Source organism: Pseudophryne corroboree, chromosome 1 (assembly GCF_028390025.1).
Source record: "Pseudophryne corroboree isolate aPseCor3 chromosome 1, aPseCor3.hap2, whole genome shotgun sequence".
NCBI classification, from domain to species: Eukaryota; Metazoa; Chordata; class Amphibia; order Anura; family Myobatrachidae; genus Pseudophryne; species Pseudophryne corroboree.
In genome coordinates, this window is record NC_086444.1 from 1,129,850,982 (window position 1) to 1,129,923,070 (window position 72,089).

The window sequence follows — 72,089 nt, forward strand, 5'->3', positions numbered from 1 at the left end:
TGTATGTGTTCCCTCCACTTCCACTCATCCCAAGGATTCTCAAACTAATAAAAAGAACAAGAGTTCAGGCGATCCTCATTGCTCCGGACTGGCCAAGAAGGGCTTGGTACGCGGATCTTCTGGAATTACTGCTGGAGGATCCGAGACCTCTTCCTCTTCACGAGGACCTTCTACAACAGGGGCCGTTCACCTATCAAGACTTACCTCGGCTACGTTTGACAGCATGGAGGTTGAATGCCAGATCTTAGCTCGGAAGGGCATTCCGAACAAAGTAATTCCTACTCTGATCCAAGCTAGGAAGGGAGTAACGTCTAAACATTACCATTGGATTTGGAAAAAGTATGTGTCTTGGTGTAAATCCAAGAGGTTTCCTGCGATGGAGTTTCAACTAGGACGTTCTCTACTCTTTCTGCAAGCTGGTGTAGATGTGGGCCTACGCTTAGGCTCTATAAAGGTCCAGATTTTGGGCTTGTCCATTTTCTTCCAGAAACAATTGGCTGCTGTCCCTGAGGTTCAGACATTCTTGAGAGGGGTTCTGCACATCCAACCACCCTTTGTGCCTCCTACAGCACCTTGGGATCTTAATGTGGGTCTGCAGTTCCTGCAGTCGGATTGGTTTGAACCTTTACAGGAGGTGGACGTAAAGTTTCTTGCTTGGAAGGCGGTCACACTGTTGGCATTGGCTTCTGCAAGACGTGTGTCAGAATTGGGGGCATTGTCGCAGAAAAGCCCCTACTTGATTTTCCATGAGGATAGAGCTGAGCTCAGAACGCTTCAGCAAATTTCTTCCAAAGGTTGTGTCGGCTTTTCATATCAACCAACCTATTGTGGTGCCAGTGGCTACTGACATCTCGACTACTTCAAAGTTCTTGGATGTTGTGAGGGCTTTAAAATCTTATGTGAAGAGAACAGCTCGTCACAGAAAGTCGGACGCACTATTTGTCCTTTATGATCCCAAAGAAATTGGGTGTCCTGCTTCTAAGCAGATGATTACTCCCTGGATCAGGCTTACTATCCAGCATGCTTATTCTATGGTAGGATTGCCGGTTCCAAGTTCTGTACAGGCTCACTCTACTCGTAAAGTGAGTTCTTCCTGGGCGGCTGCCTGGGGTGTCTCGGCCCTTCAGCTTTGCCGAGCAGCTACTTGGTCAGGGTCGAACACGTTTGCTAAGTTCTACAAGTTCGATACTTTGGCCTCTGAGGACCTATAGTTTGGTCAATCTGTTGTGCAAGAACCTGAGCACTCTCCCTCCTGTCCTGGGAGCTTTGGTACGTCCCCATGGTACTAAATGGAACCCCAGCATCCTCTAGGACGTAAGAGAAAACAGGATTTTATATACCTACCGGTAAATACTTTTCTTGTAGTCCGTAGAGCAGGGGTGGGGAACCTCCGGGCCGCGGGCCGAAGCCGTTTGGTCCGGCCCACCAGCTTGTGTCAGTGAGACACGCTGCCGCTCAGTCCGGCGGCAGCGTGTCTCAGCTGTCAGAACAGGGAGGAGAGCGCGGCTGTCGGATGGGAGCGGCGGCGTGTAGTACTTCAAACCTGCCACCGGTTCGTGAGCCAATCAGAGCTCATGGACCGGCAGCCAATCAGGAGCCGCGGCTGCCGGTCCGCGAGCTCTGATTGGCTCTTGAACCGATGGCTGGTTTCAAGTCCTACACGCCGCCGCCCAACATATCCGCGCTCTCCTCCGTGTCCCGCCGAAAGGAGCACGGTAAGAAGCACGGAGGGGAGAGGGGAGAGGGGAGGGCATCTTTATACCTGGCACTGTGGGGGCATCTGTATACCTGGCACTGTGGGGACATCTGTATACATGTCACTGTGAGGGGCATTTGTATACCTGGCACTGTGGGGGGCATTTGTATACCTGGCACTGTGGGGGGCATTTGTATACCTGGCACTGTGGGGGGCATTTGTATACCTGGCACTGTGGGGGCATCTGTATAACTGGCACTGTGAGGGGCATTTGTATACCTGGCACTGTGGGGGGCATTTGTATACCTGGCACTGTGGGGGCATCTGTATAACTGGCACTGTGAGGGGCATTTGTATACCTGGCACTGTGGGGGCATCTGTATACCTGGCACTGTGGGGGCATCTGTATACCTGGCACTGTGGGGGCATTTGTATACCTGGCACTGTGGGGACATCATTCTGTATACCTGGCACTGTGGGGGCATTTGTATACCTGGCACTGTGGGGAAATCTGTATACCTGGCACTGTGAGGGGCATTTGTATACCTGGCACTGTGGGGGCATCTGTATACCTGGCACTGTGAGGGGCATTTGTATACCTGGCACTGTGGGGGCATCTGTATACCTGGCACTGTGGGGACATCTGTATACCTGGCACTGTGAGGGGCATTTGTATACCTGGCACTGTGGGGGCATTTGTATACCTGGCACTGTGGGGGCAATTGTGGATCTGGCACCGCACTATTGGGGGCATATGTGTATCACGTCCCATTTTAACTGGCCACACCCATTTTTTGGGCGTGTGCGCGCCTCCGGCGCGCACACACAGTACCTCTAAGGGGCAGGGTAATTTTTTAAGTTGAGAATTTTTGTCTGGCCCCCAAAGGATTTTATAAATATCCAAATGGCCCTCGGTAGAAAAAAGGTTCCCCACCCCTGCCGTAGAGGATGCTGGGCGCCCGCCCAGTGCTTCGTATTCCTGCTTGTTACTTGGTTAAGTATTATTGGTTCAGTCATTGCTGAATTGTTTCAAGTTGGTTAGCTTGGTTTCCCTTTTATTATGTGTGAGCTGGGGTTGATCTCACCACTATCTGTGTATTTCCTTCTCTCGAAGTATGTCCATCTCCTCCGGCACAGTTTATAGACTGAGTCTGGTAGGAGGGGCATAGAGGGAGGGGCCAGCCCACACTGTTAAACTCTTAAAGTGCCAGTGGCTCCTAGTGGACCCGTCTATACCCCATTGTACTAAATGGAACCCCAGCATCCTCTACGGCCTATGAGAAAATGATTTACCAGTAGGTATATAAAATCCCGTTTTTTTATACCAGTATACTAGTTAACCACTCCAACACTAGATTAATGGAACAGTGCGGCATATAAATTGGAATTCCTAGTTCAACAGCATAGTGTTGGGGGTTAAGGAATGGGCCTGTGGGTATCTATCCCGGATGTCACTTTGACAGAATGCTGACAAACTTTACCATAAATGGGCATTTAATTGCACATTCATTGCATTCAATTAAGATACAAAAACATATGCATTAACCTAGGCTTTCTCACAACTGTAGCAACCATCCATTTAAGAATAGTGATGAGCGGGTTCGGTTTCCGAGAAACCGAACCCACGCGAGCTTTACCTTTTTTACACGGGTCCGAGCAGACTCGGATCCTCCCGCCTTGCTCGGCTAACCCGAGCGCGCCTGAACGTCATCATCCCGCTGTCGGATTCTCACGAGATTCGGATTCTATATAAGCAGCCGCGCGTCGCCGCCATTTTCCACACGTGCATTGAGATTGATAGGGAGAGGACGTGGCTGGCGTCCTCTCCGTTTATTTACTAGTTATATACTACACAGCAGTGCCGTAACTAGACATTTTAGCGCTGTGTGCAAGAAACGGCATCACCGCCCCCCCTTAACGCGAACCGGCGGCAGTGCGTGCCGTAGGCACGCGCAAAAATTATAGGGGCGTGGCTTCACGGGAAAGGGGTGTGGCCACATAATAATACCAATTCATAAAACGGTTCACAGTAGTCTCCATTATTCAAATTACCCCGCACAGTAGCACCACTACACCAGGTAGAACCCCTTTTACACATTACGGCAGACAGCGTCCCCTTTTTTACACATTACGGCAGACAGCGTCCCCTTTTTTACACATTACGGCAGACAGCGTCCCCTTTTTTTACACATTACGGCAGACAGCGTCCCCTTTTTTACACATTACGGCAGACAGAGTCCCCTTTTTTACACATTACGGCAGCCAGTCCCTCTTTTTATACATTATGGCAGACAGAATAGATAGATAGATAGATAGATAGATAGATAGATAGATAGATAGATAGATAAATAGATAGATAGATAGATAGATAGTTAGATAGATAGATAGATAGATAGATAGATAGATAGATAGATAGATAGATAGAAAAGTTGTGTGAGAATGGTGACCCTGGCAGGTGGGTAGATTAGATAGAGAGCAAGCTAGTACCCCTGGAAGGTTATCAGGGGCGAGAGAGAGAAGGTAGGTGTCACTGGCAGGTAACTAGGGCAGACGGAAAGCAAGTTGGTGCCCCTGACAGATAAGCAGGGCAGATAGAGAGCAAGTACTGTAGGTACCCTAGGCAGGTGAGTGGGCTAGATGCAAAGTAGGTAGAGTCAGAGTAGCACAGCAGCCCCTGAAATCCCAGCCTAGGGGGGCAAGATCACTGCACACGGCTGCGGATCTTACCTTTTGATGCACATACTGTAGCAGGCATTACATGCTGGGGCAGCTGGGTGACAGGTCCTGTCTACTGACAACGGGCCTGCAGCTCCAACCTCGGATATTCAAGAAGCCGGCAGCCTGTCAGTGTCCCAACCTCTCCTCCTAAATCACAACTCCGCCGGCCAATCGCCGCTCACCCCACCCTTTGTCCCGCCCAGCTGACCTGACTTACAGCAGCGGCAGCCAAGCAGCCACCACCAAATCCATTCCCCCCTCACTTTACTATGACATATGGCGGTATATTGAATTTGGCGCTGGCCGCTGCGAATGCTCCTAATTGGCTGTCAGTCTGTGAGCAGCCAATCAGGTTGCATCGCAGTCAGCTGCCACGGCCGAGCTCTGCCTGGGCTGGGGACAGAAGTGCCGAAAGTCCCCCCTTGAAGGGCAGCGCTGCAGCGGTGGGAGGCAGTGATAGAGGGAGCGGCGGCCGTTGCAGCGGCGGTGATAGAGGGAGCGGCGGCCGTGCGGGTGGTGTTGCAGATGGTGCGCCCACAGTGCAGTTGCGCTGTGGGCAAGGCACCGCTGGCACTCACCTAGTTACGGCACTGCTACACAGTACACAGTTGATCTAATTGCTTAGCTTATTGTGGGGAGGATTGGGGAGCAGCTGTTAGGAGGAGTACAGTGCAGAGTTTTGCTAATAGTGACCACCAGTTATCCGTTCTCTGCCTGAAAAAAACACTCCATACCATATCTGTGCTCAGTGTGCAGTGCTGCATGATATATCTGTGCTTAGTGCTCACTGCTCACACTGCTTAATTGTGGGGACTGGGGAGCAGCTATAGCAGGAGTACAGTGCACAGTTTTGCTGACAGTGATCACCAGTATACGTTTGTCTGCTTGAAAAACACTCCTGTGGTGTCTTTTTTTTTTATACTATAAAGTATAAACGCAGTCTGCTGACAGTGTCCACCAGGTCCATTATACTGTATATAGCAGTACGGTAGGTCACTGCTGTACCTACCTCTGTGTCGTCACTCGTCGTCCATAAGTATACTAGTATCCATCCATCTACATTGTATACCTGTGGTGTCTTTTTTTTTTTATACTGTAGTATAAACGCAGTCTGCTGACAGTGTCCACCAGGTCCATTATACTGTATATAGCAGTACGGTAGGCCACTGCTGTACCTACCTCTGTGTCGTCACTCGTCGTCCATAAGTATACTAAGTATCCATCCATCTACATTGTATACCTGTGGTGTCTTTTTTTCTTTATACTATAAACGCAGTCTGCTGACAGTGTCCACCAGGTCCATTATACTGTATATAGCAGTACGGTAGGCCACTGCTGTACCTACCTCTGTGTCGTCACTCATCGTCCATAAGTATACTAAGTATCCATCCATCTACATTGTATACCTGTGGTGTCTTTTTTTCTTTATACTAAGTATAAACGCAGTCTGCTGACAGTGTCCACCAGGTCCACTATACTGTATATAGCAGTACGGTAGGCCACTGCTGTACCTACCTCTGTGTCGTCACTCGTCGTCCATAAGTATATTACTAAGTATCCATCCATCTACATTGTATACCTGTGGTGTCTTTTTTTCTTTATACTATAAACGCAGTCTGCTGACAGTGTCCACCAGGTCCATTATACTGTATATAGCAGTACGGTAGGCCACTGCTGTACCTACCTCTGTGTCGTCACTCGTCGTCCATAAGTATATTACTAAGTATCCATCCATCTACATTGTATACCTGTGGTGTCTTTTTTTCTTTATACTATAAACGCAGTCTGCTGACAGTGTCCACCAGGTCCATTATACTGTATATAGCAGTACGGTAGGCCACTGCTGTTCCTACCTCTGTGTCGTCACTCGTCGTCCATAAGTATATTACTAAGTATCCATCCATCTACATTGTATACCTGTGGTGTCTTTTTTTCTTTATACTATAAACGCAGTCTGCTGACAGTGTCCACCAGGTCCATTATACTGTATATAGCAGTACGGTAGGCCACTGCTGTACCTACCTCTGTGTCATCACTCGTCGTCCATAAGTATACTAAGTATCCATCCATCTACATTGTATACCTGTGGTGTCTTTTTTTCTTTATACTATAAACGCAGTCTGCTGACAGTGTCCACCAGGTCCATTATACTGTACATAGCAGTACGGTAGGCCACTGCTGTACCTACCTCTGTGTCGTCACTCGTCGTCCATAAGTATACTAAGTATCCATCCATCTACATTGTATACCTGTGGTGTCTTTTTTTCTTTATACTATAAACGCAGTCTGCTGACAGTGTCCATCAGGTCCATTATACTGTATATAGCAGTACGGTAGGCCACTGCTGTACCTACCTCTGTGTCGTCACTCGTCGTCCATAAGTATACTAAGTATCCATCCATCTACATTGTATACCTGTGGTGTCTTTTTTTCTTTATACTAAGTATAAACGCAGTCTGCTGACAGTGTCCACCAGGTCCATTATACTGTATATAGCAGTACGGTAGGCCACTGCTGTACCTACCTCTGTGTCGTCACTCGTCGTCCATAAGTATATTACTAAGTATCCATCCATCTACATTGTATACCTGTGGTGCCTTTTAGTTGTGCGCATTAAAATATGGAGAACAAAAATGTGGAGGTTAAAAAAATAGGGAAAGATCAAGATCCACTTCCACCTCGTGCTGAAGCTGCTGCCACTAGTCATGGCCGAGACGATGAAATGCCATCAACGTCGTCTGCCAAGGCCGATGCCCAATGTCATAGTACAGAGCATGTAAAATCCAAAGCACAAAAGATCAGTAAAATGACCCAAAAATCAAAATTAAAAGCGTCTGAGGAGAAGCGTAAACTTGCCAATATGCCATTTACGACACGGAGTGGCAAGGAACGGCTGAGGCCCTGGCCTATGTTCATGGCTAGTGGTTCAGCTTCACATGAGGATGGAAGCACTCATCCTCTCGCTAGAAAAAAGAAAAGACTTAAGCTGGCAAAAGCACCGCAAAGAACTGTGCGTTCTTCGAAATCACAAATCCCCAACGAGAGTCCAATTGTGTCGGTTGCGATGCCTGACCTTCCCAACACTGGACGGGAAGAGCTTGCGCCTTCCACCATTTGCACGCCCCCTGCAAGTGCTGGAAGGAGCACCCGCAGTCCAGTTCCTGATAGTCAAATTGAAGATGTCAGTGTTGAAGTACACCAGGATGAGGATATGGGTGTTGCTGGCGCTGGGGAGGAAATTGACAAGGAGGATTCTGATGGTGAGGTGGTTTGTATAAAAGTCAGGAACCCGGGGAGACACCTGTTGTCCGTGGGACGAATATGGCCATTGACATGCCTGGTCAAAATACAAAAAAAATCACCTCTTCGGTGTGGAATTATTTCAACACAAATGCGGACAACAGGTGTCAAGCCGTGTGTTGCCTTTGTCAAGCTGTAATAAGTAGGGGTAAGGACATTAACCACCTCGGAACATCCTCCCTTATACGTGACCTGCAGCGCATTCATCATAAGTCAGTGACAAGTTCAAAAACTTTGGGCGACAGCGGAAGCAGTCCACTGACCAGTAAATCCCTTCCTCTTGTAACCAAGCTCCTGCAAACCACACCACCAACTCCCTCAGTGTCAATTTCCTCCTTACCCAGGAAAGCCAATAGTCCTGCAGGCCATGTCACTCTGGCAAGTCTGACGAGTCCTCTCCTGCCTGGGATTCCTCCGATGCATCCTTGAGTGTAACGCCTACTGCTGCTGGCGCTGCTGTTGTTGCTGCTGGGAGTCGATCGTCATCCCAGAGGGCAAGTCGGAATACTACTTGTACTACTTCCAGTAAGCAATTGACTGTCCAACAGTCCTTTGCGAGGAAGATTAAATATCACAGCAGTCATCCTGCTGCAAAGCGGATAACTGAGGCCTTGGCAGCCTGGGTGGTGAGAAACGTGGTTCCGGTATCCATCGTTAATTCAGAGCCAACTATAGACTTGATTGAGGTACTGTGTCCCCGGTACCAAATACCATCTAGGTTCCATTTCTCTAGGCAGGCGATACCGAAAATGTACACAGACCTCATAAAAAGACTCACCAGTGTCCTAAAAAATGCAGTTGTACCCAATGTCCACTTAACCACGGACATGTGGACAAGTGGAGCAGGGCAGACTCAGGACTATATGACTGTGACAGCCCACTGGGTAGATGTATTGCCTCCCGCTGCAAGAACAGCAGCGGCGGCACCAGTAGCAGCATCTTGCAAACGCCAACTCGTTCCTAGGCAGGCTACGCTTTGTATCACCGCTTTCCAGAATACGCACACAGCTGAAAACCTCTTACGGCAACTGAGGAAGATCATCGCAGAATGGCTTACCCCAATTGGACTCTCCTGGGGATTTGTGACATCGGACAACGCCAGCAATATTGTGCGTGCATTACATCTGGGCAAATTCCAGCACGTTCCATGTTTTGCACATACCTTGAATTTGGTGGTGCAGAATTATTTAAAAAACGACAGGGGCGTGCAAGAGATGCTGTCGGTGGCCCGAAGAATTGCGGGCCACTTTCGGCGTTCAGGCAACGCGTACAGAAGACTGGAGCACCACCAAACACACCTGAACCTGCCCTGCCATCATCTGAAGCAGGAGGTGGTAACGAGGTGGAATTCAACCCTCTATATGCTTCAGAGGATGGAGGAGCAGCAGAAGGCCATTCAAGCCTATACATCTGGCCACGATATAGGCAAAGGAGGTGGAATGCACCTGTCTCAAGCGCAGTGGAGAATGATTTCAACGTTGTGCAAGGTTCTGCAACCCTTTGGACTTGCCACACGTGAAGTCAGTTCAGACACTGCCAGCCTGAGTCAGGTCATTCCCCTCATCATGCTTTTGCAGAAGAAGCTGGAGACATTGAAGGAGGAGCTAAAACAGAGCGATTCCGCTATGCATGTGGGACTTGTGGATGGAGCCCTTAATTCGCTTAACCAGGATTCACGGGTGGTCAATCTGTTGAAATCAGAGCACTACATTTTGGCCACCGTGCTCGATCCTAGATTTAAAACCTACGTTGTATCTCTCTTTCCGGCAGACACAAGTATGCAGGGGTTCAAAGACCTGCTGGTGAGAAAATTGTCAAGTCAAGCGGAACGTGACCCATCAACAGCTCCTCCTTCACATTCTCCCGCAACTGGGGGTGCGAGGAAAAGGCTAAGAATTCCAAGCCCACCCGCTGGCGGTGATGCAGGGCAGTCTGGAGCGAGTGCTGACATCTGGTCCGGACTGAAGGACCTGCCAACGATTACTGACATGTCGTCTACTGTCACTGCATATGATTCTCTCACCATTGAAAGAATGGTGGAGGATTATATGAGTGACCACATCCAAATAGGCACGTCAGACAGTCCGTACGTATACTGGCAGGAAAAAGAAGCAATTTGGAGGCCCTTGCAGAAACTGGCTTTATTCTACCTAAGTTGCCCTCCCTCCAGTGTGTACTCCGAAAGAGTGTTTAGTGCAGCCGCTCACCTTGTCAGCAATCGGCGTACGAGGTTACTTCCAGAAAATGTGGAGAGATGATGTTCATTAAAATGAATTATAATCAATTCCTCCGTGGAGACATTCACCAGCAGCAATTGCCTCCAGAAAGTACACGGGGACCTGAGATGGTGGATTCCAGTGGGGACGAATTAATAATCTGTGAGGAGGGGGATGTACACAGTGAAAGGGGTGATGAATTGGACGATGAGGAGGAGTTGGACATCTTGCCTCTGTAGAGCCAGTTTGTGCAAGGAGAGATTGATTGCTTCTTTTTTGGTGGGGGCCCAAACCAACCAGTCATTTCAGTCACAGTCGTGTGGCAGACCCTGTCACTGAAATGATGGGTTCGTTAAAGTGTGCATGTCCTGTTTATACAACATAAGGGTGGGTGGGAGGACTCAAGGACAATTCCATCTTGCACCTCTTTTTTCTTTCATTTTTCTTTGCATCATGTGCTGTTTGGGGAGTATTTTTTTGAAGGGCCATCCTGCGTGACACTGCAGTGACACTCCTAGATGGGCCAGATGTTTGTGTCGGCCACTTGGGTCGCTTATCTTAGTCACACAGCTACCTCATTGCGCCTCTTTTTTTCTTTGCATCATGTGCTGTTTGGGGAGTATTTTTTTGAAGGGCCATCCTGCGTGACACTACAGTGCCACTCCTAGATGGGCCAGATGTTTGTGTCGGCCACTTGGGTCGGTTATCTTAGTCACACAGCTACCTCATTGCGCCTCTTTTTTTCTTTGCATCATGTGCTGTTTGGGGACAATTTTTTTGAAGGGCCATCCTGTCTGACACTGCAGTGCCACTCCTAGATGGGCCAGGTGTTTGTGTCGGCCACTTGGGTCGCTTAGCTTAGCCATCCAGCGACCTCGGTGCAAATTTTAGGACTAAAAATAATATTGTGAGATGTGAGGTGTTCAGAATAGACTGAAAATGAGTGGAAATTATGGTTATTGAGGTTAATAATACTATGGGATCAAAATGACCCCCAAATTCTATGATTTAAGCTGTTTTTTAGGGTTTTTTGAAAAAAAAAAACACCCGAATCCAAAACACACCCGAATCCGACAAAAAAATTTCGGTGAGGTTTTGCCAAAACGCGTCCGAACCCAAAACACGGCCGCGGAACCGAACCCAAAACCAAAACACAAAACCCGAAAAATTTCCGGTGCACATCACTATTTAAGAAGTCATTACCCATAAGGAATAAGGTGTAGCAGCGGGTGCAGGGAATACTTTCAATCTGTTTATCTGCAATTTATTTTTTTACTTTGACAGAAATGAATGAACTGAGATTACAATAACTGCTCATACAACTGCAACCCAAGACATTCCTCCTTCCCTGCCAGCCTCCAAATTACTGACCTTTCTATGTACCACCTTTTAAGGACATGAAAATAGTCTGATTGCTATCATTCTTGGACCTCATTGAAGAAACTGATCGGCTCACCTGGAAAAGGAAACATATTCCTGGTGGGAAGAACGTAGACTGTAACTGTTCCCGTTGATAAGGTGGTTTCAGTCATCTGCAGGATTTGGTTCTGATTTGTGACTTTGGGAAAACATATCAGACTCATAGGGTGAGATTCAAATGATATATCACGTCCAATTTCCTTTCTAAAATAATTTCCGTTATCGTGCATATTGCACCCATAGTAATCAGGTTTAGCTGTGTAAAGGGTTGGGTGCCTCGTTACTCTGGGGGTAGCGAGCTGAAATAATGATACAACGTCCCTGAGGGTAGAAACAGAATGGGTGTGGAAAAGGGTGAAAAGAATTGAATTGAATCCCGCCCATAGAGGGAGATGGCTGAGAGTAATCTAGAGCACATGTAACTGTTGTAATTACATTAATAGCATAATAAGAGATTTGTGGTGCTCTCTGGCCCAGCTGTGAGTGACTACAGTATATGGTGCATGCCATGTATAGATAAAATGCTTTTTTATATGGGGAACAAGGGTGATGGGCTCATGGCTTGTTCCGATAAAAACACATTTATACAAGGCCAGGAACCGGAATTTGTTTACAGTTTCTATGACACAACCTTGTACATACTGGTTGGTAATGATTTGCTGGCGGCCGGGACCCCAGCGGCAGTAGAATGCTGACGAGGGGGGAAAGCATGCGCAGCAGAGCCCCTTGCGGGCTCAGTTGCTCGCCCCAGGTTCTTTTCCCACTCCATGGGTGTTGTGGACACCCATGAGTGGGAATAGACCCTGTGTGTCGTGTGTCGGCATTCCGGCATGCGGCATTGTGATCTCTCGGAATTCTGGCCATCAGCATGGTGACGGCCGGGATCATGAGTGCCGGTCACATGACCACATCCCGTACATATTGTACTATTCATGGCGATACAGAAGTCTCACTTACAAAATAAGTAAAGCCACTATTCACGCTGTATAATACTGAGCTGAATTATATATACTGTATATACTGTGAAGGCTGAATTATATATACTGTATATATATATATATATGTGTGTGTGTATATATATATATATATATATATATGTATATGTATCGCAAGGTCCGGCTCTTCATGTGGAGCCGGGTGCCTCCACATGAACAAATCATATGCACATAAGAAGGTGCGGCACTCCAGTCGTCTGGGCATTCGGAAATGGTACTGCAACCATTTCTGAATTCCCAGACGCTAGTAATGCGGTTCGCTTAATTTCAGCGCTGCCCCCTCCATATGGACTTCTGATTCTCTGTATTATCTCCCCATCCTGCCCACTTCACTAGGGAGATCCACCCACTCTTCTGGGAGTGCGGGGGACTATCCGACAACTTGGGAGTCTCCCGCAACATTTAACAGAGTAGATATGCCGACGGCGGCCCATACACAGCTGGAAGGCGAGGCGCTTTCTTGTGCGGCACATTGAGGAAAGGCTCATCAACGGTCGCCGGCCAGCCCGTACTTTATCCGTGATGACGTATGTTTTTCCTCTAAGAGAAATATTATATATATAAGTTAATAAATAAATGAAATAAAAAAATGTCCTCCAACTAAAAAATACAATATTCAAGAAAAGTATGATTATTACTGTCTGTTTACGCTAGAGATGAGCGGGTTCGGTTCCTCCGGATCCGAACCCCCCCGAACTTCACACATTTTACACGGTTCCGAGGCAGCCTCGGATCTTCCCGCCTTGCTCGGTTAACCCGAGCGCGCCCGAACGTCATCATTCCGCTGTCGTATTCTCGTGAGATTCGTATTCTATATAAGGAGCCGCACGTTGCCGCTATTTTCACTCGTGCTTTGGAGATGATAGCGAGAGGACGTGGCTGCGTTCTCTCAGTTTCTGTGTTCAGTGTGCTACAAATATCTGTGCTCAGTGTGCTGCAAATATCTGTGCTCAGTGTGCTGCAAATATCTGTGCTCAGTGTGCTGCAAATATCTACGTTCTCTGCCTGAAAAACGCTCCATATCTGTGCTGCATTGTAGTATATAGTAGGAGGACAGTGCTGAATTTTGCTGCGACCACCAGTATATATATATAGCAGTATGGTACAGTAGTCCATTGCTCTACCTCTGTGTCATCAAGTATACTATGCATCCATACCTGTGCTGCATTTTAGTTGTGCGCAGTATATAGTAGGAGGACAGTGCAGAATTTTGCTGACCACCAGTATATATATAGCAGTACGATACAGTAGTCCATTGCTCTACCTCTGTGTCATCAAGTATACTATGCATCCATACCTGTGCTGCATTTTAGTTGTGCGCAGTATATAGTAGGAGGACAGAGCAGAATTTTGCTGACCACCAGTATATATATAGCAGTACGGTACAGTAGTCCACTGCTCTACCTCTGTGTCGTCAAGTATACTATCGATATCTGTGCTGCATTGTAGTTGTGCTTGTGCGCAGTATATAGTAGGAGGACAGTGCAGAATTTTGCTGACCACCAGTATATATATAGCAGTACGGTACAGTAGTCCACTGCTCTACCTCTGTGTCGTCAAGTATACTATGCATCCATACCTGTGCTGCATTTTAGTTGTGCGCAGTATATAGTAGGAGGACAGTGCAGAATTTTGCTGACCACCATATATATATATAGCAGTACGGTACAGTAGTCCACTGCTCTACCTCTGTGTCGTCAAGTATACTATCGATATCTGTGCTGCATTTTAGTTGTGCTTGTGCGCAGTATATAGTAGGAGGACAGTGCAGAATTTTGCTGACCACCAGTATATATATAGCAGTATGGTACAGTAGTCCACTGCTCTACCTCTGTGTCGTCAAGTATACTATGCATCCATACCTGTGCTGCATTTTAGTTGTGCGCAGTATATAGTAGGAGGACAGTGCAGAATTTTGCTGACCACCAGTATATATATAGCAGTACGGTACAGTAGTCCATTGCTCTACCTCTGTGTCGTCAAGTATACTATCCATATGTGTGCTGCATGTGCTGTTTGGGGACTATTTTTTAAATCTGCCATCCTGTCTGACACTGCAGTGCCACTCCTAGATGGGCCAGGTGTTTGTGTCGGTCACTTGTGTCGCTTAGCTTAGTCACACAGCGACCTTGGTGCGCCTCTTTTTTTCTTTGCATCATGTGCTGTTTGGGGACAATTTTTTTGAAGTGCCATCCTGCCTGACACTGCAGTGCCACTCCTAGATGGGCCAGGTGTTTGTGTCGGCCACTTGGGTCGCTTAGCTTAGCCATCCAGCGACCTCAGTGCAAATTTTAGGACTAAAAATAGTATTGTGAGGTGTTCAGAATAGACTGGAAATGAGTGGAAATTATGATTATTGAGGTTAATAATACTATGGGATCAAAATGACCCCCAAATTCTATGATTTAAGCTGTTTTTGAGGGGTTTTTGTAAAAAAACACCCGAATCCAAAACACACCCGAATCCGACAAAAAATTTTCAGGGAGGTTTTGCCAAAACGCGTCCGAATCCAAAACACGGCCGCGGAACCGAATCCAAAACCAAAACCCGAAAAATTTCCGGTGCACATCACTAATTTACGCCTGGCATAAGTCTAGTGTTCATACAGTGGACCTCAATGTTGTCTGCATCTCCAGGGAGCAGCAAGCTTTCTGGCTGACAGAGAGGCACTTCTACTGGCCTGCTTCTCAAACACAGCTGATAAGCCTTCTGTAGTCTTGGCTAATTCTTTGAAGTTGTAAAATGGTTTAGTCTTTCCTCAGCAACAAAGTAAAAGGTCAGTATTTAGTACATGCTACCGCTGCACCCAGAGAGGACGACAAGTATGAAAACAGTCTTCACGGTGCTTGAAAGGGTAAAATAATAGGTACTCTACTGTAGATAATCTCCTTTTTATCAAGAAAAGAATGAAACAAAGATAAGTTACAGTTTGGAGTCAAGAAGCCAAAGAGCCAGAAACAATCAGCCTTTTCTGGAGCCCTGGTGTAATAGAAGCTCTTAGCGCTATGCGGGTTCTAGCCACAAAAGACAGCAAGCTTCATGTAACACGGATTCCTGTATCTGACACAAAGGTAAGACATTGCCCTGGTACAGAACACATATTAAACCTCCACAATGTTTTCATTAAGTGCAGGTTAGGAAGGAATTAAGGTGTTTCTCAGATTGGAAGCTAATCAGTTTTAATACCAGTGGAATTTGTTGCATTTTTCAGTGTATTCTGTTATACAGCATTGGGGTGGGGGTGGGAGGTTTTCTTTCATCTATCAGGAGGAAATACTTTGTTCCAGTCCAATTATTAAAATTAAGTATGCAATAAATTACAGCTATTTTTAAGTATAGCGTCTGAGCTGTAGCATGTCTTGATCGGAATTAGTAGGTTAAGATAGCTATAATGTAACCATTTTTTTTTTTTTTTTTTTTGTTATCCGAAAATAACTTGATTTTTTTTTTTTTTTGTGTGAAACTATTTTTTCTTCTTGTTATGGCTTTTTATTATTGAGTTTTTATGAAAATGTACCCGCGCCTTGTATGTGGCCACAGGCTTTGTACGCAACATACAGTGTAATTAAAAACCGCTAAACATGTGACTGCGCAGAGACAGAGAGCTACTATTATTTCAAATTATTATTTATTTATATAGTGTCACCAATTATACACAGAACATTTCATAGTTTTTGTGACATTGGAGCTCTAAGTCTAAATTCCCTAGCTCACAGACACATATGGCGCTGGCGCATGCATTATGTCAAATGTACGCAGCAAGGTGCTGTTGTGATTGGTTAGAAAAGCATGCAAAAAAAGGTCTGTTCAGTGGGCGTGTCCATGCAAGCAGCTGCATTCACTGACGCTCAACCACAGGCCGTGGTCAGATAGAGAAACTGCACCTGTCAGACTGATGGTTGCATCTAAGGATGCACCAAACTCCTTCACACCGTGCACGGGTGCCAAAAGTGACCATCTCAGTCATTGCACATTAAGCCGCAAGTATGTACACAAGAGAAGACATTTGTAGCTGTATTCCCATAAAGTTTCAGATGGGCAACCATCAACAGACGCTGCTGCATACGCTTATGCTGGGCAGCATGGATGGTTAGCATTACTGCCTCAAGATCATGGGTTCAATTGCCACCATGGCCCTAACTGTGCGGAGGTTGTATATTCCAGTGATCTCCAACCCGTAGCTTGTGAGCTACCGGTAGCTCGCCGTAGTATTTTTGGTAGCTCACAGAGCGCACGGGCTTGGACAGTCACTAACACTCATCCTCCCTTCATTTTTAATATGGTACCGACCGTCAGCCAATCAGAGCTCGTGGACCTGCAGTGGCAGCACCTAATTGGCTGCCGGACCGCGAGTTTTGATTGGCTCACTTACCAGCACCATATTTTAAATGCCCGACGCCGCCAGAGACTCTGTCAGCCTCACCGCAGCCACTCTCCAGACTTCACAGGAGAGGCGCGCGCTACGCTCTCCTCTCTTTCCATCCCTCATACAGGTGGAGCAGCACCGGCGGCAATAGAAGAAGCCAGCAAGGGTTAGCACTGTGTGGGGCACTGTATCGGACACTGCGGGGGAAGGGGGGATTTTATCTGGCTCTGCGGGGGGCATTTTATCTGGCTCTGCAGGGGCATTTTAAATGGTACTGCGGGGGGAATTGTATCTATCACTGGTGGGGTCATTGTATCTGGCACTGCTGGGGGGCATTGTATCTGGCACTGCTGAGGGGCATTATTCGTGTAACTGGCACTACGCAGGAGGGCATTACTTGTAGTTGTGAGGCCACACCCACTTTGGTGAGCCCACACCCACTTTCGCAGGAATGCACGCGCATTGGGGGGAGGGGGTAGCTCCTTCAGAGTTTTTATTTTCCGAAAGTAGCTCACATCCCTATTAAGGTTGGAGACCACTGGTATGTTCCCACTGTGCTTGCGTGGATTTCCTCCGACTGCTCCGGTTTCCTCCCACAATCCAAAAATATACTGGTAGGTTAATTGGCTCCCAACACAAATTAGCGTGAATGTGTGTGTGTGTACCAGCGCCGGCCCGAGCTTATTTTTTTGGGTAAGCAAAAATAAATATTGGCACCCCTTGATTGGATAAATCTTTTAAAGGGACAGCGTGCGCCGAAAGCGTGCTCCACAAAAAGGCGTGTGGTCTCACAAGAAAGGGGCATGGCCACACGTTTGTACCCCCAAGGCTACAGGGGGATAGTAGGCAACTGGGGACGCGATGGTGACAGGGAGTTAGTGGGTGACTGGGGAGGCAGGGGTGATAGGAAGATAGTGGGTGACTGAGGCAGGGGTGACAGGGAGAGAGTAGGTGACTGAGGCAGGGGTGATTGGTGAGGTAGGGGTGACAGGGAGATAGTGGGTGACAGGGGAGGCAGGGGTAACAGATATAGTGGATGACTAGGGAGGCAGGGGTGACAGGGAGATGCTGTAGTGCAGTGATGGGGAACCTTTGGCACTCCAGCTGTTGTTAAACTACAAATCCCAGCATGCCCTGCCACAGGTTTGCTATTTGGCCGTGCTAAAACTGTAGCAGGGCAAGCTGGGATGTGTAGTTCAACAACAGCTGGAGTGCCAAGGTTCCCCATCACTGCTGTAGTGGGTGACTGGGAAGGTAGGGGTGACAGAGGTAGCAGGTGACAGGGGAGGCAGGGAGATAGTGTGTGACTTGGGAGGCAGGGGCAGAGGCGGAACTACCGGCAGTGCAGGCAGTGCACTGCACTGGGGCCCGCCTCTGTCCAGGGGCCCAAGCATGTAATGAGTCAAACTGACTCATTACATGCCGCTGTGCGCTGCAGGCAACCGCTGCCCGCAGCGCACAGCCGCCCGGAGATAGGAGCTGAGCAGCGGTACAGACGGGGGAAGGAGGAGGGAGCCGGAGGACGGAGCCGCAGCAGCGCTTTGTTACTGGTGGAGGCGCTGCTGCTGCTGCTCCTCTGCTTCCCTATAGGCTGTCTTCCGAGAACAGCCTATAGGGAAGCAGAGGGGCAGCAGCAGCAGCGCCTCCACCAGTAACAAAGCGCTGCTGCGGCTCCGTCCTCCGGCTCCCTCCTCCTCATTCTCTACTGCCCGGGAATCGTCGTCTGACGCAGCTGCACCGAGGAGCCTGAGGGTAAGTATAATTCTTCTTTCTTTCTTTCTTTCTTTCTTTCTTTCTTTCTTTCTTTCTTTCTTTCTTTCTTTCTTTCTTTCTTTCTTTCTTTTTCTTTCTTTCTTGTGCCTGCCTTCCGCAATGTGTAAAAAGGGGGGACTACCTGCCGCAATGTGTAAAAAGGGGGGACTGCCTGCCGCACTGTGTAAAAAGGGGGGACTGCCTGCCGCAATGTGTAAAAAGGGGGGACTACCTGCCGCAATGTGTAAAAAGGGGGGACTGCCTGCCGCAATGTGTAAAAAGGGGGGACTACTTGCCGCAATGTGTAAAAAGGGGGGACTGCCTGCCGCAATGTGTAAAAAGGGGGGACTGCCTGCTGCACTGTGTAAAAAGGGGGGACTGCCTGCCGCAATGTGTAAAAAGGGGGGACTACCTGCCGCAATGTGTAAAAAGGGGGGACTGCCTGCCACTATGTGTAAAAAGGGGAATCTGCCTGGCGTAATGTGTAAAAATGGGGACGCTGTCTGCCGTAATGTGTAACAAGGGCACGCTGTCTGCCGTAATGTGTAAAAAGGGCACGCTGTCTGCCGTAATGTGTAACAAGGGCACGCGGTCTGCCGTTATGTGTAAAAAGGGGTAATCTGCCCGACGCTATGTGTAAAAATGGGGAATCTGCCTGCCGTAATGTGTAAAAAAGGGGGGCTGCCTGACGCTATGTGTAAAAATGGGGAATCTGCCTGCTGCTATGTGTAAAAAGGAGGAATCTGCCTGCCGTAATGTGTAAAAATGGGGACGCTGTCTGCCGTAATGTGTAACAAGGGCACGCTGTCTGCCGTAATGTGTAACAAGGGCACGCTGTCTACCGTAATGTGTAAAAAGGGCACGCTGTCTGCCGTAATGTGTAACAAGGGCACGCGGTCTGCCGTTATGTGTAAAAAGGGCACGCTGTCTGCCGTTATGTGTAAAAAGGGCACGCTGTCTGCTGTAATGTGTAAAAAGAGGAATCTGTTCGCTGTAAGGTGTAAAAGGGTCTCTACCTGGTGTAGTGGTGCTACTGTGCGGCGTAATTTGAATAATGGAGACTACTGTGTTGGTATTATTTTGTGGCCACACCCCTTCCCCACGAAGCCACGCCACTGTATTTTTGCGCGCGCCTACGGCGCGCACTGCCCCCGGGGTGGACTTGGATGGGGGGGGGGCCCAAAGCATTTTGTCGCACCTGGGCCCACCGCTTGCTTGTTCCGCCACTGGGCAGGGGTGAAGGAGATAGTGGATGACTGGGGCGACAGGAATAACAGGAAGATAGACGGTGACAGGAGGTGGCCACAGCCAGCAACTTGAGGCTGCAGCCAATAGAGCAGGCCATACATTCCAGGACTGATCCCTGTAGCCTCCCGAGGACCACTATGGGCAACAGAGCAGGGGCAATGCCCGGCTGAGAGCAGCAATTCTCTGCAGAGTTGCCGGAGGCTGTAGACACAGTCGGGCGAGGTAGGAGCTTACATGTCTGGAGGGCTCCTTGAGCAGACTGGATGGGCCACTAGAGCAGGCTGGATGGGAGCTGCCGACCACATCGGAAATTCCGAAATACAAGACTAAAGCTGCAGATGCAGGGGGAGACTGTGTGTCTGCAAGGCAGAGTGGCGGGGCAGCCCTGGGGGTCCTGGTGGAGACACAGTATCCTGGGTGAGGATGCAGGCAGGGTAGAGGGGCTGCTCTGGGGTCCACTCTACAGTCCCTGCACACAGTACAGTACCAGCTACTGCTCTCCTCCGCACTCCCTCCTGCCCACAGCATGGAGCCGGCTAATGCTCTCTCCCCTCCCTCCTGTACACAGCACAGTGCCGGCTGCTGCGCTCTCCCCCATCTATCCCGTACACAGCACAGTACCGGGTGCTCCTTTCCCCCCCCCCTTCCTGCCCACAGCATGGAGCCGGCTGCTGCCCACCCCCTCCCTCCTGCCCATAGTACGCTGCTCACTCCCCTCCCTAATGCCCACAAAACAGAGCTGGCTGCTGCTACCCTCCTCCCTCCTGCCCACAGCACAGAGGTGGCTGCTGCTGACCCCCTCCCTCCTGCCCACAATACAGAGCCGGCTGCTGCTCACCCCCCTCCCTCCTGCCCACAACACAGAGCCGGCTGCTCGGGACTCGGGAGTGATATGATGTCACCAGCGCCGGACCTGCTGCGCCCGTTACATTGTGCCTGCTGCCACCATTCTGCTGTATTTCTTGCAGGCTGCAGCCGCTCTGCGAGTGAAATCAACTGGCGCCTTCTGTTGGCTGGCGCTCTACGTGCTTGCATAGTTGGCATAATGGGAAAACCAGCCCTGGCGTATACATGTGGTAGGGAAAATAGATTGTAAGCTCCACTGAGGCAGGGACTGACGTGAATAGACAAAATATTCTCTGTAAAGTGCTGCGGAATATGTGAGCGCTATATAAGTAACTGGTAACAAAATAAATAAATATGTCCCCTTTACCACTGGATGCATTGTATTTAGGGGAGGGGGCGTGGCACCATCTTTGTGTCATTGTGGCCCCACCCCCACTGTTTAAAGTAATGATTTGATTTGGATTTGCATCATCCAACCTCCGAGCCACCCACTTCAGTCGGGAAACATATGGCAGCTAGGGTTACCACCTCATCCATTAATTCTGGACACATATTAATTATACAGGTTCTGTGGCTGGCTGGCTGGCTGACTTCAAGACTCCATTTCACCTGGTTTTAATTAGAGATGCCGGCACTTTTTCGTGTTTTGTGTTTTGGTTTTGGTTCTGGTTCCATCCTCGTGTTTTGGATCTGGATTGGTTTTGCCAAAACCGCCCTTTCGTGTTTTGGTTTTGGAATTGGTCTGGATGATTTTTGAAAAAGCATTAAAAAAACCAGCTAAAATCACAGAATTTGGGGGTAATTTTGATCCTACGGTATTATTATCCTCAATAACATTCATTTCCATTCTTTTTCCGTCTATTCTGAACACCTCACAGCTCACAATTTGTTTTTAGGCCAAAAGGTTGCACCGATGTGGCTGTATGACTAAGCTAAGCGACACAAGTATGCGGCACAAACACCTGGCCCATCTTGGAGTGGCACACAGTTGCAGATAGGATGGCACTTAAAAAAACTATGCCCCAAACAGCACATCATGCAAAGAAGTAAACGAGGTGCAATGAGGTAGCTGTATGACTAAGCTAAGCGACACAAGTGTGCGGCACAAACACCTGGCCCATCTAGGAGTGGCACTGCAGTTGCAGACAGGATGGCACTTAATAAAACTATGCTCCAAACAGCACATCATGCAAAGAAGTAAAATAGGTGCAATGAAGTAGCTGAATGACTAAGCTAAGCGACACAAGTGTGAGGCACAAACACTTGGCCCATCTAGGAGTGGCACTGCATTTCCAGGCAGGATGGCACTCAAAAAAACTATGCCCCAAACAGCACATCATGCAAAGAAGTAAAAGAGGTGCAATGAGGTAGCTGTATGACTAAGCTAAGCGACACAAGTGTCCGGCACAAACACCTAGCCCATCTAGGAGTGGCACTGCAGTTGCAGACAGGATGGCACTTAAAAAAACTAGTCCCCAAATAGCACATCATGCAAAGAAGTAAAAGAGGTGCAATGAGGTAGCTGCATGACTAAGCTAAGTGACACAAGTGTGTGGCACAAACACCTGGCCCATCTAGAAGTGGCACTGCAGTTGCGGACAGGATGGCCCATCTAGGAGTGGCATTGCAGTCCCACTGCACTAATGGCAGATACTGGACGCACGTCTAACACCAGCATAGTTATGTCCTCAGTAATTCGCTTTGCAACAGGGTGACTGCTGTCAGATTTAATCTTCCTCGCAATTGACTGTTGGACAGTCAATTGCTTAGTTGAAGTAGTACAAGTGGTCTTCCGACTTTCCCTCTGGGATGACAATCGACTCCCAGCAGCAACAACAGCAGTGGCAGCAGGGGCAGTAGGAGGATGTGGTTCTTGATCTTTCCCTATTTTATCCTCCAAATTTTTGTTCTCCATTATTTTTCTGGCGTTATATAACAAATGCAGCACAGGAGAGCGTACCTCTACACCACACAGGGCAAACCCTGTAAAAATTATTTGGATTAAATATTAATAACCCCTTTATTTGGAGTAAATAATATACAGCACAGAACAGCGACACTTAACTTATATGGCAGCACCACTGGACTGGACTTATACGGCAGTACCACTGGACTTATACGGCAGCAGGGCCGGCTCCAGGCATGTTCCAATAGAACGGCCGCGCAGGGCGCCACCGTTAATGGGCGCCGCACGCTGGCCCAGCCATATTGGAGCCTGGTCCTGTGTGCGCCTCCAGCAGCGTCCGTCCGTCCGTCCTGGCCCTATGGACTATGGTAAACTACTCAGTGTGCGCTATGCGCACTGTGCGGCGCCGGCGTCTGACGTCAGCATGCACTGAGTAGGTTTTAGCTTTAGTTTACAGAGTAGTTTAACTTTATTCTGCCCGTGGCCCACAGCAGACTCCCTCCCTCATCGCCGACGCCGGACAGCAGGTACTGTGGGGGCATATCTGGCACTGTGGGGGCATTTATGTATCTGGCACTGTGGGGGCATTTATGTATCTGGCACTGTGGGCACATTTATGTATCTGGCACTGTGGGGGCATTTATGTATCTGGCACTGTGGGATTATTTATGTATCTGGCATTGCTGGGGGCATTTATGTATCTGGCACTGTGGGGCATTTATGCATCTGGCAATGCTGGGGGCATTTATGTAGCTGGCACTGTGGGGGCATTTATGTAGCTGGCACTGTGGGGGCATTTATGTATCTGGCACTGTGGGTGCATTTATGTATCTGGCACTGTGGGGCATTTATGCATCTGGCAATGCTGGGGGCATTTATGTAGCTGGCACTGTGGGGGCATTTATGTAGCTGGCACTGTGGGGGCATTTATGTATCTGGCACTGTGGGGACATTTATGTATCTGGCACTGTGGGTGCATTTATGTATCTGGCACTGCTGGGGGCATTTATGTATCTGGCACTGTGGGGTTATTTATGTATCTGGCAATGCTGGGGACATTTATGTATCTGGCACTGTGGGGGCATTTATGTATCTGGCAATGCTAGGGGCATTTATGTATCTGGCAATGCTGGGGGCATTTATGTATCTGGCAATGCTGGGGGCATTTATGTAGCTGACACTGTGGTGGTATTTATGTAGCTGGCACTGTGGGGGCATTTATGTAGCTGGCACTGTGGGGGCATTTATGTAGCTGGCACTGCTGGGAGCATTTATGTATCAGGCACTGCTGGGGGCAATTATGTATCTGGCACTGCTGGAGGCATTTATGCATCTGGCACTGCTTGGGCATTTATGCATCTGGCACTGCTGGAGGCATTTATGTATCTGGCAGTGTGGGGGCATTTATGTATCTGGCACTGCTGGGGGCATTTACAGTATGTATCTGGCAATGCTGGGGGCATTTATGAATCTGGAACTGTGGGAGCATTTATGTTTCTGACACTGTGAGGGCATTTATGTATCTGGCACTCTAGGGGCATTTATGTATCTGGCACTGTGGGGGCATTTATGTATCTGGCACTGTGGGAGCATTTATTTATCTGGCAATGGTGGGGCATTTATGTATCTTGCACTGCTGGGGGCATTTATGTATGTGGCACTGTGGGGGCATTTATGTATCTGGCCCTGTGGGGGCATTTATGTAGCTGGCACTGTGGGGGAATTTATGTATCTGGCACTGCTGGAGGGGCAAGTCCTGTGTAGCTGGCACTACTGGGGGGCATGTCCTGTGTAACTGGCACTGCTGAGGGGGCATGTCCTGTGTAGCTGGCACTGCTGGGGTGGCATGTCCTGTGTAGCTAGCACTGTACTACTGTAGACATTATGTGTATCTGGCACTATACTGGAGACATTATGTGTAAGGAACACTACTGTGGCTGTTATGTGTAAGGCTGCTAATTGTGTGCGTAGAGGGGATGTGAAAATATATTTATTTATAGTTTGATAATATGAAATTGCATGGGGAAGGAACTTTGAAAATTTCATCACTCAGGGTGCTAGTAGGCCAGGAGCCGGCCCTGTACGGCAGTACTACTGGAATTATACGGCATTACCACTGGACTGGATTTATACGGCAGTATAAATGGACTTATACGGCAGTACCACTGGACGTATACAGCAGTACCACTGGAATTATACGGCAGTATCACTGGACTTCTGCGGTAGTACCACTGGAATTATACGGTAGTAACACTGGATTTATACGGCAGTACCACTGGACTGGAATTATATGGCAGTATCACTGGATTTATACAGCAGTATCACTGGACTGGATTTATACGGCAGTATCACTGGACTTATACGGCACTACTACTGGACTTCCATGGTAGTACCACTGGAATTATACGGCAGTATCACTGGACTGGAATTATATGGTCGTATCACTGGATTTATACGGCAGTTTCACTGGAATTATACGGCAGTACCACTGGACTGGATTTATACGGCAGTATTACTGGAATTATATGGCAGTATCACTGGAATTATTTGGCAGTACCACTGGATTTATACGCCAGTACCACTGGAATTATACGGCAGTATCACTGGAATTATGCAGCAGTACCACTGGAGTTATACGGCAGTACCACAGGAATTATACGGCAGTATCACTGGAAATATGCGGCAGTACCACTGGAGTTATACTGCAGTACCACTGGAATTATACGGCAGTATCACTGGAATTATACGGCAGTACCACTGGACTGGATATATACGGCAGTATAACTGTAATTATACGGCGGTACCACTGGATTTATATGGCAGTATCACTGGACTGGATTTATATGGCAGTACCACTGGATTTCTACGGCAGTATCACTGGAATTGTACTGCAGTACCATTGGATTTATATGCCAGTACCACTGGAATTATATGGCAGTATCACTGGAATTATACGGCAGTACCACTGGAATTATACGGCAGTACCACTGGACTGGAATTATATAGCAGTATCACTGGATTTATATGGCAGTATCACTGGACTGGATTTATACGGCAGTATCACTGGATTAATACGGCAGTACTACTGGACTTCCACGGTAGTACCACTGGAATTATACGGCAGTACCACTGGACTGGAATTATATGGCAGTATGACTGGATTTATACAGCAGTATCACTGGACTGGATTTATACGGCAGTATCACTGTACTTATACGACAGTACTACTGGACTTCCACGGTAGTACCACTGGAATTATACGGCAGTATTGCTGGACTGGAATTATATGGCCGTAGCTCTGGATTTATACGGCAGTATCACTAGAATTATTTGGCAGTACCGCTGGATTTATACGCCAGTACCACTGGAATTATACGGCAGTATTACTGGAATTATGCGGCAGTTCCACTGGAGTTATACAGCAGTACCACTGGAATTATATGGCAGTATCACTGGAATTATACGGCAGTATCACTGGAATTATACGGCAGTACCACTGGACTGGATTTATACGCCAGTATCACTGGAATTATACGGCGGTACCACTGGATTTATACGGCAGTATCACTGGACTGGATTTATATGGCAGTACCACTGGATTTATACGCCAGTACCACTGGAATTATACGGCAGTATTACTGGAATTATGCGGCAGTACCACTGGAGTTATACAGCAGTACCACTGGAATTATATGGCAGTATCACTGGAATAATACGGCAGTATCACTGGAATTATACACTGGAATTATACGGCAGTACCACTGGACTGGATTTATACGGCAGTATCACTGGAATTATACGGCGGTACCACTGGATTTATACGGCAGTATCACTGGACTGGATTTATATGGCAGTACCACTGGATTTCTACGGCAGTATCACTGGAATTGTACTGCAGTACCACTGGATTTATATGCCAGTACCACTGGAACTATATGGCAGTATCACTGGAATTATACGGCAGTACCACTGGAATTATACGGCAGTATCACTGGAACTATACAGCAGTACCACTGGACTTATATGCCAGTACCACTGGATATATACGGCAGTATCACTGGAATTATACGGCAGTACCAATGGACTTATATGGCAGTACCACTAGACTTATACACCAGTACCATTGGATTTATATGGCAGTGCCACTGGACATATATGGCAGTATCACTGGAATTATATGGCAGTACCACTGGACATATACGGCAGTATCACTGGATTTATACGGTAGTACCACTGGACATATACAGCAGTATCACTGGATTTATAGGGCAGTACCACTGGACATATATGGCAGTATCACTGGAATTATATGGCAGTACCACTGGACATATATGGCAGTATCACTGGATTTATATGGCAGTACCAATGTACGTATACGGCAGTATCAATGGACATATACGGCAGTATCACTGGACTGGATTTATATGGCAGTACCACTGGACATATACAGCAGTACCACTGGACATACACGGCAATATCACTGGACATATACAGCAGTATCACTGGACCGGATTTATACGCCAGTACCACTGGATTTATACGGCAGTACCACTGGACATATACGGCAGTATCACTGGAATTATATGGCAGTACCACTGGACATATACAGCAGTATCACTGGATTTATACGGCAGTACCACTGGACATATATACGGCAGTATCACTGGACATATACGGCAGTATCACGGGATTTATACGGCAGTACCACTGGACTAGGTTTATACGGCAGTATGACTGGACTTATGCGGCAGTATCACTGGACATATACGGCAGTATCTATGGACATATGCGGCAGTACCACTGGACTTATACAGCAGCACAGGGACACCACGACTGGACTGATTCAAGACAACACAACACCACTGCAGTGGACTGGACTTATATAGCAGCACTGGACATATGGCAGCATAGGACACCACCACTGTGGCTGGACTGATGCAGCACAGGACATGACCACCGGACTGATGCAGCACAACACAGCACCACTGGACTGGACTTATACAGCAGCACTGGACATATGGCAGCAGAGGACACCACCACTGTGACTGGACGGATACAGCACAAGACATGACCACTGGACTGATGCAGGAAAACACAGCACCACTGCACTGGACTTATACAGCTACACTGGACATATGGCAGCAGAGGACACCACCACTGTGACTGGGCTGATGCAGCATAAGATACTACACTGGACCGAGCAGCACAAGACAGCACTGGAATCACCACCCCACTTTTCCTCCCGCACAGACACTGAGGACGGAGACATGTCCTCTTGTTACACTCTCTGGGACTGGAGTGAAAATGGTGGCAACGCGCGGCTCTGTATATGGAGTCCAAAACACGCGAGAATCCGACCGCGGGATGATTAAGTTTTGCCTCGTTCTGGTTTCCGAGTCAGGCGGGAAAACCCGAGCCAGGCTCGGATCCAGGCTCGGATCCAGGCTCGGGTAGTGAAGTTTTAATCACCCACAGAACCTGTGTAATTAATAGGTGTCCCTTTGGTTCTGTGGCTGGCTGACTTCAAGACTCCGTTTCACCTGGTTTTAATTAGCCACAGAACCTGTGTAATTAAAATGTGTCCATAATAAAAGGGATGAGGTGGTAACCCTAACGGCATCTGGAGACTGACCAACTCTACCAGGAGGCTGGGAGAGCCCCACCCCACTAAATTCGGGACTCTCCCAGACCTTCTAGGGTGATTTGGCAAGTATGCCATTGGGAGGTATACATTTGTGTATGATGGTGGCTTGTGATATCAACAAATATATTATATGCCATTTATCATTATCTGAGAGCATTTCATGGGTTTGATAGTAATCACGTAAAAAAGTATGACTTTTTTCACCAAGAATTTTGCAGATGCATAAACTTTGTCTCACCTAGAGATACATTTCACAGCAGAATCTTCCTGCACTATTTTAAAAGGGGTCTCACATTACTATATTGTGCTGTGCAGGACCTCGCTCCTCCCACTGATTCTCATTCTGTGACATCCTGCTTTCCATTATTTCCCTATGAATAGCCCTGATCTTGTTACATTGCAGCCCTGTCTGCACTCTGGGCATTCTGATCATCTGCACTGTTCTAGCCCCACCCACTTCACATCTGCGTTAGGGATGGCCATTGACCATCTATGATTCCTAAGCATCAATGGTTTTTGGCCGGTGTAGAATACTTTTTCCATCGATGGGGAAGAACTAGATGGTTTCCCTCCATCGATGGCATGGCATAACCAAATAAATATATATTTTTTTTAACTGGGTGTCGGGACATGGAGCATAGCTCCGCCCCTGACACCTGTGAAGCCATGCCCCCGGGCCCTGATTGGCCAGCAGCTCGCTCAATACTAAAGTAGAGGGTGACCATCGATGGGTGATGTAGATGTATAACAACAAAATCAAGACGACACTTGTAGCATGAGTGTGATAGAGGTCTTTACTCAGCATGAGCCAGACACACAGTGGAAGTAACAGGAGACAAACAGGAAGTAAGTCACCTCGGCATGACATCATCTCCCATGATGCACAGCATGCATTTATATCCCCCCTTTCAAACTGGAAGGAAGCAGAACATAGATGGAACAAATGCAACAATGTGACAATATTGGGCGTGAACAAAAGAAAAGACATTATACAATAAAGTCTTGGAACTTTGGGTTGGGTATGGACACACGGCCCGATCTGGTAATGGTACACTGGGAACCTATAGGCATGTCCGCTGTGACACCAGAGGGCTCTATTACTTCATAAGTGGTCTCTGAGGAAGGACTGTCCATGCAATGCGAATCATCACTGACATTGGTAGCAGCTGTGGTAGAAACTGATGAGTCAGGCGGTGTAGAGCTTTCTTCAGGTACACTTAACAGATGGCGGCGGTTGTGTTCATAGAGGGCATTATCAAACTGTACCACGTAGCTATTTGGACGACCTGCAGGATGCTGAACCACTGCCCTTCTGTCAAATCCTTACTCGGTTTGCATGCAGACAGGCTGGCCTGGAGACATTGGTGGCAGGTGGTATGCTGATCTATCATAAGAAGCTTTGGCAGCCATTCTGCGCTTGCTGATGTTCTCCTGTACCTGTGGCTCTACTCTGGGTTGCAGGAGCTGCTTTGCCATTGGGATGCCAGTGCGGGTACGCCATGCTAATAGCCACTGTGCAGGGAATGGTAGTCCATCTTGGGGCGTGTTTCTCAAGTTTAACAATGCCAAGTATATGTCCGATCCATCTCGTGCACACTTCTCCATTAGGTGCTTTGCAGAGCGGACTGCACGCTCTGCCAATCCATTTGACTGTGGGTAGTGTGGACTACTAGTGATGTGTTGGAAGTCCCATGTAGTTGCAAAGTCCTTGAACTCTCTACTCTTGAATTGCATGGCATTATCAGTGATCAGCTGCTGTGGGGTGCCATGTGCTGCAAAGTGTCTCTTCAGCTTTGCAATGACCATTTGACTTGTGATGCTGGGCAAGTAGTTTATCTCGAACCATCCTGAATAGGAGTCAACTAGTACCTCCCCCCCTCAATTCGAATAGATCAGTCGCAAGAATGGACCATGGAAGATCATGAATGTCATGGAGCAGCATAGGCTCCCGTGGCAGGTGTGGACGCAAGGCATTGCAGGGTGCACAAAATGAGACAGCACGGTCAATGTCACCGTACATGGAGGGCCAGAACGTGGTTTCATGGGCCCTACGCTTTGTAGCTAACAGGCCAGCATGGCCCTGGTGCATCTGCTGGGTGTGGAACTTATGAAGGTCAGACGGAATCATGAAGCGATGACCCCGCAGGATGACACCATCAGACACGATGAGCTCATCTCACATACAGTGGAAGCAGCGAAGGCAGTGCAGCAGTTCCTTGCAAAAGGATGGCCAGCCTTTGAGAATTACAGCAGAGAGATGCTGGCAAAGATCATCCGCAAGTGTAGCAGCACGCAGCTCTTCCAGCCGCTTGGTAGGGAACACCTTCACAGCCATGACCTCATAGTCATCCTCAGAAGCGTTCATGTCAGTAGTCGAAAGGAAGGCTTGAGACAGAGCATCAGCAACGTAAATTTCTTTACCTTACTTATATATGACATCCAGGTTGTACCGCTGCAGCTTGAGCATCATGCCCTGAATACGGGAAGAAGCAGAGTGGATGGACTTCTTCAGTATGGTGATGAGAGGCTGATGGTCGGTTTCCACCGTGACAGGATGGCATAGATGAAGTCATGGAAACGGTTGCATGTGAACACCAATGCAAACAGTTCTTTCTCAATTTGTGCATACCAGGGACATGCGGTTGGCTAAATGGCTCAGGAGGCACTGGCTAGCACCAGAGCCAGATTTACCAGCAATATATGGGCCAAATGGTACATCTGGTCATTATACACATGTGCAGCAGTATAAACTCCTGGAAATTTGGTGAGTTTTGATTAGAGATGTGCTAAAAAGATACACAGGTGAGGCACTGCCTCACCTGCCATAGACTTTTTACTCCAGAGTTTGGGCTATAAAAATTATTAGAATAATAATGCAAAGAAGATATTTCAAACATATTCTTTGTAATTTTCATATACTTTATCAAAACTCTGGCACAAACATTAGTATGACAGGAAAGGCTCTGGCTCACCTGCCTCATCCCACCGCACGTACTGGTTCATACCTGGTTTCATTGTCAGTGAGAGCCCTGGAAGCAAAAGCCACCGGTCTGCGGTGTTGGTGGCACACGGCCCCTAGACCAGTCTGTGAAGCGTCTGCAGAGAGGATTACCGGATCATGCACGTTGAAGTATTGCAGGACCAGTGGATTTGTAAGCATGGTCTTCAATCGATCAACAGCAGCCGTGTGTGTGTCCAGACAGCACCATTCTGAGTCCTGGTGGAGTAGCTGCCGCAAAGGTGCTGTGGTTTCACTGTATTGCAGAACAAATTTAGACAGGTAGATGGTCTTCCCCAGGAAGCGCTGCAGTGCCTGTTGGTCAGCCGGAAGCGGCATTTGCTGGATGGCAGTGATTTTATTCGGGTCTGGTTTGACGCCTTGACTAGTGAGCACGTGGCCCATGTACACCACTTCTGTAACTCTAAACTTGCATTTGTCTGGGTTGAGCTTGAGGTTCAAAGCACGGGCCCATTCAAGTACCTGGTGCAGCCGCTGGTCGTGTTCTTCCTTGGTGCGGCCCCATACCAGGATGTCATCGATGATGATTTCACAGGGATAGCCTGCAAACAGTTGCTCCATGCATGCAAAGGAAGACATACCACCCTATCGGGATCATGAAAGCGGTGAGCAGGGACAAAGCTCTGTCCAAAGGGATTTGCCAGAATCCGCACTTTGCATCCAGGGTACTGAAAACTGTGGCACCTGGCATGTCAGCAATCACTTGCTCGATGGTGCGGAGAGGGTGATATGGACGCAGCAGTGCTTTGTTCAAGTGTACTAGATCAATACAAAGACGAACAGTCCCATACTTTTTTGATGCGGCCACCATAGTGGACACCCACTGTGTTGCTCTCTATGGGGGCAATGACACCCAATTGAGTTATTCTGTGGATCTCTTTAATGATTTTGTCTTTCACTGCAATAGGGACCTTCCAGGGGGCACAGACAGTAGGTACAATGGAGACATCCAGCCTCATATGGTACACAACAGGAAGCTTGCCAAGTGTACTGCAATCAAATAAATCCTGAAAGTCTTTTTATCTCCAGGACGGTCATCTGTATTGCCTGTACCTCAGGCCCCAATTTGAGAAGGCCTAGCTTCATACTGTCAGGGAGGCCTAGCAGTGGTTTAACCTTTTGATCTACAATGTGGAATAGCAAATCAGCACGGGTAAACTTTAGCTTTGTGGTACCCAGTGTGGTGATGGTCTGGCCACCATAAGCTATCAAGTTGATCTTGTCTTGTGGGTTTATCTGTGCAGTTGTATATATTTCACGTAGTTGTTTGTAGGATATGACATTGCACTTCGCTCCTGAGTCTATTTTGACTATGGCCACCTTGTTCGTATGCTTTGTTCTCAGTTTGATAAATATTTTGCCCTTCTCATCCAAGTGATCTACACTATCACAAACTGTCATGCGAACCGATTCACACACTGGCTCTGTTTCAACCTGGTTAATCCGCCGGGGTGAGATGCAGATACTTATTGCAGTTTATAATGTGAGGCCCTTCTCCCGCAGCAGCTGTGCACGTACCTTGTCACTGCGTTTGCTGCATACGATTCTGTCACAGATGAGCTCCTCTGGGAGGATACCAAAATTGCACATCTTTGCCAGCAGATTTAGCGTGGAGACGTAGGACTGTATAGTGACATCACCCTTTTGGTTTGTGCTGTTGAAAACATGCCTGTCCATGATTACATTCTTTACTGGTATGCAGATCTCTTCAAACTTTGCAATTGGGATGTCAGGATCCTCTCTGTCTTCTCCGTCAGCGTATACAAAAGCATATGATTTGTCTACAGCATCGGTGCCTGCGAGGTTCAGCAGCGGGTATGCCTGGGCTTTTTTTGATTTGTCTGAAAGGCCTGTTATGGAGTATACATTCCATTTCCTTTTAAACATCAGCCAGTTGTCAGCTACATTTTCATCAAATATCAGCGGATCTATTCTCCTCAGACCTTGTGCCATGGCATCCCAGTTCCAGGGATGGATCTAGACTTTTCTTTAGGGGGGGCGGTTTACTGTTTAATCTTGCCTCCTCCCTCTACAGTCCCAACTCCTCCCATCTGCAATCCTAACTCCTCCTCTCTCAATTCTGACTGAACTTTTTGAGTGAGACTGAGATAGAGCTTTGTGATTGTTCTATGTACATGTGACTGTGCTATGGGGTAATTGTATTTATTAGCCCTAGTACCCACACACCAGCAAGTGAGGGGCAAATGCTCTGTAACCCTTGCTCTCCTGGCTCCTCTGTGCTGCTGTGGTATAAGCTGCAGCACATCGTTCTGCCTCAGGCTCTCCCCGGAGAGCTCTCTTCTGCTCAAAAGTGGGCGTGGCTATGACTGTGTTAGGGGGGGGGGGCGGTCGCCCCCCCCCTAGATCCGGCCCTGCCCAGTTCTGACACCATGTAGATGTGTAACAACAAAATCAGGACGACACTTGCAGCATGAGTGTGATACAGGTCTTTTCTCAGCATGAGCCAGACACACAGTGGAAATAACAAGAGACAAACAGGAAGTGAGTCATTTCAGCATGACATCATCTCCCATGATGCACAGCATGCATTTACAGGTGAAACCATCAATGGTTCTCTTACAGATGGTTTTTCCACCATCGAGGTTATTCATCAATGGTACCATCAATGGCAACCATCGATGGACAACCCACCGATGGCCATCCCTAATCTGAGTATTCATGGATAACCATAGAGAATGGATACAATAGGTACTCTGACCTAAGGAAAATTAACTTACTACGCTACTTCCAGCATACATTAAGGGGGTAATTACAAGTTGATCGCAGCAGGAAATTTTTTAGCAGTTGGGCAAAACCATGTGCACTGCAGGGGAGGCAGATATAACATGTGCAGAGAGAGTTAGATTTGGGTGGGTTATTTTGTTTCTGTGCACGGTAAATACTGGCTGCTTTATTTACTGCAATTTAGATTGCAGATTGAACTCACCACACCCAAATCTAACTCTCTCTGCACATGTTATATCTGCCTCCCCTGCAGTGCACATGGTTTTGCCCAACTGTTAAAAAATTTCCTGCTGCGATCAACTTGGAATTACCCCCTAAATGTTATAGCAAGCTATCCTTGTGCTTCACTCAGTCAAACTAAGAGATTTAGAATAATATATATTTTTAGTAATGCTAATATTATCTTGTTCAGAAGGTTTTAGAAATGGTTATTACTGATTATACACGAAACAGCTTTTAGAATCCTTATTTCACCTATTATGAAAGTCAGCAGCACTTTCCTAGTAGCACGCACTTGTATTGCTGGGACGAAGAGATGAGAAGATTTTATTATAGAACTGTCTTCTGTGTTCTTTAGGATGCTGTAAAGAACAAGATAGATTAGCCGTGTCTGGGACAGCAGCCAAACATCCTCAGGGAGTAAGACAAAAGTTGCAAACTTGTACAAGTAATTGGCCTACATTCTGACTGGCAGCTACAAGGTGCTGGAAGTGTCCGAAACTTCAGCCCTTCAGAGATAGACAATGGCACCAAAACAGCAAACTCACAATCTGCCTTCAAATGGTATCAATCTTATTTCCTTCAGAAGGGCACTAAATGATGTCCTTGTACACAGATAAAATGCAAGACACATCAACAGTATCGGAGGAGGGGTATTTATAACTACAATAAAGTGGATCTGACGGATAGGAAAAGTCCAGTGTCTCTCTATATATCTCTAACACACTTATAGATGGTGAGCTGAGAGTCTCTGCACAAATGATAACCATGATAGTATAGGAAAGACAACAGACATTGGGGTCTATTCATGATGCAGTGAAAAGTGTGGAGGAATGAGCCAGTGGAGAAGTTGCCCATGGCAACCAATCAGCATTGAAGTAGTATTTATAATTTTCATATGTATAATTGTACGAAGCAGCTGATTGGTTGCTATGGGCAAATTATCCACAGGTTCAATTCTCCACTCTTTTCACTGCTTCATGAATAGCCCCTATGGGGCTAACTCCTAACTGCCATACTACAGGCCGTGTTTGAAAAAAGACAGGAGCTGGTTGGCTGGTACTTTATCTCTCTTCACTTTGGGGTCTATTCATGAAGCAGTGAAAGGTGTGGAGAAGTGAGCCAGTGAAGACGTTGACCATAGCAACCAATCAGTATTGAAGTAACATTTATAATTTGCATACTATAAAATTGTACAGAGCAGGTGATTGGTTGCCATGGGCAACTTCTCCACATGCTTACTTCTCCACTATTTTCACTGCTTCATGAATAGACCCCTTTTTCTCTCTCCAAGGCTTAGTAAATTTATGTATTTATTTATGTAACAGTTTCTTATATAGCACAGCATATTCCTTGCGCTTTACAATTGGAACAACAGTAATAGAACAAAACTAGGTAACAACAGACATACCTAGAGGTAGGAAGGCCCTGATCACAGGCTTACAATCTATAGGGAATTAGGCATTGATACACAATGATAGGTGCTATCTACTGCATAATGGTCCTGCTAGATTGCAAAGGTTCTTAATGTCCTGTATGATATAGTCATGCAGCATTGTTGGCCAAGGGTCCAGAGGATGTGAAAGTGAAAAAAGACAAAATATGCGAGGTGTCGACCGTACAGACAGGGTCTAATTAGTTTGGAGACGTTGAAGGTTCCATGGGTAGGCCCGGAATTTGATAATCTGAAGAGGTGAGTTTTGAGAGAACGCTTTGAAGGTTTGGAGACTAGAGGTGAGCCTTATCGTGTGTAGGAGGGCATTCCAGAGAGTGGGTGCAGCCCAGAAAAAGTCCTAATTTTGAGTGGCAGCAAGTAATACGTGTGGATGAGAGACACAGATCTTGTGCAGAGCGAAGAGGTGGGGTGGGGAGATATTTTGAGATGGGCGAAGAGATATATGTTGGCACAGTTTGGTTAATTGCCTTGTATGTAAGTAAAAGTATTTTATATTGAATACAGTAGAATGTATAAGAGTTTTTGCAGTGTCTTGTGTAAGGTATGATCGTATTTTGGATATGTTTCTGTGATGCATATAACATGATTTTGCAACAGACTGAATGTGGGTAACAAAGGACAGTTCAGAGTGGAGGATGACACCTAGGCAGAGAGCTTGTGGGGTAAGATTGATTGTTGAGTTCTCAACAGTGATAGAGAGATCAGGTTGATAACTATAATTGTTCTGTGGAAATATAATTAATTCTGTTTTGGAAATATTAAGTTTGAGGTGGCGAGATGACATCCAAGATGAAATGACAGAAAGGTGTTCAGACCCCTATATTAAATGAAAGGACTAACAGACTAATAAACTTGATATATACATTATATGAACAAAATTATATAAAAAAGCAGTGCTAACTCCACCTAATGCAAATATACTGTTATTAGTATTATTATTATTTATTTACATTTACTTATATAGCACCAGCATATCTAGCTGTACTTTACAAATGGCATGACAAACATGACAACAGTTTGTGCTAAGATGGTTACAAGGCTTCTCACTGCCGAGCAGAAAGAAAATCAAAAGTGAATTTGTGCAGACATTTTGGAACAAATTCAGTGGATTCGTATTTTTAGATGTGATTAATGTGATGAAACATGTATCTTCCAGTACCATCATGAGACAAAACGCTGGTCTGCTAGCCCATGCACTGAAAAACATCATCATCATCACCAAGAATGAAGTAAGCAGATCCAAACTCAAAGCCATGTTGTTTATTGGTTTTTTTTCAAGGGTGTTATGTTGTCAGACTCTGAACCAGAAAGCGCAACAGTGAATCAACATTACCTTAAAATGTGCTAGAAACTTTGCGGGAGAGAATCAGAGAGGCCAGAGTTGCGGAAAAATGGTTTCGTCCTCCATCAGGACAATGCACCAGCCCACACAGCTCTCTCTGTGGAGCGGTTGAGACAGTTGACAGATAGCTAGCTACAGCACAGTTTTGAGCAATGGAAAGAAAGGAAATAAGAATGCAGTTGTGTGTGGGTGGAGAAGGGGATTACTGAGTTAAAATATACTTAATATAATTAAACATAAATTATAGCATCAGTCTTGTTATTTAATAGCCATACCTTATATTTATTTATTAGCAGTTATTTATATAGCGCACACAAATTCTGCAGCGCTTTACAGAGAGTATTTTGCCCATTCACATCAGTCCCTGCACCAGTGGAGCTTACAATCTATGGGCCTAATTCAGACCTGATCGCAGCCGCAAAATTTTTCTCTAATGGGCAAAACCATGTTGCACTGCAGGTGGGGCAGATATAACATGTGCAGAGAGAGTTAGATTTGTATGGGGTGTGTTCAAACTGAAATCTAAATTGCAGTGTAAACATAAAGCAGCCAGTATTTACCCTGCACAGAAACCAAATAACCCACCCAAATCTAACTCTCTCTGCACATGTTATATCTGCCCCACCTGCAGTACACATGGTTTTGCCCATTAGAGAAAGATTTTGATGCTGCGATCAGGTCTGAATTAGGCCCTATATTCCCTGTCACATGTACACGCACACACATTCACACTAGGGTTAATATTTTGTTGGGAGCCAATTAACCTACCAATATATTTTTGGATTGTGGAAGGAAACTGGAGTACCCAGAGGAAATCCACGCAAGTACAAGGAGAATATACAAACTCCACACAGTTAGGGCCATTGTGGGAATCGAACCCATGCCATACCCACTTACAATCTATAGAGAAATAGGCATTGATACACAAATATAAGTACTACCAATGGCGTATCTATAACGGGTGCAATATGTGCAATGCTTTGCACCATGGAAATTGGTCTATTTATGTCTTTGAGGTAATCAAGAAATTGAATGATTCCGCGGAGAGATTCTTGATTAGAAGAGGAATACTGAAATATGTGTACGCTATATAAATAACTGGTAATAATAAATAAATAATGATCACAAATGTAATATATTCTGCTAGGACTATTTTTCACATTCACATAAACTCCCCTTAGCATGTTCTCTGTAATGTGGTCATGGGATAATATTCTAACATTTACTCATCCATTAAGATCAGATTACTTCTATACATAAGATTTGTGTAGTTAGGCATGGCCAACGTTAGGCTTTCGAGCAATGAATTTTAACGACGGCTTGTGTGGCAAAGATTGACAATACTTGGATTAGGTGCTGGTCTAATTGGTAAGATCTACGACACGTGTCATTGGATCGACTCCATCATTAACACAGACTGAATTATCACTGTTAAGGTTGAACGTTTCCAGCAACAAACTTTTTCCATGCCAAGAAAGCCTAGCAGTGCTGAATAAATTTATGATAGGTCACCAACCTAATATGAAACCACTTTATTTTTCCCCCCAAACCGTTATTAGTTGTTACACAAAAAAAGAAGCCTAACGTACCTCTTAGATCTCTTTAATTATATTTTCCAGTTCACTGGACACATGTACAGCAGCACAGAGGAGAGTCTCAGCGGGGAATGGTCAGCTGGTTCTTCACTATTCAAACATTTAGCTCCAGGACAGCTTTAGGCCAAGGGGCCCAGGGTATAAACAACCGAGAGGATTTTCCCGACCCTCATGAGCAATTTACACCATTTATTTCTCTTTTACCAGCGTGATAATCCCATTACTAGCAAATAAAGATGTAATCGTAGTTTATTCAAATTATTTGAACATTTTTCTCCTCTTTATAAAGGTAACAATAGGCAGGGACTGACTTGTTAAATATCTGCTGTGCACAGCTGAGGCCCCTGGAAGATATTAAGGAGGTAAATGTGTTTGTTATAACTACTGCAGTGCTGGGTCAAAAATCAGGGACATCTAGAGATGCAGGCTTTGCATTGTAATTAAGGAGCAGATGTACTAAGGCAAAAATTGGGGGAAGAACATCACATTTCCAATTTTCCATGCTTTACTCCATATTTGTGGAGGAGTTGGAGTAAAGTTAGGGCATAATTTTAACCACTACAATGCAAAGTCTGCACTGTCCTCTCTCCCCTTCACCTCTTTACTTACAATCTGAGTTGCATTGTACGTAAAAATAAATAAAGAAATATTGCATATGGTGTTGCTGGGCTTCATAAAAAAAGGCACACTGGCTTCAAGTATGTAAGATATATTTTTCTTGTAATGATGTACTTTCTAATACCACTTTCAGACCAACGTGTAATATCATGGATGAAATGGGGTATAATCAATCTCTCCAGGGCAATCGCTAGGGTGGTGCAACATGTGCCATCGCACAGAGCGCCGCAAGGCAGGGGGGCGCTGTTCAGCAGCACCTATCAATTTTCGGTGTTAATTATTTAATCACTTTTAGCTTCCTTCTCCGATCCCCACCATCTCCCGGCTGCCCCTTTCTCCTCCCTGGCCAAATCACCTCCCCCTTCAGTCACATCATACTTTATTTAAGGCACACATTTCAAAATATGTCATAGCTGGGACTTGAACCCATTACATGTTACAATGCAGTCAGACACCTTACTTGTGGAGCTATTTGAATTCTAACTATATGAAGCTGCTTGTAATTGTCAGATGAAAACCATTACAGATGAGCAGATCTGTATAGCATGTGGCTGCAGGGAATTTAATGTGTGGCAGCACACTACATAGAGCTGCTCTGCTGCAATGGTTTTCAACTGACAAGAGTGTACACACGCCCTTCCAGTTCAGCTGTCAATCACCGCCGGCCACCGCAGCATATGTATGGGCGGTTGGCCGACCGCCCGTACACACACAGCGACGCACCAATATATCGGTAGATATATTGGCTGTCAGCTGTGCTGCGGGGCCGATGCGATATGTCTGTGAACAACGGAGTTCACAGACATATCTCCCATACACACTGGCCAACAGACCCGTGATATATCGGCTGTTCAAGAGAACGGCCGATATATTGGTCAGTGTGTACCCACCTTTAGGGTTAGGTGCAGGGGGATGGTTAGGCTGCAGGAGGGGAGGGTTAGGGTTAAACTGCGGGAGGGGAGGGTTTGGCTGCAAGGAGAGAGGATTAGGTTGCGGGAGGTTAGGGTTAGGCTGCGGGAGGGGTTCGAGTTAGGTACTAGGGGGAGGGTTAGGCTGCAGGGTTTAGGGTGCGGGAAGGGAGGGTTATGGTTAGGCACTAGGGGAAGGGTTAGGGTTAGGCTGTATTCTGACAATTGGCATCCTGACTGCAGGTATCCCGTATATCATTATATAGATAAGCCATAGCAATAATAATAAACATAGCTCATCTTTTCATTCTACTGCTGGGCATACATTATACAATCACCTGGTCAATCTGCCTGTTATTGATGGATCAGGTAGAAAATAGTACAGCACACTTGCTTTACCAATATGTAATATCAGTCTATCGGTCATGCAAAACAGACCAGCATGTTTGATAGATCCCATCATTGGTTGCCGCATCTGACCGCACAACATTTTCTCTGTTCCATCAGATGGAGGAACGGGGGGGATGTCTCCACCACCAGGGGGCAATGCAAATATTGTGGCCATACACTTTGAGATGCATGTGCAGCAGCAGCTGCGATTTCTCTAGCAATCGACTGGCAAATATATTCTAATGACATAAGAACTTCCCCCAAACACTGACTACCTGTCAATAAATCCTCTGTGCGTCCACTGTCACTAATTATTCCAGTTTATGTGGCTTAATTTTGCTTTAGCAGTAGTCAGAACCATGATCTTGCTCATGGACGTAAAACTGATATGATCTTTTTTTGGAAGAGCGGCAGCACTGATATAATTTTAAAATAGAAGCATGATTCTGAAAGAGGAAACTCTTACCAAGAACCAATAGAGGGAAATGAAGTAGCGGACATACTGAAAAGTAGGCACTAGGCTTTCATACGCACGTTCTGTTAATAATGACAGGGAGCTGTACAAAGGACCTCTTATCTAACCACTTCTTTTCTAGGAATCAACAAGATGCACATTTACAAGGAACCTATTTAAAGACAAGTAGGATCAAAGAGGAAAGCAGTGGAAATGCATTTTTTAAGGTATATGTAACTATAAGACGTCTGAGTGACTGCCAGTATTTGTAATCAGTGCTGTTAAATCTGCAGCCATGACTGATGTCAGTAAATGTTTTCTTGCCTATGGCAAAAAGCTGGTGTTCTAAATTACTCATTATGAAAACCAGGATGACTAAAGTATTTATTGGAAATGCACAATGTCCTGAAAGTTTTCGCTTCTAATTTGGTTGACGAGTTAACATTAGGCACAGTAAACAGTGTTAAATGCTTGTAAAAGAAAAGAAAAAAATGAAGTTAAAAAACAAAACAAAAAACTAGCAAACGGTTTCTCCTTTCTTGGTGAAAATATGTATTTAGTTATTACCAGTTAATTATATAATGCACACATATTCCGCAGCGCTTTACAGAGATTATTTGGCCATTCACACCAGTCTCTGCCTCAGTGGAGCTTATAATGTATGGACCTCATTCAGCACGGATCGCAAAACTTGCTAAAAACTAAAGCAGTTGCCACTATCGAATAGTTGCCGCCAAGAAATAAAGAAAAAACGCCCATTGCAGAAATTGCGATTACACCGCAATGTGACATGTGATTGAATAACCATACACAAATACCGGAACATCAAAGAGTTTTCCCTTCTGCGCCAGGCAAAGTCATCCACGATTCTGCATACGCCAGAGGCTGGAAGTGGTCATCGCCGACATCAAAGACTCACCCCAAAAATGCCTTGCCACGCCTGCTTTTTTTTAAATACACCCACAAAATGCCATGTTTCCTCCTCCCCTAAACGCTGGCTTTCTGTCAGTGAAAATGTGATTGCATTGAAGCACAATCCGTTCACAGAATAATCACAAAACACAGGTGCGTATGTGCAATACGAACGCTGCGTTCGATAATCATCCAGATTGCGTTTTCTCAATTTAGCAATTCATGCTGAATAGGGTCCCCTATTCTCTATAACATTAGGAATATTTTTTGGGGGGGAACCAATTAACCTACCTGTATATTCTTGGATTGTAAACCCACGCACGCACAGGGAGAATATACAAACTCCAACCAGTTAGATTGTACTAGATAAATGTAGGGTTGAAAACTATTGGTTGCCGTCCACTTGTCATCTTTAGTTTGATACATCTACCCCAGTGTCTCTTATACCCCTTTCACACCGCAAAAATAATTAGTATCCAGGGGCGTAGCCAGAACCATGTCGGCTCCATAGCAACATTTTAAAGGGGCCCCTGTCTCAATGCTTCTAGAGAGACACCCCTTTGCAGCAATTGTTAATTGTATGCCCCATAACAATGCCCTAGTTCATTTTCTAAACCAAAGTAGCAGCTAAGTTAATGATATGCCCATAGTAATGCCATAGTTTATTTTATGAACCATAGTTGTGCTCTAGGTCACGTTATTTCACATTGTACACATTATGCAACACAGTACCCCCAATTCACATTATGACATAGTGTCTCCAGTTCATATTATGACACATTACAGTGTCCCCAGTTCATAATATGCCACACTATAGTGCCTCCACTTTATATTGTGCCACATTACATTGTCACCGTTCATATTATCTAGACAGTTTACAAGATGCAGAAGGGCGCACCCCGGGGTAATAGAGGTTGTCCAAATGAATTTTTTTTGTGTTCAGAGATTCTCCCTTTTTAAAACAGAACAGGGTTCCTCTTCATTCCCATCAAGGGCTTGATTCTGAGTCCAGTGACGTGCGGTGAGGTAAATGGCTCAGGAGGCACTGGCTAGTACCAGAGCCAGATTTACTGGCTCTGGTACTAGCCAGTGCCTCCTGAGCCATTTACCTCACCGCACGTCACTGGACTCAGAATCAAGCCCTTGATGGGAATGAAGAGGAACCCTGTTCTGTTTTAAAAAGGGAGAATCTCTGAACACAAAAAAAATTCATTTGGACAACCTCTATTACCCCGGGGTGCGCCCTTCTGCATCTTGTAAACTGTCTAGATACGTTTTTGGAAGTGGGGGTGACCACTTCGGCTGACGGTGCAGCACTGCTGACTTGGAGCGCTGGTTGGAAAACGTTTTCTAAACACCGTTCATATTATGGAACATAGGGGTAATTCAGATCTGATCGCTGGGCTGCATTTTCTGCTGCCCTGCGATCAGCTAGTCGCTACCTACAGGGGGAGGGGAAATCGCTGTGCAAGTGTGCGATCGCTTCTGTAGCAGAGCTGCACAAAAATCAGTATGTGCAATCTCTCTGCACGGCCCAGGACTTAATCAGCTGCTGCGATGTAATCCTGCTGATCGGGGCCGGAACTGACGTCAGACACCCTCCCTTCAAATGCTTGGTCCCGCTTGCACTTTTCCGGACACTCCTGGAAAACGCTCAGTTGCCACCCACAAATGGCCTCTCCTTGTTAATCTCCTTGCAAACGCCCGTGCGTTCTGATTTTTCACACCATCCTGTCGCTAGGCACCGATGCCTGTTGCTGGTGTGCGATGCGCCGTCGCAGTGCGGCTCTGATGCCTGCGCAGTTCAGATCTGATCGCCCACTGTGCGAAAACGCACAACAGCAATCAGATCTTAATTACACCCATAATCCCCTACAGTTCATTTTATACAACATTACAATGATCAGGTCAAGGGGCATACCTAGATATTTTTCAGGCCCCAAGGCAAACATTTGTAAGGGTCCCTATGTACCACCCATTGGTGAAAAATGTAACATGTAACTTTGGTTAGGAAGATGGGCCCCTCTCAGCTCAGGGCCCCATAGCAGTTGCACTCCCTGCACCTATGGTAGCTACGCCTTTGCCGGTTTCAAATGGGTATATTGCTGGGTCGACGCGGGTTGATGTGCGGCGTGAAAGGGGTCAGTCCCAAAGTCCTGGGTCATCTGACCCGGTGTTTCAACCCGGGAAGAAAGAAGGGTTATTCCCGGGTTATGCGACCTGGGACCTGTTCACAGTATAGGCAGAGGCGGTGTGGAGATGAACTCCTCTCCCAGTGCTGCCTCCGCACCTGCCCCCGAAGCCACATCCGTCCCCGCCCCCGATGGCAATCCGATCCGGTCCAATGCCAGGTCGCACCCGAGAAAGAACCCATTTCCAAATTCCAGGTGCGACCCGCCATTGCGATCTGAAAGCGGTATTAAGAAGCTTGATATGTCCTTTTTTTTAAAATAAGCAATATATTAAGCACATATTTTTGGCCAATTGCATTCATACAAAACGCTAACCCTGCTAAAGTTAAAAAATATTTAACTTATGGGGCCGGATGTAATGACGTCCCAGTTTGGAGGCCGTGCGGGATGCTGTCCGTACTCAGACTTTTATTAAAGGGGCAATCACTTACAAGCCTTGTATGTGATTGCCCCTTTAAAAAAAAGTCAGAGTTCGGCCGGATGCACTCCGGAGTCATTGCATCCGGCACATTATCTGCTTCTTTAGTAAACATAAAAAAATAGTGCTGAGAGGGTCAGGTATATAAACAGATAATCAGCAAGCATACTAAAAAAAAAAAAAAGAACATAGATTTTAGTAATTAAAATTACTATTTGGTTATGTTTATTTTTTTCACTACTGACCATTTACTAGTTTTCCTGCTCTCTATGATGTATTTCACTTTAATCTTGATGCATTCAACTTAAGATAAATATTCAAAATCCATTGATTTAAGTTAGCGTCCAGCGAAATAAGTTCTGCCTACATATCACGTATATGAATAAAACCACATGCCCAAACGTCATTGGGAATAAAATTTACCAACCGTTCCAGATAGGTGTCCATTTACTTGTATCAAAGCAAACAAACATCATTGTATTCTTCTGGAGCCATAACATTCGGCTAGTTGTACGTATCTATTACATACTCTGGAAGCAGAGATATTTATAAATGTAATTATGTTCATGATTATGATCATAGTGGGGTCATATAATATTAACAGACTAACAGTATTATTGCATGGGGCCCCAGAACGCAGAGGATGCAGAGACTGCACGCTGATCAGCTGCTCACATTTACTCCTCACCAACCTATAAATCCCCTAACAATGCTTGCCTTATTAGTCAATTAGAGGGTTTTATGACCTTAACAATCTATATAGCTGTAAGCAGAGTTTGTAAAGAATTTCCGAGGGTGTGATAAGTTAGGAATATACTGTGACCAAATGCATAGAGACGTTACTTTATGCAACTTTCCCCTATCTTTTGAGTCAGCTTCTTTAAGTAATGAATACTTTGTTGTCAATCCTTTGAACTGAAAATATTTATGTATACTCAATAGTTTATGGAGTGCACCATTTATAATATGATTTCAGTGTGTTAGACTGAAGGACTGTGGAATGCACATATCTTGTCCTGTAATCAGATGCTAATTAGAATACTTTTCATATGGTTGGTTAAACAGAAACAATGGGGGTAATTCCAAGTTGATCGCAGCAGGAAATTTTTTAGCAGTTGGGCAAAACCATGTGCACTGCAGGGGGGCAGTAGCGGATCTTGCCACGGGCAAGCAGGCCTTTTGCCCGGGGCGCCGCCTTCCAGAGGGCGCAGGGCGCCATCCGGAGGGTGCCGCACCAGGAAAAGATCCGCTGCTGCTGTGCCCCCCGCTGCCCGCTGCCCCCCGCTGCCGCTGTGAAGGGAAACTAGACGCGTACGCGTCTAGTTTCCCTTCGTGGAGAGGACCTTTGCTGTGCAGTGCGCGATGACGTCATCGCGCACCGCACATCATTATATGACCACGCCCCCTGTATGAAGCCACACCCCCTATTGTCGCCCGGGGCGCACAGCGCCCAAGAACCGGCCCTGCAGGGGGGGCAGATATAACATGTGCAGAGAGAGTTAGATTTGGGTGTAGTGTGTTCAATCTGCAATCTAAGTTGCAGTGTAAAATTAAAGCAGCCAGTATTTACCCTGCACAGAAACAAATAACCCACCCAAATCTAACTCTCTCTGCAAATGTTATATCTGCCCCCCCTGCAGTGCACATGGTTTTGCCCAACTGCTAAAAGATTTCCTGCTGCGATCAACTTGGAATGACCCCCATAGTTATATGGGGATGGGTGTGCGTGACTGCCATTGGGGACCCCTGCAGTCAGCATACCGACCGCGGGATCCCGGCGGCGGAATGCCGACAGGGGGGGGGGGTCAGCACAACAAGCCACTTGCGGGCTCGGTGGCCACAGGTTCTATTCGCACTCTCTGGGTGTCACGAGTGGCAATAGTCCCTGCTAGTCGGCATGCCAACTGCCGGGATTCAGAGGGGGGCGGGATGTAGCCATTGGTAATGGGATTGGCGGTCACATAACTACAACTTGTTATATGAGCTTACGTAACATATCCAGTACTGGAAAATAATTAAGATTATATTTTACAATTTTTATCACATATATTAGTGGTCCTGGTTCATTAGCATATGTATTTATTCATTAGCATATATGTGTAATTTTCCACTATGTGATTTCCCACTACATGTTGATCCCACCCACAAACATGCATTATCATGAAGTCACGCTGAGGGCGTGGAGCTGCCAGCTCCTGGAAGAAGAGCACTGTCCCAAGGACGGACTGGTGGCTCTATAGACTACAGGGTGTGTGTCCGGAGAATTTATTTGCACCCTGTACACCAAATGTAGGTGCCGTGGGGCAGTGATGGTTCCATCCGTAGGGCCCTGTGCTCTGGGTGGCGGCACCGCTGTAATATGGTAATGCAGCAGGGGGCGTCACACCTCCTGCTGCATTACTGATCAAAAATGCATCCTAGGACGCAGATCAGCTCCAACGCCATCGGCAAGCTGCATGCCCCATGGAAATCTCCGTCTCCTGGCCTCGTCCCTCCCCTCCATTTTGAGAAATGGAGGCTGTCGCCGCCCCCTCGTGATATGACTTGCTGTGAGGATATAATCAAGGACAGGAATTTACAGACAGACATATGGCAAGAGAGGGGCACTGGAATCAATAGTGGTAGATACAAAACAGGTACAGGACTAACTAAAACAGCAAAATCAGCTTTCAGTGCTGTGAGGCAGTAATGCTAACCATTACACCATCTGTGCTGCCCAAAAGGCCAGTAAGAAACCTCATCCCCACTGTGGTGAGCTCCTGGTGACCACTGCCCAGTACTAGCAGTGACAAGATCCCAGACTTCAAAATCTTCATCGCTAATGTCACTTCCACCATCACTGAGAGAGTCCGATATTTGCTACTATTTTGCAACCTAATCAGGTACTTTATTACCAGCATTAATACTCAGAACGTGCTTTGAGAAATGTCACCAGACATAGCAACATCTAAAACTTTGAAGCCTCATCTTGCGACTGTGCAATACCGTACCACAAATATCTAATGCTGCAGGAGATATCCGTAGGAAATAGACACCTCCTGTCAGCATCTGCCATCCAAGTGCTGCGTCCTACTAGGCAGCATCGGTTCGCCATTGAGACCCTGGTCATTATGGTTGCTGCCCTCGGCTAGTCTGCATAAGCCGACGCTTACACAGACTGGCCATCGCACCCCCTCTTCCAGGTCCAGGAAGTCTGCGCTTGTCTATGCAAACTCTGATACACAGCATTGTGCACAGAGTGTGTTACTGTTGGAGTGGAAGGTCTTTGTTGCTTGTCTAGCTCAGTCTCAGTTGTCTGCGACATTTCTCTATGCTCATTTAGAGTTGGATTGCGCTACTAAAGCACATTGGAAAAAAGAAAAGCAAATTGGCAAGTTTAGACACAAGTATGTAGCCTGAGGCAGTTTAAGATAGATCTGTCTCAAAACTGTTTTATTAAGGTGCCCATACACCTAAAGATTTATCTTCCAATCTGGCTGGCTGGAGATTTTCATTCCAACCAGCCAGATTGGAAGATAAATCTTTAGGTGTATGGGCGAGTTTCGTGTAGCGATGCAACTTGACAGTATTTATTTTGTAGTAAATGCTAAAGGCGCATAACCCTATTTGTACATTTAATTTTTTTTTAATTATCTTTTATTTATACTGGACCACAAGGTACCCATAGTGCCGTACTTAGTGTATGGTACCAGTGGTGGATTTCCCACTAGGGTGCCTAGAGGTGACACTTGCTGGGGGTGGGGAAATAGGGACAAGGCTTTGGGTGGGAGGGGCATGCCTCAGCTGAGTGTACGTGTCCTTGTGGCACGGATACTTTTTTCAGAATTTTGGGGCATTTATACAGTGCATATGTATGCTTATGCAGTGTGTATACAGTGTGTATGTGTGCAGTGAGGGTCTATGCATTGCGCAGTGTGTATACAGTGTGTGTGTGTGTGTGTGTGTGCAGTGAGGGTCTATGCATTGCGCAGTGTGTGCATGCAGTGTGGGTGTATGCTTATGCAGTGTGGGGTATATTTACTAAGCTCCCGATTTTGACCGAGATGCCGTTTTTTCTTCAAAGTGTCATGTCGGGAATTTACTAAGCAAAAATCTCGGCAGTGATGAGGGCATTCGTAATATTTTGGAAGTCCTAGGAAAAAATCACGAATCAATACACCATCGGTCAAATACGCCTGCAATTTGGTAGAAATCGGTAATTTACTAAAAAGTGCAAATCACAAACACTGCCGACAATAGCCAAACACTGCCGTGCTGAAATACAATTCGTGAAAAAGTGCTAAAAAAAACAGACCTGCTTTTTAATCCCGTGTTTGGATCCATGAGATCCGTGCATGTTTATCAGTGGGAAGGGGATGGGAAAGTGTTATTTTTTTGGAAAAAAAATGCGTGGGGTCCCCCCTCCTAAGCAAAACCAGCCTCGGGCTCTTTGAGCCGGTCCTGGTTGAAAAAATATGGGGGGAAAAATGATAGAGGTTCCCCCATATTTAAACAACCAGCACCGGGCTCTGCGCCTGGTCCTGGTTCCAAAAATACGGGGGACAAAAAGCGTAGGGGTCCCCCGTATTTCTGAAACCAGCACCGGGCTCCACTAGCCAGATACATACTGCCACAGCCGGGGGACACTTTTATATTGGTCCCGGCGGCCCTGGCATTACATAACCAACTAGTCACCCCTGGCCGGGGTACCCTGGAGGAGTGGGGACCCCTTAAATCAAGGGGTCCCCCCCCTCCAGCCACCCAAGGACCAGGGGTGAAGCCCGAGGCTGTCCCACCCATCCAAGGGCTGCGGATGGGAGGCTGATAGCCGTTGTGTAAAAAAATGAATATTGTTTTTAGTAGCAGTACTACAAGTCCCAGCAAGCCTCCCCCACAAGCTGGTACTTGGAGAACCACAAGTACCAGCATGCGGAGGAAAACCGGGCCCGCTGGTACCTGTAGTACTACTACTAAAAAAATACCCCAATTAAAACATAAGACACACACCTTGAAAGTATAACTTTAATACATACATCCACACCTCCATATACACATACTTACCTTATGTTCACACGAGAGTCGGTCCTCTTCTCCATGTAGAATCCATGGTGTACCTGTGGAAAAAATTATACTCACATAATCCAGTGTAGAAGGCTCTTCTTGTAATCCATTTGTAATCCAGGTACTTGTCAAAATAAAAAAAACGGACACCCGACCTCGCACTGAAAGGGGCCCCATGTTTTCACATGGGACCCCTTTCCCCGAATGCCAGGAACCCCCTCTGACTTATGTCTAAGAGGGTTCCATCAGCCAATCAGGGAGCGCTACATTGTGGCACCCTCCTGATTGGGTGTGTGCTCCTGTAGTGTATGACAGTGTATGACAGGCGGCACACGGCAGTGTTACAATGTAGCGCCTATGCGCTCCATTGTAACCAATGGTGGGAAACTTTGTGGTCAGCGGTGAGGTTACTTTCGGTCACCCGCTGACCACAAAGTTCCCACCATTGGTCCAAACCACCTGCAAAGGGTTCCTGAGCCTTTAAATGTTTTCTCAGTTTGGTTCAGTACAATTCACAATCATGGGGAAGACTGCTGACCTGACAGCTGTGCAGAAAACCATCATAGACATCCATCCACAAAAAGGGAAAGCCTCAAAGGGAAATTGCAAAAGAAGTTGGATGTTCTCAAATTGCTGTATCATAGCACATTAATAGAAAGTTAAGTGGGAGCATAGGTGGATCGGGGGAGGGGGGGGGCGCCCGTGCCCCCCTGTTGTTTCTGACTTCTTTTTTTTCAAAAGGAGAACTACTGCATTTTCCGTCAGTCAGATTTGGTAAAAGAGCCGGCAGGCACTAGGACCGGCCGCTGCTCTAACAGCAAGTCCGTGTGGTAACCAATGGGGATGCTGGAGCTGCAGCTCCAGCCTCCCCCTGCTCACACTGCAACCTACCTCCCCCACTGCCAGCCAGAGTCCAGCCTAGGCGCGGGGTTCAAATGCCAGCATCGAGTAAGACTGTTACTTATGACGGCGCAGAAGGCTTCATTAGCCCTCACTGTACCGCACAGTTTCCCAGCACTTCCTCCTCCACTTCCTTTACCACCATGCTAGATGCAGTCACACTCAGCCTCAGCTTTGAGAAGGCGGCCCGTGTGATTGTGACAGGGCTGTCCTGCAGATGTCTTATGCTGCTTGTTGGAGATCCAGCTTGCTGCTTCTGCTAATCAAAGATGGGCAGTTCGTGTCCTGCAGTCTGAGTCTCATTGCAGTGCCCAAAACAAGGTATGCTGCACCTGCCACCACCAACTAAAAACTATTATAATTATATTGTGCTGGGGTGCCTTCCAGGTTCCCATAACTAATGGAACAGGTGACCAGCATTTCAAGGCCCAATCACCCTTTTCATCAGGGTGAAACATTGGCAATAAACCAGGATGCGCTCCTACAGCCATTCATTACCTGATGGTGTATTCTGTAAGGCCACGCCCCCTGTGATACCACACCTCTTATCTGGGAGCATGCATGCCTTAGGTGCATGTAAATATAACTATTACCGTTTACCCTATCATGGTGCCCCACCTTTCATTTTCTTCTGGATCCGCCCCTGAGTGGAAGGGAAATGTGTGGAAGAAAAAGGTGCACAAGCAGCAGAGATGACAGAAGCCTGGAAAGGATTGTCAGGAAAAAGTCATTCAAAAGTGTGGGGGAGCTTCACAAGGAGTGGACTTAGGCTGGAGTTAGTGCATCAAGAGCCACCACACACAGACGGATTCTGAATATGGGCTTCAAATGTCGTATTCCTCTTGTCAAACAACAAAGAACGTTAGAAGCATCTTACCTGGGCTAACCAAAGTATCTAATTTGAAAACCAAGGTCCCAGAGTATGGAGGAAGAATGGAGAGGCACACAATCCAAGATGCTTGAAGTCCAGTGTGAAGTTTCCACAGTCTGTGTTGATTTGGGGTGCCATGTCATCTGCTGGTGTTGGTCCACTGCGCTTTATTAAGTCCAGAGACAATGCAGCCATCTACCAGGACATTTTAGAGCACTTCATGCTTCCTTCAGCAGACAAGCTTTATGGAGATTGGCCAGCAAACTCACCTGACCTGAACTCAATAGAGAATCTATGGGGCATTGCAGAGAGAAAGATGAGGGACATCAGACCGAACACTGCAGAAGAGCTGCAGGCCGCTATTGAAGCATCCTGGTCTTTCATAACACTTCAGCAGTGCCACAGGCTGATAGAATCCATGCCACGCCGCATTGAGGCAGTAATTCATGCAAAAGTGGCCCAAACCAAGTACTACAGATGTAGCCACCTTTATGTTGACCGATTCTCCGCCTAGACGGACGTTTAGTCACGCTAAGGCGATAGCTTAGCTTGCTGAGTTTAATCACAGGCAGGCGCGTTGAGGCGATTCTTGATACTCAGCATGCATTACACATCTCCACCACTGGGTGGCTAATGCTCCACTAATCCAGTACTTTCAATCATATAGCGGCGGATTGATCTACAGCTCTGGCAAATGGTCAGTGACGACTGTAATATTAATAGATGGTGACCAATGGTCAGATGGTGAGAGTTCTCAATATAAATAATAGTTTATACAGACACAAACGAACATGTTAAAACACTTGTGTATGCAGACGCAAGATTGTGTATGGAGACGCAAGTAATTGTGTAAAAGGAAGTATGTACAATGCATAAACACCGTGCTTTTGAAATACATGTACAGTATGAGCGTCCGAGTTCCCGTGACATTCACTTTATTATAATTTTTTTTTCTTTGTTATACATTCAATGGAAGGGTGCACACAGGTTTCACATAAATCTTGTCTTGTAACCTGATCGAAACTCCCTACCTGTCTACTGCATGAACTGTGCAGGCTCCCAATGGGGAAGGGGAAAGTGGGATGGGGGAAGGCCAGGCAGTGGAAAATACTGTGTTCAAAGAACGGGCCAATGCTGAAGGAGCGTTAGAATCCCCTAGCTAAAATACACAGGGTCGATAGGGATAAGCGAGGTCTATGCACATAACGATACACCAGACCCCATCGCATCACAAAGTGACAAAATGTCCGAGGCACATGAACCCTCGTTTTGTAGAATTATGTGCATAGACCTCGCTTAACCCTATCGCCCCTGTGTATTTTAGCTAGGGGATTCCGACGCTCCTTCAGCACTGCCCCGAAGCCTGCAAAACCTATGCCGTCACTCGCTCCATAGCTGAGTGCTGACACAAAGTGGATGTTCATGTGCCTTGGACATTTTGTCACTTTGTGATGCGATGGGGTCTGGGGTATCGTTAAGTGCATAGACCTCGTTTATCCCTATCGACCCTGTGTATTTTAGCTAGGGGATTCTGACGCTCCTTCAGCATTGCCCGTGACCTACAAAATCTGTGCTGTTACTTGCTCCATAGCCGAGGGCCTCCATGGGGCATGGAGTCACAGGCGGTAGCCATTTCAATTGAGTCTGCCCTGCTACAGAATCGTACGTGTACCGTATGGTGCATAGAACCTTAACAGTACAACCGCTCCTGCAGCTTTGCCCTGGTTTATGTGAATAACTCCCTCCCTGTCTACTGCATGACCTGTGCAGGCTCCCAGGGGGGAAGGGCGATGGGCTAGCGGCAGGCGGTGGAAAATACCGTGCTTTTGAAATGCAAGTACTGTATGAGTCCGAGTCCCCAGTATGTTCTGCTAGTGTACTAATTAGCACGAACAGCTCGTAATGTACAGTGGCAAGTTTAATCTTTCTATGTATAATGGAGAGATAAAAGCTCCTCCCTAAGTTCCTAGATGCCAAATCACCGTCCTTAGTATCACTGTACAGTATGTTCTACTAGTGTACTAATTAGCTGTTTGTGCTAATTAGTACCCTAATAGCACCTAATGTTTTATACGCAGGCTCCCAGGGGGGAAGGGGAAAGTGGGATGGGGGTAGGGCGAGGCAGTGGAAAATACTGTGTTCAAAGAAAAGGCATAATCAAAACCATGGGGAACCTTGCAGTGTATCGTTATGTGCATAGACCTCGCTTATCCCTATCACCCCTGTGTATTTTAGCTAGGGGATTCTGACGCTCCTTTAGCATTACCCCATAGCCTGCAAAACCTATGCCGTTGCTCGCTGCATAGCTGAGTGCTGCCACAAGGCAGGGGTTCACGTGCCTCGGACATTTTGTCACTTTGCGATGCAATGGGGTCCGGTGTATCGTTATGTGCATACTGACCTCGCTTATCCCTATCGCCCCAGTGTATTTTAGCTGGGGGATTCTGACGCTCCTTCAGCATTGCCCCGTAGCCTGCAAAATATGTGCTGTTACTTGCTCCATAGCCAAGTGCCTCCATGGAGCTAGGAGTCACAGGCGGTAGCCATTTCAATTGAGTCTGCCCTGCTATAGAATTGTATGTGTACCGTATGGTGCATAGAACCTTGACAGTAGAAACTCTCCGACAGCTTTGCCCTGCTTTATGTAAAACTTGTGTTTTGTCAGTTTGCTATGCGATCGAGCCCGGTGTAACGTAATGTGCATAGACCTCGCTTATCTCTATCACCCCTGTGTATTTTGGCTAGGGGATTGTGACGCTCCTTCAGCATTGCCCCGTAGCCTGCAAAACTTTTGCCATCTCTCACTCCATATCCGAGCGCTGCCTGCCACGTGGTGGGGGTTCAGGGGCGGCGGCCATTTTGCCAGTGTGCTGTGCGATTGAGTCTGGTGTACCGTAATGTGCATAGACCTCGCTTAGTCCTATCGCCCCTGTGTATTTTAGCTAGGGGATTGTGACGCTCCTTCAGCATTGCCCCATAGCCTGCAAAATCTGGACTGTTACTTGCTCCGTAGCCTAGGGCCTCCGTGGGGCAAGGAGTCATAGGTGGTAGCCATTTCAATTGAGTCTGCCCTGCTACAGAATTGTATGTGTACTGTACGGTGCATAGAACCTTAACAGTAGAACCACTCCTGCAGCTTTGCCCTGGTTTATGTGAATAAAAAAATAATAAAGTGTCTGGAAAAAACTAACATGCATTCGTACTTTAGAAATCGAACTCGGGACTCTAAGTATAGGAAGCGGAACCCTTCACCACTTCGCCGCAGACAGATGAATAAATCCATTGTTTTTGATTATGCTGTAATGGCTATGGGATTAGGACGCTAACATACTGTACAAAATTCCTAATCTCAAGAGGCAATAGTGAACTTCTAACACGTCCATTTGCGACAGTGTACACTACTGGTTTTATGTTGTTTTGTCTGCGTGACTTGGACGCTCACATATTCATAAAGTACTGTAGATGGATCATATACTGTATGAGGTACTATTTGCGTCTGTACCGTATATAGGGGGTCATTCCGGTTGTTCGCTTGTTATTTTTTTCTCGCAACGGAGCGATTAGTCGCTAATGCGCATGCACAATGTCCGCAGTGCGACTGCGCCAAGTAAATTTGCTATGCAGTTAGGTATTTTACTCACGGCATTACGAGGTTTTTTCTTCGTTCTGGTGATCGTAATGTGATTGACAGGAAGTGGGTGTTTCTGGGCGGAAACTGGCCGTTTTATGGGTGTGTGTGAAAAAACGCTACCGTTTCTGGGAAAAACGTGGGAGTGGCTGGAGAAACGGAGGAGTGTCTGGGCGAACGCTGGGTGTGTTTGTGACGTCAAACCAGGAACGAAACTGACTGAACTGATCGCAGATGCCGAGTAAGTCTGGAGCTACTCAGAAACTGCTAAGAAGTGTCTATTCGCAATTCTGCTAATCTTTCGTTCGCAATTTTGATAAGCTAAGATTCACTCCCAGTAGGCGGCGGCTTAGCGTGTGCAAAGCTGCTAAAAGCAGCTTGCGAGCGAACAACTCGGAATGACCCCCACACTGTATTAAATAATGCAGCATAATGAGTATTTACTGTATTAAATAATGCAGTTTAATGAGTATTTACTGTATGCAGCGTAATGAGACGCTTAGTAAAGTAGTCCTTATTATATATTTCAGTATTGTATTTTACGGGAGACCACACGCATGCGCAGTGGTGATTGTAAAAGGCGAAATCTGGTGGATGATCGCAGGTTTTACACGTAAAGGTAACGCCAAACGCTCTGTCTGCCTCCGTGCGATTAGGTACGCCTATCTGTGACTAGGCGCGCCTCCCTACGCCCCGGTACGCTGCATATGCTCGATCGGGACAAACGCCTTAGCCAGTCAAGATAAAGGTGGCTACATCTGTAAGTACATATGCATGATTATACTTTTCAGAGGGCCGACATTTCTGTATTTAAAATTTTTATTGATTTTATGTAATATTCTAATTTTCAGAGATTTTGGTTCTTAATATGTAAACCACAATCATCAAAATTATAACAAATAAAAGCTTGAAATATCTCACTTTGCATGTAATGAGTCTATATAATATATTAGTTTCCCCTTTTAAGTTTAATTACTCAAATAAATGAACTTTTGCACAATATTCTAATTTTCTGAGTTTCACCTGTAAACTTATGAAGTGGGGATTCGGTGAAAGCCGGACCAGCAGTGTGTATGCAATGTGGGTCTATGCACTGTGTGTGTGCATGCAGTGTATGTACAGTGTATGTGTGTGCAGTGTGTGTGTGTGTGTGTGTGTGTGTGTGTGTGTGTGTGTGTGTGTGTGTGTGTGTGTCTGAAAATGTGTTTTGAAGGTGGGGCGTCCAATAATGTTGTACCTAAGTACTGCCAGACCCCTATATCCACCTCTGTATGGTACATATAGCAAATTACTTCTTACTATCGTGATGAAACGGACACGTTACCCCCGTCATATCCTACTATCTTCAGACACTTAGACACAGGAGAAAGTGAAGCACAAGCTTACAGGCAGAAGTAGGGAACGGTCTAGGAATAGACTCTCATTTGTTTATGAAGTAGCCAGCAGAGAGCTGCGGGTAGGAAGATAGAGCTGTGGCTGAAGGGTATATATAGAGATATACAGATGAGCTGATATGGGGTTGGCTTATTATGATTAATGAGGGTGATATTGTTGAGCTATAGACAGCGCAGAAACAAAAGATAGATTAATAGTAAAGGAAACACCTGGGAGCATCTGCCGGCGTCTCACATTTGTTACGTTACGATATGACTTGTTGTGAGGATATAAACAAGGACAGGCATTACAAAGAGGCATAGGGTTATAGAGCAGGGTTTAAAGTGGGGATGGAACAAGGTAGAACTGAGTTCCCCCACCTGTAATGGTAGAGGGAACTAGTTCCACCTCTCCCATTGCCCTGCACAGTATTTCCAACAGAAAAGCCATCATCTATATCAATCGGTGATGCAGGTGGTGCTAGTGTTACTGATGAGCTGCTGCCACCTCCCCCTTCCTCAGGTCCTGGTGACTCCGTGGTCCGCCTCCAGCTACAGCCCACCCTCCTGGTACTCACACACGCTGTGTATGTTGGACAGCATTCATCCCCTCCTCAGGTCCCAGTGGCTTCCTTTTCCGGCACGGCGTATGTAATGTCATGCTGTCACTGCTGCTGAAGTGAAGACGAGCCATGAAGAGGAGCAGGCTCTGTGCATCTTGAAGATAAGATGAAATGGCGCTGGAGGGACAAGAGAGGTGGGGACGTTGCTGGAGGGATACAGGCAGTGAGTTGCTGGAGGGATACAGGCAGTGAGCTGCTGGAGTGACTGAGGCAGATATGTTATGTGTATAAGCAGCACTACTGTGGTTATTATGTTTAAGGGGCACTACAACTGTGGGCATTATGTGTAAGTGGTACTACCACTGTGGGAATTGTTTATACAATACTACTGTGGACATTGTATATATAAGGGGCACTACTGTGTGGTATAACGTATATAAAGGGTACCACTGTGTAGTGCAACATGAATAAAGGACACTACTGAGTGATGTAACCATAATAAGGGGCATCACTATATCGTGTAATATGAAGAATCAGGGGCACTAAATGCGGTGTAATGTGAATGAGATTATGCTACTGTTTGGTGGTGTAATTTGAATTGGGGGTACTATTGTGTGACCACTCTGTGTCTTTGTAAGATCTATGTCCTTTTAAAAAGTATGGGAAGTAAGGCACTAATTTATAGTTTGCAGGGGTGCCGAAAAATTGAGCACTGCGGGGGGGAGGGGGGGGGGGGTGTTGGTGAGTTCCACCATCTCTCCAGGACCGTTTTAAGCCCTGCTATAGCGGGGCATTGGGATCATTAGTGGTAGATATAAAACAGCTACAGGACTAACAAAATCAGCAATATCAGCTTTCAGTCAAATCAAGAAATAAAACATGCTGATATTCTACTTTCTGAGTGCCCGATAACGTATCCACATTTATTTCACTATAGACTATACACTTGCAGCTATATATATATATATATATATATATATATATATTTGTGTGTATATTGCAGGGTTAATCTATTAACTGTGACCACTAGCTTTCTCATGCACCCCTATGTAAGCTCAATTATCTTGAACCTGTCTCAGCTGTTTCCTAGTAATCTATTAGCCAGTGTCAGGTGACTAGTGTACCTTTAAAAGCCATAAGGTGTGTGGCAGGTGCACATTAAACCTAGCAGGCATATGATGTGTGAGACAATTGCCAGGTTTTAAGACTCTATGATAGTGTAGGACCTACATGAAGGTGGGGTACCTTGGCGATCGGTTTGCAGGCTTCTGTGCATTGGCCAATTCACTAACTAAACCCCCATCATTTATTTATTGATGTGTTGAGGATAAGTGAGCTTGCTATGGTGAGTGCTGGGTTTTCTGTTTGTGTGTATATATATATATATATATATATATGATGGAAAAAAATCTCTTTATAACCATGATGTGTATTTAACACTTTATTGTAAAGTTGCAGATTATAACGATAAACACCGAGGGCCAGTGATAATGCTGCCTGTGTTTAGCATCCGTGCGGGATGTTGCCAACCTCAAATGTTTTTTTTAAAGGGTCAATCACTTACAAGTGATTGCCCCTTTAAAAAAAGTCTGAGTTCAGACGGCATGCCCATGTCACGATCCGGGTATCTGGACGCCATTACTTACCCTTCAGATGCCTCCTAAGGCGGGCTCAGCGTTCCAGGACCGGATTCCGCTGTTCCTGAGTTTCCACATACAGAGTGGTCTTTTCATCAGCCGCGGCCTCCGCTGTGCCCGCGTGGTTAAATGTGCATCTATCAGCCTGGCGTCTCCTGTCTCCGGTGGCCGGCGCCGCCATTACTGTTTCCCAGACCACATGGATTACAAACCAAACTTCCCTCCAAGTGTCTGCATGGGCGCAGCCATCTTGGATTCTGTCATCTGATCATTTCCACCAATCTGCTGTCTGTGTTGTTGATTTGCATAATTGCCTAGCCAACCCCTTCCTTGCTGCAGGTATAAGTAAGCTGTACCTGAGCAAGGAAGACGTCAGTGCTTTGGTTGTCAAACCTAGTTCCTGTTTGTCTCTCTTCTATGATTGTCTTCCAGGTTCCAGCTCCTGTCTCAAGACTTCCACCATAGAGACCCGCACCAGCATTCCACCTGCGGTGTAGCCTGACTCTCCAATCCATTGTGGATTCATCTGTTTCCAGCTACAACACTACCTGCTTCCAGCCTCAGCTTCCAGCAGAGTACAGCTTCCCTTAAAGGGCCGGTGTCCTTTCTACACTTTACCACTCTCCACCGGAATTATTATTTCTCCGCTCTCAAGTTCTACATTTCAGTTCACATTTCATCGCTCCCAAAGTTCATTTATTATTTAACTGGTTCCAGCCAGTATCCACTCCGTGCTAACAACAGTCTGGTTCCAGCCAGTATCCACAGCAGCTGTTTTACCTTCAGCAACCCAGCTCTTCCTGGAACACCAGCTGGTATAATCCTGGGTTATCTCCATTGCTACAGCCGGGCCTGGTAAGGACTTTCCATCTAGAAGATCATAAGAACTATCTCACACTACCAGTGCCCTGTGGCTCCTGCCATGCTGTAGTACTCAGGAACTGTATTTATTCTTTGCTGACTTTTACGTTTTCTTTTATTGCTGCTGTGTTGCGGAGTTGTCATAAATAAACATCATTGACTTTTATTCCTGGTTGTCGTGGTCACGCCTTCGGGCAATTCTTCTACATGTCTAGGGGTCTGATACAACCTGCCAGGTTCCATTACACTTCAGTCCCTACAACTGAGGCTGCCTCCCGTCAGCTCAGGCCCTCAGTTGTGACAGTAAGCACTGACCTAATGAATCCAGCCGGAGATCAGGATCAAGCGGCCAGGCCGATGCAAGAACTGGCAGCCCGACTTGAACATCAGGAGGCTGCACAGGGCCACATCATCCGCTGTCTCCAGGATCTCTCTACTCGGCTGGATGGGATTCAGACAACCCTCCGTGGATCAGACGCGTCCGGTGCGTCAACCACAGTGACTCCAGCTATAACCCCACCCACCTTACCCATTTCTGCTCCACGTCTTCATCTTCCAACGCCAGCAAAATTTGACGGATCTCCAAGATTCTGCAGGGGATTTCTCAACCAGTGTGAGATTCAGTTTGAGCTACAACCTGGCAATTTTCCCAGTGACCGTACAAAAATTGCCTACATTATCTCTCTTCTCAGTGGCTCAGCCCTTGATTGGGCATCACCGTTATGGGAGAGGTCCGACACCCTGCTATCCTCCTACACTACATTCGTGTCAACATTCAGGCGTATCTTCGACGAGCCAGGCCGGGTAACTTCAGCTTCATCTGAGATTCTCCGTTTGCGCCAGGGATCACGTACTGTAGGACAATATCTTATACAGTTCCAGATCCTGGCATCCGAACTGGCATGGAACGACGAGGCCCTGTATGCTGCATTCTGGCATGGCTTATCTGAGAGTATTAAAGATGAGTTAGCTACCAGAGACTTACCTTCCAAGTTAGATGAGCTAATCTCACTCTGCACGAAAGTTGATTTACGTTTCAGAGAGAGAGCAACTGAGCGTGTAAGATCATCTGCTCCAAAATCTTCTGCTCCTCCTCCTCGCCCACTGTCACCATCTAAAGATGAGTCCAGCCAAATTGGTCGTTCCCGTTTAACTCCTGCTGAGCGCCGAAGACGCCTCTCCAAGTCTCTCTGTCTTTATTGTGCAGCTCCATCTCACACCATTAATGCCTGTCCCAAACGTCCAGGACTCCAGACCCTAGCTCGCCAAGGAGAGGGCCGGCTAGGAGTAATGATCTCCTCTCCATCTCCTCAAGATTGTAATCTCCCAGTCTCGCTTCAAGTTGCTCAACGTTATCGGAACGTCATTGCCCTCCTTGATTCCGGAGCAGCTGGGAACTTTATTACCGAAGCCTATGTTAAACGGTGGTCCCTACCCACCGAGAGACTTCCTTCGTCCATTTCTTTAACTGCCGTGGATGGCAGCAAAATTTTTGATGCAGTTATTTCTTTAAGGACTCTACCAGTTCGTCTGAGAGTGGGAGTTCTTCATTCCGAACTTATTTCTTTTTTAGTGATTCCAAGAGCCACACATCCTGTGGTCCTGGGCCTTCCATGGCTCCGTCTTCACAATCCTACAATTGATTGGACGACTACGCAAATCCTGGCATGGGGTTCCTCCTGTGCTGAGACATGTTTGTTTAAAGTATTGCCTGTCTGTTCTTCCTCCCCCAGGTCGTCTGATGTTCCACCTCCTCCATATCAAGATTTCACGGATGTGTTCAGTAAAGCTTCTGCTGATATCCTTCCTCCTCATAGAGAATGGGACTGCCCGATTGATCTCGTTCCAGGGAAGGTTCCACCTCGAGGCCGAACTTATCCGTTGTCTCTGCCTGAGACGCATTCTATGGAGGAATACATTAAAGAGAACCTAGCAAAGGGGTTCATTCGACCTTCTTCTTCTCCAGCCGGCGCAGGCTTCTTTTTTGTAAAGAAGAAAGATGGTGGTCTGCGGCCGTGCATCGACTACAGAGGTTTGAACGACATTACCATCAAGAACCGTTATCCTTTACCCCTGATTACTGAGCTCTTTGACAGAGTTAGCGGAGCTACCATCTTTACAAAGCTGGACTTGAGAGGTGCATACAATCTCATCCGGATCCGTGAGGGTGACGAGTGGAAGACCGCCTTTAACACCCGTGACGGACATTATGAGTACCTCGTCGTGCCCTTCGGATTGAGCAATGCTCCAGCTGTCTTCCAGCATTTTGTCAATGAGATCTTCAGAGACATTCTATACCGTCATGTCGTGGTCTATCTAGACGATATCCTCATTTTTGCCAACGATTTAGAGGAACATCGTTTTTGGGTTAAAGAGGTTCTGTCCCGTCTCCGTGTCAATCATCTCTACTGCAAATTAGAGAAATGCGTCTTTGAAGTCAAGTCCATTCCGTTTCTAGGGTACATTGTGTCCGGTTCCGGACTAGAGATGGATCCTGAGAAACTACAAGCAATCCAGAATTGGCCGGTACCCTTAACCCTCAAAGGGGTCCAGAGGTTCTTAGGGTTCGCCAATTATTACCGAAAGTTTATACGAGACTTTTCCACCATTGTGGCGCCTATTACTGCTTTCACCAAGAAGGGTGCTAACCCGTCCAAGTGGTCTGAAGAAGCCATGCAAGCTTTTCATCTTTTAAAACAGAGGTTCATCTCTGCACCTGTCCTGAAACAGCCTGACATCGACTCTCCTTTCATCTTAGAGGTGGATGCCTCCTCCGTTGGAGTAGGAGCGGTGTTATCTCAGAGGGCTAAAGATGGTCATTTACATCCTTGCAGTTTCTTCTCACGGAAGTTCTCCCCAGCGGAGCGCAACTATGCCATTGGCGACCAGGAGTTGCTAGCCATCAAGCTCGCTCTAGAGGAGTGGAGATATCTGTTGGAGGGAGCTTCTCATTCAATCACCATCCTTACAGACCACAAGAACCTTCTATATCTAAAAGGCGCACAATGTCTCAACCCTCGTCAGGCCAGATGGGCACTTTTCTTTTCCAGGTTCGACTTTAAACTCCAGTTCTGTCCGGGCTCTCAGAATCGCAAGGCCGATGCCCTTTCCCGCTCATGGGAGCAAGAAAATGAGTCAGAGTCTTCAGACAAGCATCCTATTATAAATCCGTTGGCATTCTCCACGGTAGGGATGGACTCTACGCCCCCATCAGGGAAAAGTTTTGTGAAGCCGACACTAAGGAAGAAGCTCATGCATTGGGCCCATGCTTCCCGTTTTGCCGGACATACAGGTATCCAAAAAACCCTGGAGTTTATCTCTAGGTCCTATTGGTGGCCAACTCTGAAAAAGGACGTTTTGGAGTTTATTGCATCTTGCCCAAAGTGTGCTCAACATAAAGTATCCCGCCAGTCGCCTGCGGGGCAACTGGTTCCACTATCTGTTCCCCGTCGACCATGGACCCATTTGTCGATGGATTTTATTACAGATTTGCCCATGTGCAACAAGTTCAATACCATCTGGGTGGTAGTTGACCGGTTCACCAAGATGGCACACTTCATTCCTCTCACCGGTCTTCCGTCAGCTTCCAAGTTGGCTCAAGTATTCATACAAGAGATCTTCCGACTCCACGGTCTTCCAGAAGAAATTATCTCAGATCGAGGAGTTCAATTCACAGCCAAATTCTGGCGAAGTTTATGTCAAGTCCTCCAAGTCAAGTTAAAGTTTTCCACGGCTTACCATCCTCAGACCAATGGTCAAACTGAGAGGGTGAATCAGGACTTGGAGGCCTTCCTCCGCATCTATGTGTCCTCCTCTCAAGATGACTGGGTTCAATTACTTCCCTGGGCCGAGTTCTGTCATAACAACCAGTATCATTCTTCATCTTCTTCAACACCATTCTTCACTAACTTTGGATTCCACCCTAAAGTCCCTGAGTTCCAACCGCTTCCAGCAACTTCTGTTCCCGCAGTGGATATCACCTTGCATCAGTTTGCCAATATCTGGAAGAGCGTACGATCAGCTCTGCTCAAGGCATCGTTCAGGTACAAGAAGTTTGCGGATAAGAAGCGTCGAGCAGTTCCTGCTCTCAAGGTGGGTGATCGGGTATGGTTATCCACGAAGAATTTGAGGTTAAGAGTTCCCAGTATGAAGTTTGCACCTCGCTACATCGGTCCTTTCAAAATTGATCAAGTCATCAATCCTGTTGCTTACAGACTCCAGTTACCTCCCTTCTTAAAAATACCCAGGACATTCCATGTTTCCCTGTTGAAACCGCTAATCTTGAATCGGTTTCATTCCTCACTTCCACCAACTCCGAAAGTCCAAACTCAACGAGGCGTTGAGTATGAAGTGGCCAAGATCCTGGACTCACGTCACCGTTACGGTCAACTTCAGTATCTCATTGACTGGAAGGGCTATGGTCCTGAAGAACGCTCTTGGACCAATGCCTCTGACGTCCATGCTCCTGCCTTGGTCCGAAATTTCCACGCAAAGTTTCCTTTAAAGCCTAAGAAGTGTCCTGGGGCCACTCCTAAAGGGGGGGGTGCTGTCACGATCCGGGTATCTGGACGCCATTACTTACCCTTCAGATGCCTCCTAAGGCGGGCTCAGCGTTCCAGGACCGGATTCCGCTGTTCCTGAGTTTCCACATACAGAGTGGTCTTTTCATCAGCCGCGGCCTCCGCTGTGCCCGCGTGGTTAAATGTGCATCTATCAGCCTGGCGTCTCCTGTCTCCGGTGGCCGGCGCCGCCATTACTGTTTCCCAGACCACATGGATTACAAACCAAACTTCCCTCCAAGTGTCTGCATGGGCGCAGCCATCTTGGATTCTGTCATCTGATCATTTCCACCAATCTGCTGTCTGTGTTGTTGATTTGCATAATTGCCTAGCCAACCCCTTCCTTGCTGCAGGTATAAGTAAGCTGTACCTGAGCAAGGAAGACGTCAGTGCTTTGGTTGTCAAACCTAGTTCCTGTTTGTCTCTCTTCTATGATTGTCTTCCAGGTTCCAGCTCCTGTCTCAAGACTTCCACCATAGAGACCCGCACCAGCATTCCACCTGCGGTGTAGCCTGACTCTCCAATCCATTGTGGATTCATCTGTTTCCAGCTACAACACTACCTGCTTCCAGCCTCAGCTTCCAGCAGAGTACAGCTTCCCTTAAAGGGCCGGTGTCCTTTCTACACTTTACCACTCTCCACCGGAATTATTATTTCTCCGCTCTCAAGTTCTACATTTCAGTTCACATTTCATCGCTCCCAAAGTTCATTTATTATTTAACTGGTTCCAGCCAGTATCCACTCCGTGCTAACAACAGTCTGGTTCCAGCCAGTATCCACAGCAGCTGTTTTACCTTCAGCAACCCAGCTCTTCCTGGAACACCAGCTGGTATAATCCTGGGTTATCTCCATTGCTACAGCCGGGCCTGGTAAGGACTTTCCATCTAGAAGATCATAAGAACTATCTCACACTACCAGTGCCCTGTGGCTCCTGCCATGCTGTAGTACTCAGGAACTGTATTTATTCTTTGCTGACTTTTACGTTTTCTTTTATTGCTGCTGTGTTGCGGAGTTGTCATAAATAAACATCATTGACTTTTATTCCTGGTTGTCGTGGTCACGCCTTCGGGCAATTCTTCTACATGTCTAGGGGTCTGATACAACCTGCCAGGTTCCATTACACTTCAGTCCCTACAACTGAGGCTGCCTCCCGTCAGCTCAGGCCCTCAGTTGTGACAGCCCACTTGGGCGGTATTACATCCGGCCCCTACAGTGATCTCTTTACCTGCAACCTCCTATAAAATAAAATCTAATATTTGTATTTCCTTTCTTTCTAACATTCGGAATGAAAATGATAAGGCGGCACATCAAAAAGTAGACTAAATATTTTTCTGAAATGATTAAACCTAACTTCATTTCTGAAAATATTTTTTTCTTACAACTACAGACTTTTTCTCAAAGATATCAATGTAATTTCTGCTGCAGCCTATGCACCATACTACAGTGTAGGAATGGTAGGTTTTGTTGCATTAAAGTGACATGCCAGTCTTAAAGGTAAACATACTGCGCTTTCTGGAATCACAGGAATTGGATACAAACATAAACTGCTTTTAGTGCACAAATTAAATCAGTCTAGTCAAGAAAATGCCTCCAATTATCTTTGGTGGGGCTCAGTTTGCAGGTTAAATTAACAAGGCGCAATTCTTTTGTCTGAAAATGTGGCACATTATGGCCAAGTATGTAACCGGTAGTCAAGAAGCCCTTATTCCTGGATCTCTTCTGTAGGCTCTGATTGCAATCTTGTAGGAAAACATCAGTTCTGTACATTCCTCTCTTTTGAAGTGCGTAGAAAGCTTTCTCTTAGACCACTGTGTTTACCTCCTCACAGATCAATGCCTTTTGGATGTTCAGTTAATTAGTCCAGATATATATTATATACATGTATATACAATTATAAATATATATATATATATATATATATATATATATATATATAAAATTAATACTAACAGTTTCTTATATAGCGCAGCATATTCCGTTGCGCTTTACAATTAGAACAACAGTAATAGAACAGAACTGGGTAAATACAGACAGACATAGAGGTAGGAAGGCCCTGTATATATATATATATATATATATATATATATATATATACTAACTGTTCTACCGGTTTTCGCATGGAAGTTTCTGATTTTCATGGTTGTAATTATAAAAATAAAATTTGGTACATCTATAGCGATGTAAATTTGAGACGTCTTAATGCAAGTAAATATTAATCCATGGTTCTTGGCGTAACCCCGAGGAGCACCTGTAGCAGATACGGTAAAAACATGACAGGACCATTTTTGTACTTTATTAAATGCTACACACTGGAGGTGCAATACAAATTTTGATCCGATTGTCCATTTGGGCGTTATCGTTCACGCAAGCCAAGCATCGTTAATGACAACATTATGTCAACCCCCTTTTCATCCCCTTAGGGGAGGTTTATTAAAATTCTAATTACGTAGTTTTCCTATTTCTCACCTGCAGAAGACCTATGTTAAGTTTTATCTTCCTAACATATCGGGAAGTAAGAGAATTAGTGATGAGTGAGTGAGTGAGGGCTTTCGCATCTAGATATATAGATATATCTCTGCACATGCGCACGAAAAATGCGGGAAAACTCCCGTTCCTGCACATGCGCACTTTAGCTCCTATTAGTCCATACCTGCTGACACTTCTCTATAAATAACCTAGAAGTGCATTGCATCACTAATACCCCTTGATGAAGTCCTAACAAATCAGTGAAAGGACGAAACGCGTTGGACAGACAATCCACTCCTCTAATAGAGGATCTCAGATAAGCTTTTTATCATTTACTCATTGTACGGGTCCATTTTTTATGTATTTATTGTTTGTTTGTTTGTATTACATTTTTTTTAAACTACTACACTATGGGATATCCTTCCCGTATCCGGGAGATTCTACCTTTATAACAGGGGCCCTTAACTCCATACCACGGGAGAGGAACATCATAAAGAAATATATTACATGCAAGATTTTCAAGTCATGATGGTACTCATTTTTAAACTACCTTAGGTTGTGGATACACCACCTTGTTTAAAAACTGACACTGGGTGAACTACTCTTTTACTGTTTATCACATCCAAAAAAAAATTCTTATAAGCACACCTTTTGCATTGTTTTACAATATCACACTATTGTGGCTTTCTGAATCTCCTTATGGTCCACCCACGGAGTAACCGGGGAAGTAAGAAGATCGTAACCAGGAGAAGTACGGTTTACCATGCAGGCCTGAACACACTTGAGATGCGGTACGCATAATATTATTTAAGTTTCACTTGGAAACCACATAACACAAAAGGCGCTGGGTTCGACCACTTTTACACATTCAATTTATCTGGACTTTGGAAATAGAGTCCACACAAGAGAACTTGTCTAGCAGCCCCCCAAAATTGGGGAAGTGTTTTTTTTTAACTTTGTACTTTGAATTTGATATACTATCAAATCCACAAATATGTTTTCCACATTAGTCTTGTTATATAGGTAGCAGCGCTGTTTGCACTATTGTTTCTATACTTGCGTCTATGTAAACATTTAAATTTCATTCAAAAAAAAATTAATCTTGAGCAAGTTATAACACAATGTTCTTACCTTAAATATCATCACCCAACACCACATGTGCGCCTCCTCTTCCCGCTGTCCCGGACTTCCACTGATGTCATCATTTCGCCCCCTCATGGCTAGACTGATGTCAGTTGATGGTAAGAAGGTGAAACAACAACTAAACATCCCACTTTAGGGGTTACCACACGGGCGAGGAGAGACGCCACAAAACATCCCCTACTAGAAGTGGTAAATAGTGCCAAGGAAGAGGCAGTCTGAATACAAGAATGAGAAGGTGATTTACAATTTGTCAACATGAGTGCTCACTGATGATGAAAATAAGGTACAGTATTAAAGTGAGGTTTGAGCTTTGTACCAACCAACAAGTACGATGCATTCCAGAATAAGGTTGACCTCTGCAATTGTTCTCAACAGTTACCTTTAAAATAATTCTTGAATAACAAATAGCACATTGAACGTCCTTTATCAGTGCCCACCGTGTGCTCTATTAAAAACAAACAGCTTTTTGATCCTTCACCAAGTAGCCTTAGAGTGATAGGAGTCTCTCACACACAGTGACTGTGTGCCCGCTCTTCCGGGTCCAGTTCTGTTGCAGGCAGTTACAGGACATGGCAGCAGCTCTGCGCCATCCTCTTCTGGTGTTTGGGTCTGGATACTGGGAAGTGCAGCGCAGGTGAGTCTCTCCCCAGGATAAGAGTGGATTGGTGAGGGGATACAGTGCTATGGGATGGGGGAGCTGGGAATCAGCATGGAGTCATTGGGGAGATACAGACTGTGGTGTGTGTGTGTGTGGGAGAAGGAAGAGAGATGCGTATTAATATATTTGTATAAATATATATTTATTTATTAACAGTTTCTTATATAGCTTAGCAAATCCGTTGCGCTTTAATATATATATATATATATATATATAAATACAGTATACACACACACACACACACACACACACACACACACACACTCACATATATATATATATATAGAAAGAAGGTGAAAACAGCGCCTACTAGTGCAGTATATTAGGATCCTTCAAATGAAAACCTCCACCAGTTCAATAACACCCTTAAAAAAACGCAAGTACCATCATGAGTGGAGTTAACCACTTCATTAAATCGCACGCTCTCAAAATGGGAATTCCCAAACTGGATAGATTTCTCCCTTCAGCTCCAGAACCTCATGGTACTTCTAATGCTCAATGATCACCAATGAAAAGAAAGAAGGTAGCCGAAATAGTGTAATAAAGTTTTAACACCAGTTTAATTGTTAAAAAACAAAGCAAATACCCGTACATCAAAATAATGTAAAAATAGCTTATCTGATGTGTAGTAGATACAGTTCAGTCTCTGTTCCTCAATGCGTTTCGTCCTTATGGCATCTCAAGCCTGGACTTCATCAGGAGTACTCCTGATGAAGTCCAGGCTTGAGATGCCATAAGGACGAAACGCTATTTTAAGCTATTTTTACATTATTTTGAGCATTAGAAGTACCATGAGGTTCTGGAGCTGAAGGGAGAAATCTATCCAGTTTGGGAATTCCCATTTTGAGAGCGTGCGATTTAATGAAGTGGTTAACTCCACTCATGATGGTACTTGCGTTTTTTTAAGGGTGTTATTGAACTGGTGGAGGTTTTCATTTGAAGGATCCTAATATACTGCACTAGTAGGCGCTGTTTTCACCTTCTTTCTAGATCCATCAAAACAGACCGACTGAACACCGGTCACCTGGATTACGGCTGCCACCCTGTCAGAGGGAGTGTGGATTGGAGACAGAGAAATTGGACATTACCACTGTCTCTGGACTAAGACTCTTTATTTTCACTCATTTAGTGTAGCGCTAAGTACCACCTTTTCACCATATATATATATATATATATATATATATATATACACATTATATATATGTATATATATATATATTAGTGACGTACGGTGGGGTGAGGCTGAGGGGTATATGCAATTCCGGGCGAATTGCGGCACTTTTTCGCCCGTTTTTAAATTCGACACAATTCGACCGTCGAATTCCGGCAGGTGGGTGCCAGAATTCGACATATTCAATAAAAAACGAATTCGACAGTCCCGCTGTCGAAAAACGGCCGATTTGACGGATTTTGATTCGATTTTTAAAAATGTTTAAAAAACTGTAAAAAACCCATTTGCGTGGGGTCCCCCCTCCTAAGCATAACCAGCCTCGGGCTCTTTGAGCCGGTCCTGGTTGCCAAAATACGGAAAAAAAAATGACAGGGGATCCCCCGTATTTTAACAACCAGCACCGGGCTCTGCGCCTGGTCCTGGTGCAAAAAATACGGGGGACAAAAAGAGTAGGGGTCCCCCGTTTTTTTGTACCAGCACCGGGCTCCACTAGCTGGACAGATAATGCCACAGCCGGGGGACACTTTTATACCGCTCCCTGCGGCCGTGGCATTAAATACCCAACTAGTCACCCGTGGCCGGGGTACCCTGGAGGAGTGGGGACCCCTTCAATCAAGGGGTCCCCCCCCAGTCACTCAAAGGCCAGGGGTGAAGCCCGAGGCTGTCCCCCCCATCCAAGGGCTGCGGATGGGGGGCTGATAGCCATGTGTAAAAATGAAAGAATATTGTTTTTTGCAGAAGAACTACAAGTCCCAGCAAGCCTCCACCGCAAGCTGGTACTTGGAGAACCACAAGTACCAGCATGCGGGGGGAAACAGGCCCGCTGGTACCTGTAGTTCTTCTGCAAAAAAAATACCCAAATAAAAACAGGACACGCACACCGTGAAAATACAACTTTATTTCACACATGCCGACACATACATACTTACCTATGTTGACACGCCAACTGCCACGTCTCCAATGTCGACGAATCCGGGGTACCTGAAAATAAACTTAATACTCACCTAAATCCAGTGTCCTGTGATATTTCTAATCCACGTACTTGGCAAAACAAAAAAAACGCATTTACCCGATCCACACGGACTGAAAGGGGTCCCATGTTTACACATGGGACCCCTTTCCCCGAATGCAGAGACCCCCCGTGACTGCTGTCACAGAAGGTCCCTTCAGCCAATCAGGGAGCGCCACGTCGTGGCACTCTCCTGATTGGCTGTATGCGCGTCGGAGCTGTCAGACGCGCATCGCACAGCCCCCTCCATTATCTTCAATGGTGGGAACTTTGCGGTCAGCGGTGAGGTCACCTGCGGTCAGCGGCTGACCGCGGGTAACCCCACCGCTGACCGCAACGTTCCCACCATTGAAAAGTACTGAATTGCATTGTCGATTTTTTTGGGGGGCGAAAATGTCCAGTTTTTTGACATTTTCGGGAATTCGACCGCAATTGCGTATACCCCAGAGCCTTTACTGTGATACTAATGTTTGTGCCAGAGTTTTTACTGTATAAAGTATATGAAAGATACAATAATATGTTTGAAATATCTTCTTGCATTATTCTAATCATTTTTATTGCCAAAACTCTGGAGTAAAAAGTCTATGGCAAGTGAGGTAGTACCTCCCCTGCCTATCTTTTCCACGTATATCTGATCAAAACTCATCAAATCTTCAGGAATTTAAACTGCTGCAACTTTGTATAATGACCAGATGCACCCTTTCGCTCATATATTGCATGTAAATCTGGCTCTGGTGCTAGCCAGAGCTAGCCAGAGCCTCCTGAGCCATTTAGCTCACCGTGTGTTACTGATATATATATAATCTGAGGGGGCCCCAGAATTATCACTGTATGGGGCCCCAAGATTTCTGTTGCCAGCCCTGATTTCACTTTACACAGAATAATTTATCTATTAATGAAAGAAGGCCTTTGAATTATTTGTCAAAATATTCTGATGTTGTAATCCGCTCCTCTGATAAAGGGGAAGGTATTGCTGTATTAAAAAATTTCAGATTATAAAATAGAAGCCTACCATCAAGCAAATGATAACACTGTGTATAGGAAGTTGAACAATGACCCGACAATGTTATTTGTCAGGGAATTGGATGATGTTTTAAAGATGACAACTGAACAAGGGTTGATTGCTAAACACTGTAAGTAGCTATGTATTTATTTAACAAAACACCTAGGGTTCTAGTTAATCCAAAAAAATTCACAAGAGCACCACTAATCCCCCTGATCATCCAATCATCTCTGCCCGGGTATCTCTGTATTACGAAGTGTCCAAATTCTTGGACTCTTGGACTTCTAACTTCAGACGGTATTTCAAATGGTGAATACATACTTGCAGGATACTATGTTTCTAAATGAACTGGCAAATGTTAACAATTTACTTGGAGTATTACTTTGTACAACTGACATTGTCAGTTTGTACACTAACATTCCGCATAATAGGGGTACTATTAACTATTAATGAATAATCAGAATTATTCAGTTTTTATTTTATTGAGCTATTAAATCTACCTTTAACATGCAATTACTCCATCTTCAATGGATACATATATGTGTATATATATATATATATATATATATATATATATATATATATACAATTATCGGGATGTGCAATGGGGGCATGTATGGTCCCCGCGTTTGCTAATGCATTCATGTATGATGTTGAGCAGGGACCCTTTCTTCAATAATGTGAAATATGTATCTCAAATCAGTTTTTATAAGAGCTACATTGACAATGTTTTTCTCCTTTGGAAGAATTTATTAATATGATGAGCACCATTAATACAATAGATAACAATATCAAATTTACGTACAGTTACAGTTATAAACTCATACACTTTC